This window comes from Melospiza melodia, chromosome 5 (genome assembly GCF_035770615.1).
Source record: "Melospiza melodia melodia isolate bMelMel2 chromosome 5, bMelMel2.pri, whole genome shotgun sequence".
NCBI classification, from domain to species: Eukaryota; Metazoa; Chordata; class Aves; order Passeriformes; family Passerellidae; genus Melospiza; species Melospiza melodia.
Window position 1 is genome coordinate 7,842,294 of NC_086198.1, and position 70,509 is coordinate 7,912,802.

Below are 70,509 nucleotides of genomic sequence, written 5' to 3' on the forward strand. Positions count from 1 at the left end.
TCAATCCTGCCTTAAGTCCTTTACTCTTCCTCTGTAATCTTTTGTTCTTACTGATATTAAATATCCACGAGCTCTGTTCCTCCCGCTAAGCCCTCTCAGTGAATTCCTTATTATTGTACACTGTACTCCTTCTTGCAGTCAAACAGAGATCAGATCTGGCACACTTAAGACCTCATCCAGGACCATCTGTTTTATCGCATCTTTTATCCAACCTTATTAAGCCATTATTTAAAAACAGAAAATGGGGATGTATTATTAACTTCTGTAGTAGTCAGAAGGAAGACAAAAACATTTTCTGCTTGAAGTGGTACAATATATCCACGTGCCAAGGCAATTGGAGTTACTGCAAACCCCTTTTACATAATGCAAATTAAAGCTCACCTACAGAATGTGTGAAGCTAAACAATTTTGAAAAAAGCAGACTGAATGGACACTAGAAGTCAAAGGAGGTAGCATATTTTTGGGATGATGAGTTGGTTATTTGTATTTCAAAAGTAGATTTTGTAGTTGTAATAAAAAAATAGGCTACACGTTAAAATTCTGGGGAGAATTAACCACAAATAATATCTACATTAGAGTAAGAGTGAAGATAATTTGACAAAGGAAAAACAGACATATGAGAAGAATGGGTCTTCAAATGTATTTATGTACTTCTGCGCACTGCAGAATAACTGCAAAAAAATAAAGCCCAGAAATATTTAGACTAGTGCTGAAACAAATGGCAGATTTAACTAATTATAGAGCAGAAAGTTACAGAAGTGGTAATTTCATACTGTTACCTTTTAAGCAGGTGAAATTATAATAAGTCACTTTATCCACACATACAAGTTAAACTTGTATTTTTTATTTCTTTTCCCATGCCCATCACCCTATGTATGTTCTTGATTTAAATATATGCCTTTGTTCTTGATGAATCTCCCTATGGATCCTGAAGCATGCACCAAAGTTAGTCTCCAAACTTCTGCAGAAGGTTGCTTTCACATATTGCATTAATTAATTGATTCTTGGTCATCAAGAGGTATCAGGCACTCTATCAGTCAAACACTGGACAGGTACAGTCATCACTGGTCGTCACTCTGGTTGGAGGGCCCAGCCCAGAGAGTGGTGGTGAATGGATTCACATACAGTTGGTGGCCAGTCCTGTGTCCTGTTTAATATCTCATTCAATAAGGAAAAGTGCCAAATCCTGCACTTCAGTCACAACAACCCCAGACAGAGCCACAGACTGGGACAAGAGTGGCCCAGCAGAAAGGAACCTGAGGGTGCTGGCCAACTGCTGGCTGAACATGAGCCAGTGTGTGCCCAGGTGGCCAAGAAAGCCACTGGCACCCTGGCCTGTATCAGCAATAGTGTGAGCAGCAGGACCAGGGCAGTGATGTTCCCCCTGTATTTGGCATGGGTGGAGCCACATCCTGAATCCTGTGTCCAGTTCTGGGCCCCCCACTGCAAGAAAGGCATTGAGGGGCTGGAGTGAGTCCAGAGAAGCACCAAATGAGCCGGTGAAGGGTCTAGAGAGTAAGACATGAGGAGCAGCTGAGAGAGCTGGGGGTGTTTAGTCTGGAGAAAAGGAGGCTTAGGGGGACAGTTTATCACTCCACAACACTCTGAAGAGGAGATTTAGCCAGGTGGGCATTGGGCTCTTCTCCCAAGAAACAAGAAACAGGACAAGACAAAATGGCCTTGAGCTGTGCCAGAGGAGGTTCAATTTGGTTATCAGGAAGAATTTCTTCACTGTTGGTATGGTCAGACATTGGAACAGACTGTCCTGGGAGGTGGTGGAGTTACCATCCCAGGAAGTGTTCAAGAAATGACTGGACATGACGTTTAGCGCCATGGCTTTGTTGACATGTTGGTGATCACTCAAATGTCAGGCTCAATGATCTTGGAGGTCTTTTCCAACCTTAATGATTCTGTGATTAAAGGACAGTGTACCACCTACAGCAATCCTGTCTATGCCACTTCCTACCAAACTGGCATGCCTTCACCCAGCTGGCCTGATGAGACATCTGAATTTTAACTGAATTGCCAATTTATTTCTGCAAATATTTTACTGTTTTCTAATATTAAAACATTGTAAACCTCAGTCAGTGAAACATTAAACAATTTCTAGCACAGATAAAGAGTTCCCAAATGGTACTGATATACATCAGAATGGCAGGTTCAAAGACACAGGAGAACTTCAGTACATTTGATCTGTCATATGAGAATAGTGGTTCCAGGAAAAAAATCATCCTATCTCTTGCCAGTAGACAATCATACATTTATTACAGCCAGTGCCAAATTTACATTGCATTTACAGATATATGAAGAAAAGCAGTTATTGTCCCAAAACTGTTCCAGCTGCAGAGAAACAGAGAAATACCTTTTGTCAGGGAAAAAGAAAAGAGAATGACCTAGGCTTGAGGACAGCATAACCACACACACAAAACTGGCAACAGAATGAGCAGGAGATTAACAAGTCCAGAGCTAAAATGAAAGCTGAAAAGAGATTCCTTTGAGTACGATAAAGACCTCAGCAGCATCTACAGCAAACCAGAGTAATTCAAACAGTGATTAAAACTCGGGAAAACTAAATAATCAGTGTTTCTATTTGTTGGTCCATAAGCATAGCCTAATAACTTCTCACTGGATTTTGGTCACTGGGCTCACAAGAGGAGAGGTCAATAGAGAGAAGTCAAGCTTGCACCTGGCCTAGGAAAAATAAGCATAAACATTTGTGTATGTCTTTTTGTGCTCAGCTCTCAACACATACCTGAAACACCATTTATATATGGCAAAAAAATGGGAAATTTGTATAGACACAAATTCATCGCATTTCTAAAAGCTGAAGAAATGAAAGAATTTTCATCAGGCCACGTGAAAAACACAGTGCAGGTTCTCCAAGATCTTAGCCTATTTTGGGGTAAATACTTTCCATCTAGACCCTATGAAATGTTCATTTCTCTCTCAGTGGAAGAATGGTAGCTCATCCTGCCCAAGAGCAGGCTAATCCTGCAGCATGCCATAGATGCCACTGCGTGCTCCCTGGGTGCTGCTGTTTGTCCAGCAGTGAGATGGATGCTGGTCAGCCTGACTTTACCAAGCCTTCAGCTACTCCACCACCATGCTTGCATGCTCTCTTCCCCAGGAACCAGTAGCCAGGAGAGCAGAGAAACAGGGCAGCTCCCCAGCCTCCAGCAAAGCAAAGGGAAAACAGCCCTGAGCTTCAAGGGGCCCCTTCAAAAGGTTTGATGTCACCCTCTGGTCATCAGTGGCTGTTGGAGCAGCTTCAAAGTGCCTTAGAAACTGAAATGAAAAACTATGACAGAATCCTACTTCTACAAAAAATACAAATCTAATACTGAATAACTTGCACAGAAAAAATAGGGGTTTTTTTTTAAAGTCCTATTAAAAATTGTATCTCTTCTTCACCGTAAAACCAGTCTTCATGTTAACAAATGAGCTTTTGCTTTACAGAAATTTTCCCATTTAAATTGTTATTTCCTGCATCATTTATTGTGTTCTTTGATCTTGGCCTGACCCTTTAAATCTATGTCATCTTCTCGGGCTGTTTAGATAAATGTAGCTTAATAACTTCACAGTTTTATCTTTAAACACAGATAACTATCACACAGTCAGTTTGCTGCTCAGTTGGGAACAGCCACAAGATGCTATTTTTAAAACTTCATAAAAGCCCTGCAAATAGCTGAAAGCACTGAAGGGATGCTACTAGTGGCTCTCACTGTGATTGTAAAAAAGACCTATAAACCAAGGTGAGACATCTTTTGTTATTTCAAAATCAGATATAAAAGAAAATATCATTACTTCATAACATCTCAGCTATTAAATAACTGCATTTCTTGTGCATCCAAATCTCAGATTTTATTAGTCAGACTTCCAAGAGACAAATTAGGTCCCTCTGGTATTTATACATGACTTCTAAAAACATCTTGACCTGTAAATCTCATCACAAACAGTAACAAATATGTGAACAGAAGAACTAATATATAGCCAGGTAATTTTAAAATAATTATGCATTAAGCATTAACTTGAATTGTTTATTTTATAAAAAAAAAAAAAAAGTTAGAGAGCTTATGAGTAAACTACTGAGTGAAAATGAAGCACCATCTAGTCTTATACTAGAGACAGGATTTCACAAAGAGGAAAGTGTTGGTGGCTGTATTACCTAAGATTTTCTGACATTAATGCACTCCACAAATGCATACGAATCGAAAAAGAAAGGACTCAAAGCTTTGGTGCTAAATTACAGGTTGGAAGATTCTGCTCCATGTGGTTTCCACACATGCAGTGTCTTACACAAAGCTCTGTCATGTATTTTAAAAGCACTACATGGCACACAGGAAAAAAAGTTTACTATTTTATCAAATAGAATCTTTTGTTCTGACCTTTTTAAAAATCATGTTTGTGAATGGACAGATTCAGTTAGTTCCAATTAAACAGGGTTAGGCTCCTATTTTCCCTAGCATCACTAATCATTCTTCCTGCTACAAATAAGGCCAAATATACCAATCGTGACATAGATGGTCTCAGGAGGCAGCTTATTTTGAGGAATATATCTGCTGTACTTACAAAGTGAGAGAGATGCCTGCACTACCTAGATCTAGGTGCCCTTTCTGACAAAACTAGGCAAGACTCAGTGGTCTCTTCTATAATGTGTTATACTCCACAAATAGTAACCAGCAAGTTGAGTCTGCTTCCATTCAGAGTGAAGGAAATGTTCAGCTGCAGTAAAGTATCTTTCTACTAGGTGTAAAGTAGAATAAAAAGTGAACATAAATACAATCCTCCCACCTCTTTGTGAGATACTCCTCTTGTTATGTTGTAAGGATTAAAAAGCTGGCATGATGGAGATCAATGATTTTGTTTACCTTGGTCACCACAATCATTTAACAAGCTGAATGATAATGGTGTTTCCTGGTACCCTCTAAGTTGTTATGTTCTGGGTTCTGAGTGAGAGTAAGATGGCTAGATCAGCAGCTGAGCAATCCCAGAAGCACAGGGCAGGGGAAAGAAGAAAAAAACACCTCTCAAGTTAGCTTAGCCTGGTTCATGTACTCAAGTTCAATGTATTTCAAGCTGGCAAATCTTACCATTCAGAAATGAATAGGAGAATATAGAGTGATAGCACAGCCAATGAAGACACCTCTGTCCAGGAAAAGGGCACCAAAACTATTTCTTGAAGAGGACTGAAGCACAGGATGTTCTGGATGTTGTGGGCAAAAAAGATGATATTAAGAGAGTTAAACAGTGGGGTGGGTTGAGCAGAGAGGATGTGCAGTCTGTTCCCAAGAGTTTTCAGGCCCAGGTGGACAAAGCCCTGAGCATGCTGTTCTGCCCCCATAGTTCATTCTGCCTTGGGACAGAGTTTGGGCTACAGAGCTCCATAAGCTTTTCCAGCCTTGACTCTTCAAGTCATCTGGTTGCAGATAGTAGCAATCAGTAGCATCTCAACAACACAATGATCATGAAGAAATCTCAAGTCATCTCAGACAATTTATAAACTCACTCACATGGGAAACGAGGAAACAGGTCAGATGTTTCACAGATTTTCCATCACATGCAAGCAGCTCACTTGGATGTGCAGGAAGAAACTATAATGCCCTGAAAAAAATCTAGCCTTGAGAGTATTTGTCTGTTTGTTGGCTTACCATTCTTTCTACAATGATTCTACAATTTGTTTACTTTTCACAGGACACTCTAATTCCCATTTTTAAAGCAGAAACTAACAGCTGACTTTGTAGGAGTGCTGTTTGATTTTGAAGTGGAGAATAAGCAATGAGTTAGAAATTCATTTAGAAATTAGGAATTAATTTTTGAAATTAATTTCAAAATTAGTTAGAAATTATTTTTTTGTTTTTGCCTCTGATAAAGATTTGGCTGTAAAAGGAGGCATTGCACAATGGAAAAAAATTCAGAGACCCATCAGTTTGTAGTGAAGAGGTCATTTCTCAGTTCTTCTTCTAGCCTCAGCTTTATGGCAGACATTGTGCCATCCTATTTCCATGTGCAAGACTGCATCAAAATTACTGCTACGTTTTTCATATCATAAATAAATAGTAAACAGTACCATTTTTTTTAGTTAATCAGATGTGTATTTTAAATTTTGCTAATCCTTCACTGAGATTAAGGAATGCTGCTTGCCAACCTTTTAACAATATACAGCAACGGAAATATTCCATAATAAATACATATATGGACCCATTATTTTCCATTGGCATGCATATGCTTTCCATCATCTTATCATCCTGATAATCTCTCTCTGCCTTACTTAAACTATGTTTACTGTTATAAAAGGTGATACTTTTGTGTGAGACACAGATAAGGCTCTCAGTTATGGCATGAATAACACACAAAATCAGCTTTCAAAAAGTCCATATTGTCAGAAATCTAGTCCGCCCAGAGGCAATGGAGCTTGGTCACCTGCTACATAGGATTTTTTGAGAACTTGACTCTATCTGTGATTAGACATGCAGAAAAGCAGCAGAACTACCAGCTAAACTTGCCCTCTTGTCTTTTAATTTTTCTTCTGCTTCTTTTAATTTTTCTTCTGATTCCTGAATCTGAATCTTGGTGCTTTTGCACTCACAACACACATATACACACACACACACACACACATGCACGTACAGAGAGGTAGAAATGAGTTGAACTGTTTGAATAGACTCATTTGCTCCACTCACATTGAAATACGCCCGTGGTTGTTTTACAGCTTCCAGAAGAGACACATATCTGGTGTCTGCACACTAATTAATATATTTGTCTTCCCTTCCAGTGTTACTAATTGTTCCTTGGGCTTAACCTTAGACAGTGACTTAGTTAAACGCTATATTGAATTTCACCACTTCCATTTGAACTACCTTTCTGGTAGTTCACTGAAGGGTTTATAGTTATCATGAGTGACCAAAGCACTTGGATGTGCGTACTTAGGTCAGTGTATAGGCCTATACATGTGGGATGGGGGTGAAATCTTTTAAAATAAAACAGCTGCAGAAGAAATGGTCAAGCCATTGAAGGCAATATGATAGCTGCTATTAAATCCCACTTTGAGAAACTTCCTTTAGCTTTGATGATTTTTTTCTTCTCAAAAGTTGCTATCAATTTTTCACTGACCTCAGCTCAACCTCAAAGAATCAACCTAACTTGTAGTCTGCTCACATTTTTCTTATGTGGGCACAAAAATAGTAAAACAGAAATAGCAAATTGTATTGAAACTGAAGGTAATCAAAAGTTGGGACGGTTTGGGTTTAAAAAATTTCATTAATTTTATTTTTCTTTTGTAAAACAAATACCCTGAGGTGGTTCACATCAGGATCCTTTTTTGTCTGAAGTTCAGGAAGGTAAGAATTAGTAGTTGGAGACTTTCTCTTTAATTGTAACCAAATGCTACCTTATAAGGGGTTGAGGATTACCATAAAGGTGTTCTCAGCTTTTCAGGCACTGTTGCTGTTCTTGAAATAAAAATAATTTGTATAGTGCCTACTCAGTATGAAATCCGAAAGACTCATAATCTTTATTTATGTTATTTATGTTAACAGCATTTTATTAGGCATCCTTGTTATCGTGAACCCATATATTCCTGTTCAGAAGGGAAACTTCCCCATAAATGGATCGATGCCACAGAGCAACACAAACTCTGCATCTCCTGTAGCTGCAATGCCTACCTGATAGAGGAATCTGAATCTACCAGGATAAGTCAGGCACTGAGCATCTTTTTCTCGGTGCACATGGAGCGCCTTGCAACAAGGTCGACAGAAGCGCCGTGCCAAGCAGCAAACTCTCTGTGGCACTCGTGCACTACAGACCTCAGGATTTCGCCCCTCATCAAGACCTGAGTGCTTGGCCAGCGTAGAAATCCCACATTTCAGCCTGAGAAATCTGTGCAGCGTATGTGCTCTCCACGCCACCCTTCAGGAAGCAACACGTCCTGTTGCACATGCAGCGTTTCGCTGCTCTGCAGATTCCCAGTAAATCTGACTCCCAGAGGCTTTTCCGTGCGTGTTCCCAGGGACTGGGCAGCACATGGGCACCAGGGCCATCAGACAATCCCCAGAAGTGTAAGTCTTACTGTGCAGGCATGCAGTGACTTCATCACATGTGCATAATAAATATGAGGCGCTCTTAAAGTGTTGGCCTGACTATGAGGGCTCTTGCAGGCTTGTGGTTATCACCAGGCTGAATACAACCTGTTGTAGAGCATCCTGGGCAGAGAATCTGACCTGCCACAGCTTCCAAACAGCTTGAAATGGTAACAAATGTATAAATTTATCAACATCTGCCCAGACAATGTTTCTGGGCTGAAAAAGAGAATGTGTTCAGGAAATCCAACCGTTTGGTAGCCTTTAGACTACAAAGCCTGAATTTACCAGGTTGTCCCTTAAGTTTACAGTCTCCTCTTGAGCCCTTGCACTTGCACCTCTTTTCTCACCCTGGGATAAGCGGGCCTCTACCCCCATCTCCATTGTCTAAACATCATTTTGGGGAGTGAAGAAAGCTGATTTTTCCCAGTTTGGAGGACATTTCTGAAAAATATGTGATTTTATAACATCAGTGGAAGGGTTGGCAACTCTTGCATTCAAATAAATACCTACAGCACTTGTTCAGGACTCTGCCTAATTATAAACTAAGAATGATTTCCAGGCTAATAAATATTGGCTGGAGAATTTAGGCTCTTGTATTTTGGCTTGCCCAAAGTGATGCACCCATCCCAAAATAGCAGAGAATCTCTGGAGCAGAACTGGAGTGTCCCAGGCTAACAATTTTGTTGCCCAAAAGACCAAGCAATTTTCATCTTGTCTCCTGTATTAGACTTTTCAGCAGGAGATTTTTAATGCTATTTTTTTTCTAAGGCTACATGTGTTAAGGGGTGAGATCTGAAGGAGCAAAAAAGGAAGGAAATTTTATATATTAGAGCTGGTGAGTTCACCTTTCTGATGAACTTTGTTGCTGTGGAAACAGTTACAAACTGAAAAATTCTCACAGGAGTCTCTTGCCCAAGAAAATTCTGTCTCTTCCACAGACTAATTTTCTCATCTTGATGAAAATCAGCATCTCAGGTGAAGGACTGAACTTTCCTGGAAGGCTGTCTGTGCTGGAGTTACAGTCAGTGGTTCTACTGCAGTGCCCAGAGGTGTTTGACCATGGTTGTGCCACTCCCCAGGAAGCCAGCAAGGACTGAGCACAGTGAGTGGGGGGCACAGTGGAGAGACTGCTTTATTTCATGTGGCAGATAGCAAAGCTCTGTGTAAGTGAAGAGGAATCACCTTCCACAGAATCAGGCAGCCAGAAGAAATGTTAAATACTTACACTGGGCATATTTTTAATGGTTCTGGGACTACTCTGAACCAGCAGCACCAGATATACGGTGGATTATCCAAGGACTGAGGAATTGCAATGACTTGAAAGAGGGCCCACAGAAGGAGTAGCAGTGGCGATTGTTTTATTTCATTGCTAATACCAGTTCCACAGCACCATCAAAAAACAGAAGCCAGACTGTGGATTTGTGGTTCTCAAGGTGGGAATGGTCTTTGGTGTCCCCAGTGGTGACCTTATCAGAGCAAGCATAGAACTGATAGAGCTTACAGCAAGGGCCAGCCAGGTTTCAAATAGGAAATGCTGCACAGTAGCTGCCATGGAGCTGGAACACAAGCAATCAGGTGGGCACAGAGACCTGGGTCCCAGTGCCCTGTGGCAGGCACTGTGTGAGCAGGCTTGCCCAATATCCCATGGGCACACCCCAGGTAGGAGCAGCTTAAGCCTTTGCCTCAGCTCCTCATCACTTCCCCCACTTTTCCCAGTTTTAACACCATATCCTCTTCCCATGTTTCAGATCTTATCTATATTTTTCCTGTCCTTTCCTTATAGCACTTTAACCTTTCTTCAGTCTTCAGTCTTTGCTCTTTTCTCTCTTTATTCTTATTTCCTCTTCCTTTTTTTGACTCAGTTTCTGTCTCCGACTCTCTCTTCAAAGTCTGTAATCTCACTACCACTCAATAAATCAATTATTTTCTGCTCCTTTCAGTCTGCACTTTAATTATAATTTTGGCTTTCACCAAAATTTGTAATTTCTCTGTTTTGCATCCTCAAGTCTCAAGTCTCATTTTTTAAATTCTAAATCGTCACACTCTACCCAGTTCAAAATGTCACCTTCTTCTCTACTGTTATGGTATCTGTTCATCTGATGGTGCCTCACTCACAACCTGCTCTGCTACTCCATCCCCTCAGTTCTTAAAGGAAACAGCATGCCATGATAAATTTACTCAAAAAATCTTCAAAGTTGTCATCAAATCCTCTGCAGTTCTCTTCTGTGCCTTCCCCATCAAGAAAAATTTATCTGTTGCCTACATTTTTTAACCTCCTGATATGCAAGAACTCTTATTGGTCAAGAAGTCTAAGACAAAGGCAATTTTGCCATGGAATTAATCAGGAATCCTATGTATTTTCTGTCTGGAATTGAAGGGGTTTGATTATCAGAAGTATTTTCTGCTATAAATGTTGTGGAATAATCATTCTGTTGCAAAATTAACAGTGGATATAGAATGGGGAAATAATTATATTTTTCTAACCAGATTGTATAAACTTGGGAAAACAAAGCTTTGAAGTATATATGGCTTTGCAAGAAATTATCTATGAACAAATTTTAAGTCTGCAGCTTTTCAATTGCATATCTTTCCATGGAGGATAAGAAAAACACCTGTTCATACACCTGGTGTTTTGGAGACCCTCCTCAGAGATGCCATGTAAAGTGTTGATGCTTGTAGTTCAGTCTGTCTGCTGGTAACCATGTGACATGAATCCATGGAAATGCTGCAAGAAACCGAGCATCTGACTCCTCATCCTGATAGGATCTTGAGTGCAATCCTTGATTTCTAAAAATCATTAAACAAATCAGATGTATTTGACAGTCTCCCTCAAAACCCTTTAGGAATATGATTTATCAAGTCTTGTGGGTGAAAAATGTTTATCTGCCTATGTTATGTTCAACCACAAAACCTTACCCTTTCTCTGCTCCTTCTCTCTGATATCAAATAATTCCCCTGGGCTGCCATACCTCTCCTCTAAAATTAGAAATAAGGAGAAAAATCACTCATCTTTTCTAGATTTCTTGCTATTTGACAAGAAATTCTTAGATGTGTAAAGAAGCCCTTAATCATTCTTGATTTTTTTTTTGTGAGAGAAAACAACAACAGAGTGTAATTTCTGCACTTCTCTCAGATCAAAATCTTATCAATAATCAAAATTCACATTTCTTTTTGAAAAGAGTGATACCATTTTTGTGCATTCAGACTTCTTGTTAAAAATACAAAGACTAGATTTGTCCAGATAGAAGACACACCTGCTTAGAAGGGAATGTGAATTTCATGTTTATTTATGCTTCATAAAAATGAACAATTAGCAATGTAAATATGAATTATACTTTTCTGTCTTAACTATATAGAGGGTAAAGTGAAAACTATATAGAAGGTGAAAGTGTAATTGGATAATGGTTGCATAGTGACCATTAGGATGTTTTTTATCTAGAAATGCATGTCAGGAATAACTGCAGAAGCTGCTGAAAGTATGAGGATTAAGAAAATGCTAGACTATCAAGCAGGTAGTTGCCTATTTGCAGACCAAAAATCAGTCATGAGTTCCAAATAAGAGTTTGTAAATGTCTATCTTCTCTTTCTTTCCCATGCAAGAGCAGTCAGAGTGTGCACAGGGAATAACAAGACAGGAATGTGAGGAAGAGTGGGGAGAGGCTAATATCAGGCTGGGATGCACACCCAGCTCCTCTGCTGTTTGCCAGATGGATTTCTCAGGGCAGGTCCTGCAGCAGAGAGGAAGACTGGGCTCATTGGCACAGACTTGGCTTCCTGCTCAAGAAGCCTGTACACATGCTGCTACAGCAAATCCACCAAACACACTCGACATAAGCTGGAGGGGACTAGGACTAGCAACACAGAAATGAAAGGCTCCATTGTCCATTCATGGCCTCATAAACTATTAACTCCCACTTGAATTGTTCCATTAGATTCCCACTGTAAAATCTTCAGCTTTCTTTTGGTCTTTTCCCTTCACTTTATCCAATTGCTTGTGCAGGATAGCATTTTAGACATATAATATTTTAAGCTGAAAGGTGTATTCCTCTGGAAATTCAAATAGATTGTACTGTAGGAAAATATCTCACAGCAAGCATGTGTTGTGTGCTACACGGAGTGCAGTGTTTGCCTGAGTCCAAAAGACTTGTATGGAGACTAAGTAACAGAAAAAACATTTAGGAAAATATTTCTTAGTTCTTATAACATTGATTCTTTGGTAGGCAACTTTCTTGGTTTATGAAGTAATTTAGCAAGTGCTGTGTTGTAAATTACAAAGTACAGTACATAGCACTCAGGGTAAGGGCAGTTTTGTTATTATGACTGCCCAAGATCTGATAAACTATTATATCTGACTTTATAAACACTTTATTAAATATCACACTATCACAAACCAAAGAATGTTGTATAAAAGCAACTTGAGCAATTTGACATCCACTTTTTGTCATAAAAAAAGAAATATTCTCTTGATTAGTTTCTATGAAGCATAATATCTGTAAAATAAACAAGATAATCCTTATGTAAACAGCACAAAAATACACAGAGCACAAAAATGCACAGAGGCACAAAGAACATTCTTGGCTCTAAAGCCTGAAAGCAAATTTCCGCTTCATTTAATCTAGTTTAATAATGGTTTTAATTGTAGTATTTTTAAGTCACTGAAAAAACTTTTTTTAATTGTACCAAGGTTTGGGGTTTTGGGGATTTTTTGTTTTTTTGTTTTTCTTTTTAGTTGAATCTATCCTCCTAGATAGCATCCCCATGACTGCAGTGAATGTGTGTGTTCATGGGCTCCACTCACACATAATTTCTGATACACTCAGATTTACAGAGTGGCAGATTTCTAAGGAATCTGAGTAAGAAAATGACATTAACTGCTATTATTCTGGGTAGCACCATGCACGCTCCTGTGTCACACAATGCTTTCTCAGTCACACACTGCGTGTAGTTTAGGGAAATGTCCTCCCCTGGATGGTCTTCCATTTTTCCTTATTCCCATATGATCAGAATCGATACTTCCCATTTGCAACCCCCCCGTTTGGTGTTTTTCTCTGTTTGGAGTCAGCCTGACGGGCAAAAGTGACAAAACACCTCATGGAAACACCCCGGTACTCGCCGCAGCTCCACCTGTGACACTGGCGGCGCTCATGTCATCAGCGCAGCAATCAGGGCGCTGTGTGGCAGCCAATGCACATCATTACTCTTTCTCAAACAAGCATGCCCAGCCCGGCTTCAGTGTTAGGGAGGCCGACACAAGCATCGAGGATATTCCCAGTGATCTTTAAGGGGCGTGCGAAAGGGAGGGGTTTTCTCTCACGTGGCTTTGCCGAGGAATTTCTAGCGCAGGGCGCCTTTAATCAGGATTGGGCGATAGCATCTGAGGCACAGGCACCTGGGGCTCCGCTCGCCGCTCCCCTCAGCTGCAAAACCGCGTCGGTGAACTGATAACAGACGAGCACTTCACATCCTATTGCAGGCACAAACCCCTCGCCTCCTCAGGAGCTGTCTTGGCGAGATGGGGTGAGCCCTGCCCAGTGTGCAGGGCAACAGGACTCCCATCACCTGCAGGGGTATTAGAAAAGTGTTCCCAGATGAAAGCCTTTATCCAATTTCAATTGTCCACTGAACAACAACAACATTAAGAGCAACATTGTTCCATTTGCTTCTGTGTCAAACAATAAGACGACTGTTTAGCATTACGTGTTGTTTCCCCGAGTAGCTGAAACTACTGTGGGAGTAGAGAAGTATTTACATCCAAAAAATCTGCATTCCTCGAAGCAGATGTTTTTAATTTTAATAACATCAGCCTATAGTAATGAATATCTGAAATATTCTGATCACTGAGCGCATGTTGCTGTTGAGGAGTAACGCTCCATCGTAATGGGTTTGCAGAAAACATCAGGAGCAACCAGGAGAAATAAACTTCTAACTGTGCTACCAAGAACACTTCTACAATTTTTTTCTTTGAAAGCCATTTAAAATGTCCTCCTGTGCAGAAGAATGACATTTTCTTCGCTGTAGATGTGATATTATAGACCCATAGACCCATACTTGGAAAATTGCACATGTAAAATTTTTTGTAGTGTGTGCCTTTACTTTTCCACACATGCAGCCCAGATGTGTGCATGCACATATCACACAAAACGGGCATGTACTGTTTTTACAAGCTAGGACATATCTTTATGAATAGCACACAAATGGAGAGAGGGGAAGCCCTTTTGGACTGCAGGGTATGCAGGGCAGAGTCCCTGGACTCCAGGTGAAACAAGGTGCCTGCATGTGCAGCGCTCACTGTTCCCACTACTCTGTCCACAGTGCAGGCTGCTGTCGCCGTCCTTGAAGTGACTGCAGAAAAGGGATTGCAGTCCTTTAGTGTAACAGATTGGAGCTCAGTCCAGGCTGCTTTTCTCAATGGAAAGCAGTAAAACCAGCCTGCACAGTGGTCTGCCTTCCCAGGCAAGACTGGTAATGGTAGATAGGCTAACTTGACTATGTACGATTTTTTTCCACCAACAGTAAGCACATGCAAAACTTCAATTCATACAAATAGGCGCCACTCTGATGAAAAGTTGTCCTAAGCAGAACAACTTGTACTGATGAGGTTTGTATTTGTAAGTTTTTGTGATCTTTTTCCCATGGACGTCTTTTGTAGATGTTGTTCCACACATTATTTGGATTGAATTTGGATTGACATATCTGAACTGATTGTTCTAAAACATTTCTTAATAAAATCAGGGCTCTGAATCCACTTACCTCTTTTATTTAAATAAAAAAAAAAAAAAACACACCAAAAAAAAAAAAAAAAACACAACTCACAAACACGGGAAAAAAAAAAAAAAGCAATGTGACTTTCATTTAGCTTTATGTGAGAAAAAAAATTCAACTAAAAGGACTTATTTGAAAAGAATATGTTTAACTGCATATGCTGCATCTGCATTCTGCTTTCATAGCTGCTAGGCTTCAAGTGACCAATCTCTTAGAGTGCCATACTTTGTGCACGTGTGCAGGCTGAGATGGGAAAAGCTCGGCACTGTGTGAGTTGTGGAGCAAGTGTTTCAAAATCTACACTCCCAAATCACTGCAGCCCAGCAGGAGACCTCTGGACCTACCAGCCATTCCTTGATCTTTAGGTGCATTAACCTGCATCTAGGTGCTCAGGGTAAGCAAAATCAGGAGTTAGTCATAAGAAGGAACTAAAACAAGGCATGGAGACAGGTGAAAAAAATATGCTTAGCACCATAGATACAAATATGTTTGCATTATACAAAACACTTTGAGGATGTATTAATGGTTTTGGGTTTTTACAGTGGAACATGACTCTGAAAAAACATATTGGATTTAAATCCTCAAAGTGCAGAACTTGCACTTATTTCAAGGAACATTCGACTCTTTGCCACTTGGAAATCCTCTCCCTGAAGTACCTATCTTTATTTTAGCATGTGAATCATTCCTATTAAAAAAAAAAAGAAAGTCTCTTCAAAACAAAAGGTGTATTTTAGCTCTATGGATGCACCAATTATCTCAAACCTTAATAGTATTAGAGTAACTAGAAGGAAAGCAGCCTGATGTGCTCATTCTGAGAAGGAAGGTGGAGCATTACTTCTGGCAAAAAGTTTTGTGTATCAGTAAACTATGAAAGGGTAGTGCCAGCGGCACCATAAATAATCAAATCACATCCGTGCAGTGATCAAATGTAAACTCTTGTGCCAGCATTGCTCCCATGGAAATCTCAGGGAATTTCAGTTTAATTTCTCATTGAACTGAAGGGCACAGAGTTGGATTTCTCTGTTCCAAGGGAGCTGGGAAGGGGACTATGGATTATTCTTTTCTCTGTAGGTATCTTTACATGTACCTGCAAAAATGTTGAGCCATAAAACCGTTGAATCCTTAAGTTTTGCTGCTAAAGAGAATCCATAAAAAGAGATTTATTGTCATATTTCCTCTTTGCGTTGCACTGTTCCCCTCCACCATAAAATATTCTAGTCGGTTTATAGCAAAGCAAATATAGCAGCTTAGTTCATAAACGCCAAATTCTTCTCTGTTACACTCGGGCTTTCAGACACGATCGAATTAGCTCCGACCTGTGCTGATGCCGCCGTACCGAGGCTTATCGAGCCCTGCGTGTTCAGAGGGGTCCGAGGGCAGGCACCGAGGCGGACCCGCACCGCCCGCAAGCCTGCGGGAACCCGCCCAGGCACTCCCAACTTTTAATCTTCCTGAGTAACATTTAAAGCGGCTCTGTACAGCAGTCAAACGAGAATAGCAGAGAGAGGGAGCGGGTGCGGCAAATGGCCCCGACTGCTCGGGCTGCCCCACGGGGGACAGGCGGGCCGGCCGCCGGCTCCCTGACCCCGGCATGAGCGGGCAAGGCGGCTCTGGGGAAAATCCCTCCCGCTGGAAAGCTAGTGCCTTCGGAGCAGAAGCTGCAAAACACGCCAAAAAAAAAAAAAAAAAAAAAAAAAAAAAAAAAAAAAACCCCAAAAAAATTAAACTTTTTTTTTTTTGTCATCATTTAGCCGGGGGAGATCGCGGATGATTTTTTAGTTTTGGCGGACCCCGCTGGCTCGGTGGCTCCCGCGGGCGGTGCCGCTCGGTTCCCGGCGCAAGGGAAGGGAAAGGGAAAGGGAAAGGGAAAGGGAAAGGTGTGTGCGGGGCCGTACGGCAGAGCAGGGCAGGCAGGGGCGGGCGGGCGGTCTGGCGAGGGGAACTCGCCCCAACGCGCAGGTAGCCACAAGCCAGGCTCTAATTACTAAGCAAACAAGGTGAAATATCGAATCGGCCTCGCCCGTGACAAGATCTGCGCTTTTTGCCGCCAATTTGTTTGTGGAGCTCTATTTAAAGGCGCTTGATTGAGGAAACGTTGAAAATAGCAGTTAGGGTTTCCCTAATGAGACCTCTAGAGGAAAGCAGCGGCATTCAGGGGGCTGCAGCAGGAGGAGGGGAAGCGCTTAACCCTTTCCAGCCGCCCCCAGCCCGGCGGTGCCATGGGCAGGGGCCGGCCCGCCGCCTCCCCCCGGTCTCTGGGAGGGGTGCCGGGCCGTGCCGGGCCGGGCTGAGCATCCCCGGCGGCTCCCGAGGGGCGGCCCGGGTCCCCGAGAGGGGAACAGTGTCGGGCCTGACGCCCCGCGCCCTTTGATGCAGTGGGTCGGATCGCCGTGTGGCTGCGGGCTGGTGCTTCAACACAGTAGCCCAGAGGCGGGCGGGGCAAAAAAAAATTCCAAACGGCCCTTAGAAATGCCGAAAAGGCAGGGAACTTATTGAATTAATAACGAGATGTGTCACACCAACACGCCCTGCGCGGGGGCCTGTGGCACTCCTTCCCCTCCATCCATCGCTCCCGTTTCTGCTGCTGTGCGAGCCTGCCCCGACACTCATTCTCGCAACCTCGCACACGCTTCGGGCCCAATTAGCGCCTGTGTGAGCCCCGCGTTACACACGAACGAGACCTCCGCTAAAAATGTCGATGATATTTTGAAAGGCGCTAATGCCTGTGAGGGAATGTGGATCGCAGCCCTTTTCTGCAGGCTGCTTTCTCAATGTGCTAACACTTGAACCACATTGATATCTCCCCGTTCTCGATTTTATGAGTCAGCTTTAGCTCCGAACAACGGGGCTTGGCTTTGCAATGGGTTGCCTGCAGCCTGGGATCTTACCTAGAGCATCTGAACGCCCCTTTTGCCTGGGTACCAGCCTCTGCTCACACGTGAACCTCTGCCTGTTGATTGCATTTATATGTGTGCATGTGTGTGTGTATATATATATATATGTGTGTGTGTGTGTGTATGTATACACACACCTGGACGGAGATCAAAATAAACTTTTAGGGAATACCTAATAAAAAGTGAGCACTGTCTCTCCCTAGAGGAAAGAAAAGGTGAGCTGCAGAAAAACAAAGTGTTGACTTAGTAAAATAAGTTCTGCAGGATGATATAAAGTATTTATTTTTGTTGTCGCATTTACACCCACTCCTTTTGGCCGCAGCTCTGTTCCCCTCCAGGTCTGGGGAGGTACATGGCATTCACCTCTCCGTTTTCCAGCTTCTTAACTTTCCTGAAAAGAAGAAAAAAGAATTATAATTTTTTTCCTTCTAAAGCGCAGCAAATAACTATTTTGTGTATCCACAAATAGGTTGTATCATCACATCATCTGAACGAACAAATTACAGTATGCGGCCGTGCATTTCTAGTAAAATCTCCTATATTCTGTTTACATTATACCATTTCTGTTTGTAATTATTTCATTTTAATTTTATGTCACTTTTAACACAAGCCAGACCGGTTTTCCCTCCGTGTTTTGTACACAATGCTCTCTTTCTCGATAAGATGTTCTGTCCTATCTTTTCGCTTTTTTCTTTTAAAAAATGTTTATAGTTCCCCAAGAGCAATTCTCCAGTATTTCACTCTTGCATTTTAAGGACTTGTCCCTGTCTTGCTTTATTTGTTTGTGTGAAATTTAGTTTGAAAGGAGATCAGAGAGAGCAGGAGGGGTTTGTAATAAGAGAATGACCAAGTGACCTAAAGGCTGATTATATGTCATTAACTGGAGACTTGGTGTATCCAAATTACCAAAAAGACCTCACTCAGCCAGATCAATTACACCGAGATACGCGTATAGGAACTGCCGCACGGGCTGATGCTGGCTTGCAACAAGTGTGCAGCCGACATTTGTGGGACTCAGCTGCTGAATTTTCGGACGAGCCCGTGTGCCGCAGCCCAACCCGGGCAGGCGGGAGCGGGCGCAGCGCTGCGGGCATGCGGAGCGAGGGACAGCGGCAGGACCACAGCGACATTTTGGGGATGTAGTTAGGGCCAAATTGCGGCTAATTTTCACTGCTCCAGAGGGATTTTTCTCCTAAGCCAAGCGAGGTTACCTTTGATCTATGAAGGCTCCCTAAACCCCAGCCTCGTTAAATGGAGACTTTCCATGAAGAATGACAATAGAAGTGTTGATTTTTGTTAACCTAAACACAAAACGATGCCAGCCTAGCCTTCTCCTTCCTCCACCGTCTGAACTTCAGATGCTGGACGACAAAATATTCGTTAATGAAGGCAATTACATTCGCGAGTTATTTCGTCAGAGTCGAGCTCAAGAGCAAATTAAGATGTTATTTCCCGGGAATAAAAACAAATATTAAGTGGGAAAATAGCGTGTTTGTCTGTTTGCGTGTTCGTGTTTATACACACGCGTGCATGTGTAGGAGATGCACATAACAATTCCAATAAATAGAGACACACTGTGTTCACTGCAGACTTTTGTAAGGTCTTTATTACTATTCTTCTGACAAAGAAGGGCTCTTGGTTGGAACTCGTTATGTTTTCCTTTTCTTTCCCTGATTCCTGTCCAGGGTCTAAATGCAACTCTGGATGCTCAGTCACAAATATAAGCAATCCTCGAATAATTGCTTGCACATGCACTGGTAAAACGCGTAGGGTCCCGCGCTTACTGCCAATCATTGCAACTTACGAAATTATCAGTGTCTTGGTGTCTTGTTTTTTTCTCATCCCTGGTCTTCTTTTTTTCTTTCTTTTTTTTTTTTTTTTTCTTTTTTTTTTTTTTTTTATTTTAATACACAACGGCTGAGAGATTATCATGCCTGAAATATGTGGGCGTTCATTACCGATAATAGTAACGTAAACCAGGGTTCCTTCACCTCCAAGGGCAGCGATTAATTCGGGCCTGCTGGGCCCGATCCCGCCCTCTGCCCAGGGCGTTGAAATACAGGTTGTGCGAGCACAAGAGAGGGTGCAAGCCAGGCCCATTAGGCACAAGTCCTTTTCATTAACCCGCACTGACAGGTTGACCTCCAAATCATATTTCTCCGTGCCTCTTTTCAAAAATCCCTTTTCTTGCATGTTTATGCTCTTTCACGAACTCCTAAGCGACGCCCCAGATATAGGATGCATGGCATGCCTGGGACACGGGATGCTCCAGCATCCCTGAATCCACCCGACAATGATACCCCCTTTTCTGATACGCTTGGTCCCGGGTCAATGACATCATGCACTCTATAAATTCAAACCCGTCTCGGCTTTTCAAGCCGAGCACCGGGCGGCTGAGCGATGCGGTGGGCAGCCGGGGGAAAGGGAGAATCGGCACCCGGGCACTCAGGGAGCTGCGGGAGGGAGAGACGCCGAGGGAGCTGCACGGCCAGGGCAGCGCATCAAAAGCACAGGGCGGGGTGTCCTTGGGGTGCTTCCGTGTGTCTGATTATTTCTCGGCTTTAATGAAAATTGTGGAGGGACATCCCGGTGCTGCTGCACGGAGCAGGGATGGGTATGTCTGGCGTCGGTACCGGGCACCTCAGCGGTGCCTGCGGCTGCCCTGTCCGCATCATTGTCCCACGGCTTTCGGGCGCTCCTCAAAAGGAAGGTGCGCTCCAGCAGCAATGAGCGGGCTCGCTGCCCAGGCACCGGCCAGGCGCCTCTCTGCCCCTGGCCTGCTGCTCACAGGCCTGGCCCGGCGCAGTGTTCCCAGGTCAGCCAGCCCGGGAGTCCCCAGCAGATGTGGCTTTCCGACCACCCAGCGTCGGCATCTCTTCCCCGTTTCCATACGGTTTTCCCCGACTGATTCGGAGAAATTAGCTTAATTTGCAATTTAGCTCTAATTCACACAAGCCCGGCGGGGAGGAGGGGGGAGCGCGGCTCTATTGTTCTGTTATCCCAGCTCCCACCCCGCTCCCGGCCCGGAGGAGAGCAGTGACCTGGCGATAAGCGGCACGGCGGCGGCGGCGGAGCGCCGGGCCAGGGCAGGGCAGCGCAGGGGCGGCCCCGGTGGCGGGAGCGGAGCGATCCCCGGCCCCGCCGGCCCCGCCAGGGCTCCGGCCCCGCTCCCCGGCACACACCGGGGGCGAGGGCAGCCCCTTCCTCCCGCCGGCCCCGCGGCAGGGCTGGAGGGGCGAGAACGCAGGGCACAGCTAGCGATACAGCCCCCACACGCACCGATTCCCGAAAAAATAAAAGAAAATAAATTCTAAGCAGCGGGTAGAGGAAGAGAAAACCAGCCTCGGCACAGTCTCCACCGAAATTTCTTTATTATAGCGGGCTAGGAGAGTCCTGTTTGGCAGCAGAATCCAAATAAATCGCCGCCTAACAAGCAACTATTTTGGCAGGGAAATAAAGTGACATAAGACTAAGGTTTCTTTTTCTTTTCTGTTTTTTTTTTTTTCCTTGTTTTTTTTTTTCTTTTTTTTTTTAACCATATGATTTGTGCACGAAAAAAAAAATCTAATCAAATCAATAAGTGTAAGATTGGTATAAATGATGGTGCTTTTAGCGGACTTTGAGCATAGTATCGGGAAAGGTACTTTGAGCTGCAGCGTTTTTCAACGTTTTTCCCATCATGGCTTGTAGCCTTTTCCAAACAGAAAAGGCTACAACACATGATGGGAAATCCTGAGCATTTAAAAACTGAGGGAGGACAAGAGAGTTGCATTTGCTCTGAAACTCGCTTAATAAAACTCATAAATAACTGCTGGGATAAGAGGGAAATATATATATAAGATCCTTCTGTGTGCTTTATCTAGACATCCTCTTTCTCCAAAGTTAATTAAGCAATCACGACTCTAGCTTTGGAGACTGGTGTTCTGATCGATATCTCCTGTATATTTTATTACTTTTTCTCTGTCTCATGTTTTCCGTTTCCTTCATCATTGGAGATGCTATCAGAGCGACCGTAGTGTCTTGTCACAGAGCCTGTCACAGTTGCAGTCTAACCTGCAGTGTGTCGCAAAGCTCGTACACAAGCAGGGAGAGTGTAAAGAAACACACGCCCGTTTACAAGCCAGTATAACTTTCCGGCCTCGACAAGGTCCAGTTCTTCTTCCCATCAGGAATATATCGCAGCAAAACAAAGCTGGAGAAACGGGGTGGGTTTCCAGGCTGCGCCCTGCAGACATATCATCCCAAACGGCGGGGACACGCTCCAGGGCTCTGCCTGCACGGTCTGCCCACGGCCTTCCTTACATTTAAAAATCCACACTGCAGACACGTCCTTTCCTCGGGATAACACAATAAATACACGTGTGCTTGTGCATATATAGATACAGATATCCATCAGCGGGCTACAAGCATGTGTGTGTACGTATAAGATATATGTGTATATACATCAATTCTACATCTGGACTAGTTTTTCACTTTCGTACTCAGTTTACACCCAGACGCTCACACATATGTGTATATGCTTATAAAAACCTACGCCTGGCTGTCTGCGCTCCGTGCGCGTCTCCCCTTTGGGTCCGGCTCCGCGCTCCCGTCCTGCCGAACCGCGGGGCCAGCACTGTCCCTCGCCTTTAGCATTCCCCCGAGGAAGCAGCCCCGGGTAGCACAGCAGGCTGCTCCTTGGCTGCCGGCCTCACCCGCGGGGACCGTCCGCTGCCTGCAGGGCATTCCCGGCCGGGAGCCGGCGGACGCACCCGCAAAGCCCCCGGTCCCAACAAGCGGCCCTGTACCAAGCAGCCCTCTCACACCGGGACCGCCCGAGCTCAGCCTGCCTCCTCTCCCCGGGCATCGAGCTGATTTTCGCTCTCTTCCCAGCACCCAGCCCTTCCCCCGAGGTACCCCCGCAGCCTCTGCAGAGGGGCCGGACAGCGCCTTAAGCTGCTGCAGAAATTGGACCATAGTTCTTGCTGCCTTCTTTCGCAGACTCCTCCATCTCTATCTTTCTCCTTCTTTAATTTATGACCTCTCAGCTCCTGTTGACACAGTTTTCCACACGGCCTATATTGCAGAACTGCGTTACAATATACGCCGAATCAGCCCAGGCGTCAGCCAGCACAAATAAGAGTGGGTATTTGGTATTTCGCAGCTATTTAGTAATGCTCGGCTCCATCTGAGGATGACAACAAATGCACCTCGCCTCCGAGTTATCCATGAGTTACAGCTTGAGATTAATTTTTCTTTTGTAATATCTTCAAGCTTACTAAAGCAAAGCACCTAAATAGCTACAGGAGATTTCCTCCTTGGCCTGGATGCTAAGCAAAAATTTAACCATTCCCTTTCGATAACATCTGCTTTCCGCAGATGCTGGTCTTTTTTATCGCAGAAGCAGGAATGCTGAGAAATATTTATATATTTTTTAGTAAAAGCTAGAAAATTAGCTCGAAACATGCTGGAAAAAAATATTCGGTTACTTACCGATCATACCAGCTCAAAAAGCATGAGACCGATTTCAGGCGATTTTTGAGCCACTCGCGTGAAGGCTGGTGGAGGCGCACAGGACAGGCAGTAAGCTGGAAAAGAATCAGTTAGAGTCGGGCTTATTGTTATTGTCTCAAAACAATTCTTACAGGGCCACCCCCGTCCAAGCCCCGAGCGCTCCCTGCCCCGGCCAGCCGGGTCGCCAGGCGGGTGACAGGCGAGGCAGAGCCGCTCCGCCGCCCTCCTCACGGAAACAGTGATCTCGTGGTGTGCATTAACAGCGATACGGGCAGGAGCCGGAGCGCTGCTGGGCATGCCTGCAGCAGCCGGGCACCGATGAAGTGCCCTCCGAGCCGGTTTAATTTGTTCCTCTCCCGGACCGGCACAAAACGCTTTGCCAAAGCAACCTCAGAGCCCATTCACATAGACTTTTGCCAATAAACTTCTGGGATCCATACTGTACCTGGTTTGAGATTATCCGATATTTAAGTTTTAACGAGTTTGTAGGGGGGTTTTGTTGTTCGGGGTTTTTAAATTTTTTTTTTTAATGCAGATTTTACTGTAAGGCATCTGCTAAACACTTGCATTAACCTCTGCCTCCATGATAATTTTTCCCCCCTTGTTTTAATTACATTAGGGATGCGGAGGGGCAGCCAATCCTAAAAGAGAAGCCCGGCAATTAGCAGAGCGAACATCAAAAAGTTTTATTGCGGAGGGCGGCGGGCTCCGCCCCCGCCCCGGCCATTGGCGGCCGCCGCTTCTGACGACATATATTAACCCGAGCGGCCCTAAACATGTAGCTGTACATGGAGATCGGGCCGGGGAGCCCTGCCAGTGCCCCGCGCCGCGCCGAGCCCCGCCGCCGCCCGCCGCCGCCGCGCCCGGCCGAGCGGCGCGGATGCCCCAGAGGAGCGCCGGGGCGCTGAGCAGCGCGGCGCGGCGGGCAGGGATGCGAGCGCCCGCCCAGCACTGACGGCCCCGCCGCCGCGCAGGGCAGAGCCAGCGCCGCCCGCCCCGAGCCGGGGGCGCATGGAGGGGGGCCGCGTGTAAGTACCACCCGGCCGGGCCGCGGCGGACTTGGCGAGAGCGGAGGGAAGCAAGAGGCGAGGAAGATCCCAAGCTGGGAAGCCAAGCCATTTTTGTTTTGGTCGACATCTCTCCGTAGTTTTGTTCTTTTTTTTTTTTCCTTTTTTTTTTTTTTTTTTTTTTTTTTTCTGTGCGCGCTTCCTCGAAGACCCGGCCCCGGGCGAGGAGGAGGAGGAGGTGGAGGCACAACGCATGAGCGGCGGCGGCGGCGCCCGGGGAGGGGGGATCGCTCGGGCACCCGCGGGGACTCTGCAGCAGCGCCCTATGGAGAGGCAGCGGGCAGTGGGGCAGTGCTGAGGGGTGAGCGGCGGGCAGCATCTCCCGCCGCTGCGGCGGGGTGGGGGGCGGGCGGGGAGGGGAAGCCTTTGTTTTGGGGCCCGGGGGGGCGGGGTGGGGTGCTCTAGGGAGCGGGGATGAGTCTAGTGGGCGGCTTCCCCCACCACCCGGTGGTGCACCATGAGGGCTACCCTTTCGCTGCCGCCGCCGCCGCCGCCGCCGCCGCCGCCACCCGCTGTGGCCACGAGGAGAACCCCTACTTCCACGGCTGGCTCATCAGCAGCCACCCGGAGATGTCCCCCCCCGACTACAGCATGGCTCTGTCCTACAGCCCCGAGTACGCCAACGGGGCGCCGGGCATGGACCACTCCCATTACGGGGGGGTGCCGCCCGGGAACGGCCCGCCCGGGCTCGGGGGGCCCCGGCCGGTGAAACGCAGGGGCACGGCGAACCGCAAGGAGCGGCGCAGGACTCAGAGCATCAACAGCGCCTTCGCGGAGCTGAGGGAGTGCATCCCCAACGTGCCCGCAGACACCAAGCTCTCCAAGATCAAAACCCTCCGTCTGGCCACCAGCTACATCGCCTACCTCATGGACCTGCTGGCGAAGGACGACCAGAACGGGGAGGCGGAGGCTTTCAAGGCAGAGATCAAGAAGACAGACGTGAAGGAAGAGAAGAGGAAGAAAGAGCTGGTCAGTGCCTCGGAGCGGTTCGGGGCGGGACGGGGCGGGGGAGCCGCGCAGGGGAGGCTGCTCGGTGCCCTTCGGCGCCCCATGCGAGCGCACCCGGCTCCTCTCTGGGCAGAGCCGCCGGGGAATGTCCATGGGGGACACCTCGGTCCCCCGGCCCCTGGCCGTAGCTGCGGGCCTAAAGCGGGACCGCGCACAGCCGGGAGCGGCCGTCGGCCTCCGGATCCGACCCGGAGGCTGAGAGCAGCCGCGGGGAAAAGGCGGCCGCAGTAGGGGCCCCCGGGGAGGCTGTTCCCGGGCTGCTGCTTGTCCCGTATCCCAAACTCTGATCTCGCAGGAGGCAAGCCTCTGCTCTCTTAAATGGAAATGTGTAGGCATGATTACCTGCTAAGCCCAGCCCGGCTTTAAGCCTTCGGCAAGTCCGAGGTTCGCAGCGAGAGGCTTTCCTGCCTCTGCACTCCGCGCTTCAGCCTTTTCGCTTTTTAACGGGAGGCTCGGTTTAGGCCGGGCAGCGCAAGCCCCGTTCCGTGCAGGCCCCACGGCGCGCTCGCGGGTGACCGATTCCGCATGTGTTACCGGCTTTGCCCCGGTACATACCGGTGCCCAGCTTCTCCCCGCACTCAGGGAGAGCCTGGTTTAGGGGAGGCCTTATCGCAATCCCCGTGGACGGCTGGCGCTTCTCAGCCCCCAGCCCCGCGCTCCGGCCCGGCAGAGCAGCGGGGCGGCGCGGAGCGGGAATTGCCCCGCCACGGGCCCGGCGGCGGCGGCTTCTCCCGCGGCGAGGCGCCGTGGATGGAGGTCCCCGTGATGCCTCTCGAAGCCCGCAGGCCTCGATGGGCTCGGGTCTCCTCGTAGCTTTCGATGTCGAAGCAGAGCAGATGCGACCTAGAAAGGGGAGGAATATATCTAACTTTTTTTTCTCTCCTCTCCCCCTTCTGTTTCTCTCTCTCTCTCTCCCCTCGCATCCTGTCTCCCCAGAACGAAATCTTGAAAAGCACAGTTAGCAGCAACGATAAGAAAACCAAAGGGAGGACTGGCTGGCCGCAGCATGTCTGGGCTTTGGAGCTCAAGCAGTGAGCACGGCAGGACTGGAGGAGCCGTCCTCTTAGTCTCGGTAGTGAGCTCTCCTCTGAGGACTCTTTGTATTTGGAATAATCCAGTTTATTTATGTGCAATTTCTCCCCCAACCCCCCAAAATGTGGATATTTGAAGGAGAGGGAAAAAGCATTCCATATATGAAGAGGAAACTCCAGCTTGGTAAGGGGTAACGTCTCTAAATGTTTCGTGAATGTTATTTGCTCTGTATAAAACACGTGGGGAAAACAGAACCGTAGAAAAGGAAAAAAAAAATCCCTCCCTGGCATTAGTGTGTATGTGAAGTGTATCTTTAATACTTGGCCTTTTGGATATAAATATTCATGGGATTATAAAGCTATATTTCAACAAAAGCAGTTGCACCAATGTTTCGATTGACTCGGTATTTAGTGTCGTAATTTTGTTGTGGTCGTTCAGTATTTGAAGATGTTTTCAACAGTTATTGGTTATGTGCACTTCCGTCCGTAAGGGAAAAAGTGGAATCTAATTAATATTGAAGGTGTAAACGTTGTAAGTACTCAATAAACCACTGTGTGTGTTTTTTACAAAACAAAAGAAAAAAAAAAAGAAAAAGAAAAAAAAAAAAGAAAATCCAAATCTTTTTATGTTTTATACCTCAAAATGTTTTGAATAACAGCGTTGTTTATGGCTTTTTTTTTTTTTCATAATATTTAAAATATTCGGAAGTAAACTAAATTATAAAGATGGCTCCTAATTTTATTTTTAAGCAAGTGACTGAATGAAAGGAGGGCTAGAGGGAGGGACGTCTCAGCCCCCCGTGAGTGTTGAACGGAACGCGGCAGTTCATCCGAGCAGGAATTCCTTGTGGTGGTGTTCTCCATGCAGGGGACCCGCTGGGAGCGGCAAGCGGACGCGGGCGCAGGCGGCGGCGGCTCGGGAGCGGCGGAGCCGCGCGGTTCCCGTGCGCGGAGCGCGGGCGGCCGCGGTGCCCGCACAGGGGCCGGGGCAGGCCGGGGAGGCTGGCGGGCTGAGCGCGGAGTGCTTGTGTAGCAGGGAATTTTGTGTCAAGGAGGAAAGAGCGAACAAGGCAAGGGATTTGCGGGGGTCTGGGGGGGGAGGTGGGGAGGGTGTGCTGTAGGGAATAGGTAAGATTTACAATGAGCTACGATGAACTTAATATTAACTTTGTGGTTCCTAAAACTCTCATGGGTTGCACGTTTCCAGTACGCCACAGCGAGTATAATTATTTCTAACCTTTTTTATCCAGCTGCAAACTGCAGCAGCTCATGCTGTCTCTTTTTAGAACGTTCATTGCTTCGCCAACAGCATCTTTCTTCCCTTAAATATTTATTTAAATATTTCTCCCTGTCTATCGACTCCTTTACAAGGATCCCGGTGCCAGTCTGATGGCTTTTCTGCTCCCCAGTAACAGGGCGAGCTGCAGACTTCAATGCTGGGAAATGCATGGCATCCTTCTGTATCTTAGGCATGCAAGGAGAAAATGAATGGTTTTCACTAAAGGAAGCTGGTCTAGGTGTTTTTTGTCCATTCCTGATTAAGGGCAATGTTTTCCACCTTTTCCGTAATAACATTAGGGCTCGTATTTTAACGTTTTCCGTAAATCACCTCTGCTTAAACCAAGCTGGGTCTCTCTCCAGGTCCAGGGCTGCATACCTGCCGGCCTTCCCGTGCCACCGCGCCTAAGGAAGTGGTTCCAATCAGACCCAGCAGTAAGCGTAGGTAGATGTGCAATTGCCCATAAAAAGATAAGGGAGCCCCTGCGCCGCTTCGCCGCCCCTGCTGACAGTGGGGAGGTTGCGGGGTTACAACAACCAGACAAAAGTGATGTGCCCTCCCTCCCGTCGGGTCAGGCAGCCCGGCTCTGCTATCCGGCCTGGGTCTGTGTTTACAGACACTTGCCTCTGTTTATAACACTTGGGGAGAAGAATCTGCCCCCTTGTTTGCTTTTCCTTGCCTATTAGTTGCCCAGCTGATGATCTGGAGCTCCTCGCAACTCTGCGTTCCCTGCTCAAACAATTTTTTTTTGTTTGGTTTGGTTTTGGGGTTTTTTTTTTTGGTTTTTTTTTTTTTTTTTTTTTTTTTTTTTTTTGTGGCGGCACAGGAAAAAATAAAAGGGGTGAGAGGTGGCTGCGAATGCTGCGGTGGGGCACCCCATGGGCAGCCTCTCTGCAAGTGCTGTGTCTTCCCTCGACAGAGTCAGCGGGTTGCAGCTCCCCCGGGGGGTGCGCGGTAGGGCCGGCGGGCGGCTCCGATATCCAATCTCCGAATTGGAGAGAAATCGCCTGTCCAATATTTCCACATTAATAATTTTATGGTTTTGTAACGTCAGTTTATCAGAACCGGGAGCCCCTCTGAATCCGCTAAGGAGGATTGCTTTTAATTGCTCACTAACGAGGATGTTGCTATTTTCCCAGGAGCAGCCATTCCCGCAGCTAAATCACAGGAGCCCTAGACAGACCGGAGCCGACAAAAATGTAGGTTTTGACGTTAAAAGCTAAATGGGGAAGCAGAAGGTAAATTGATGGTAGATGGGGATGTCAGTGCCCTGGCCTCAGCTCTGCGCCGGCGGAGCCGGGGCCTGATAACAGCGGAGAGCTGCGCTCCGCATCCTGCCCGCACCGGGGGCACCGGCATCCCGCCCGTCTCTCCGGTGATTCCTCGGGGCCAAAACATTTTTGGGAGCTTTTACCGAGGTTAAAGGCACGTAAGAGGAGGGATAGCAGCCTTTCCCACCCTGCAACTTTTCTCTGTGGGTGCAGGGAGGAAGAGAGAAGGGAGGGCAGGGTGGAGAGCACCCGTGTCGCTGAAGCCCTGTCCCCTCAGATTGACTCACGGATCCGTGTTTTAGCCTTGTAGCCTCTTTTCACGGCGAAGGGAGAGAGGCCCTCTGCTAGCTTTCAAGAGAGCACAGCATTTTAATTTTTTTCTCCCCTTGGAAAGGAAGAGAGACCCAGCTGCCCCGGGTGCCGTCCGTCTCCCTTCCCTCCCGGGAGCGGCCCCTCGCGTCCCGGGGTGCGGCCCGGGAGCAGCGCCGTCACCCCTGGCAGGGGGCAGGGACCCCCCCAGCGGCTGCGTGTCCCCTGGGGCCCCGAGGCAGACAGCAGCCTGGATTTTAGAGCTCGCCGGGAGTTTGGGAAGCGGGGACGCAGCGAGGGGCCGGCTCTGCGCTCCGCTGCTGGCAGCGAGCCTATCGGGCGCTGGCAGCACCGAGTTTTGGGGGACTCTGCAACATGCGGGACCTCGCTGCTATCGGATGTGTACGCCATGCCTGCACCCCGGCAAGCAAGAGAGAAAAAAAAATGTGGTGAGGCGCTTTTTTTTCCCTTCGTTTTGCTTAGTTTTGTGGTCTGGGGAATTTTTTTCCACACATACTCCCCTCTCCCCCGTGATTCCCAGGAGATCTTCTTTGCCTCAAAAGACTATTGCAATAATTATTTCTCGTTTGATATCGTTGTCAAAGAGGTGCAACGGGGCCTCTCGGCCGAGCCAGACACCCCCAGAGCGAGCGCTGGGCCATAGCGGGATATAAACAGGACTGGGGAATGCCATGGAGACAGCATGAACTTGAAAGGTGGGCAGGGAGGTGGGGAGAAAAGGTTAATAGTGAAACCTCTAAGCAAAATATCCTCCTTTTGCGCTTGGAAAACTAACCTTAATCCTCCTTTTCCACACGTACTCTCCCAGCGACTCACAAATACCCCCAGAAGAAATCTCCAAGTAGCGATGGGAAGGAAACGCATTTTGCACGCCTACAGACATAATCGCCTCTGCTGTAACAAAGGCTTATCAATGTTTTATATATTTTTAATTTGGGATTTTTCTTTTTCCCGCGGTCCATGAAATACATGCCTTTGCAAACTGGCTTCCATCTTTTCTATTTCTAATTGGCCAATTCCTGTTCAGCTGTTTCAACTTGTCACATACAATGGCGAGTAAAGCAGAGTTGTTATCTGAATTATATATTCACATAAATTTTAGCAAAGCCGAGTGATGCGCGGGGCCGGCGGATTTCTGAGGTTCCCTGTGCCTGCCTCCTTCCAAACCAGCGCGGTGTGTGTCTCCCTCTTCCTCAGTTTTCCCTCCCCCCAACCCCGTTTTCCTCTAGAAATACCATTGCTTTGATGATGCGATTTTAGAGCATTGATTACAAATTTATTCTCAGACACTATATAAGTCTTTATATCTGCTATTAGAGACATCTGGGAATGATTAGAGCCGTCCCTCCCCCGGCTCTGCTCCCTCTATCTTGCAGCGAGGAGCGAGAGACATGTTGACGTCAGATCAGACGGCTCGGAGCCATCCTGCTCTCCGCTTGGGTGTAATCACGGCCGGGCTTTCCAAGTCCGGCCGGGCCGCTGCAGCAGCTGGGATGCGGGATGCGGGATGCGGGATGCGGGATGCGGGATGCGGGATGCGGGATGCGGGATGCGGGATGCGGGATGCGGGATGCGGGTGCGGTGGGACGCGGCACCCCGGCCCCGAGGCTCCTCGGCGCATCCCGGTTCTGAGCCCCGAAGGCTCCGACTCCTCTGAGTTTGTTTGCTGCCGAGGTTGTTTGTTTATTTGTCTGTTTGGGAGCTCGAGAAAGCAAAAGCGGTGCGTTCCTGCTCCCCATGCACCCCGCTTCCCCAGCCGCCGGGCCAGCGCTTGCTTTATCTCAGCCCGATTTCTCCCAGCGCATTCGCTCACGGCGCTGTCTTCCAAAATAAATATCGAGCCCGGCACATTTCCACCTTGTGTTTTGGCAGGGAGAAATTAGCCAAACAAAGCGCAGCGCTGATGCGCGGGCAGCCGCAGGCGCGCCGACACCCCGTTATCCCAAGCGGTGCTCAGGTTTAGGAGGAGCCGGGAGAGCTGGAGGCGGCTGCGAAACGAGACGGTTCCTAGCCAAGGGCAGTGCTGCTGGCAGGGAGATGGCTTTGCACCTGCTATTAAATCCTAATGAATCGCCTCTAATTGGGAGCGGGGGCTGGCTGACGGTCACGCTGAACAGCCAGCCTTGGCTCAGCGGGACCCAAAACCACGTTCGACGCGCTTATTTTGACAAAATTTTTATTTTACGATTTTTTTAATGTTTCGTATCACTCTATTTTTTCCCCCAGAGGAGATTAAAAAAAAAAAAAAAAAAAAAAAAAAAAAAAACACAAAAAAAAAAACAAAACAAAAAAAACCCACAAAAACTGAATAAATACAACTTAAGCCTCCACTGGCTGTCCGCAGTCTTGGACGGCTGACACTTGTCCAGCTGTACATCACAATCAGTGCTACTAGCAGGAAGGACGGGCGAGGGGGTGGATGAGAAAGCAGTTGATCTCGTCTCCAGAGGAAAAAGATAATGCTAGACGATTTATCTGAAGGATTAAATTCTCGCGGTAAAATACGCTTGCCAGGAGGAGGGAGAAAAGAAAAACAAAGCCCCATGTGACCCTAAAAATAAATTTAAAAATACTTCCATTTCTTTGTTCCAGCAGAATAAAATACAATAAACCCCCTAAGATACCGCAACGCTCCTCTGTGTCTATCTGTAATCTCGAAAGGAAAAGGAGCATTTCCTTTCTGAATCAGTGCGAACGGTATGCTGTGGGCTCGGCTTCCCACCACAGCCGCCGGCCCAGGGAGTCGGGCGGGAGTAAGTGAATTTTTAAAATGCTGTTGAAGTAAAGGGAAAAAACCCAAAACAAACAAAAAATGTAACAAAAAAATAAAAACCCCAAAACAAAAACCCAAACAAACAAAAGTAAAACCACAGCAAAATCCTATTTCTCCCTCTGTGGGAGACCCCTGACTGGCGGCGGCTCTGCGGCGGGGCTGGGGCTGTGGTGCCGGCACCTCTCCCCGGGGAGTCAGATCCCTGTCCCGAGGCAGGAGCCGTCTCCGCGCCGGGAGAGGCCGTGCGGATCCTGCCCGGGCGAGGGGCGGCTGCCCCGGAGCGGCCCTCTGGGAACAGCAGCGGTGTGTGAGCGGAACAATGGGGGTCAGCGGGCCCGCATCCCCGAGCCCTTCCGCTGCTAGCCGTGGAGGCTGTTCAAAGCAGAAACAAGCCCCTCCGTTGCCCAAAGGACTCGGTAGAAAAATGTACAGTTCGATTTTAATGCGGAGCAGTAGGGCGGTTTGGCCGGTCCCGTCTGTTGAGCGAACATGTGGGGGTAATAGAGAGGCCGACTCTCCTATAGGGGTCTCTATTCGCATGCCGTATGTGGCTATGGGCTGCAACAGCTGCTTATAATGAACTCCTTAAAAAAGATAAATACATGTGCAAACCCAGAGAAGCTTTCTAAAACTGGCCTAAAAGACAATGAAATGTCCTGCCAGAAAATACAGGAGGCGGAAGAGAATTAAAAAAAAAAAAAAAAAAAAAAAAAAAAAAAAAAAAAAAAAAAATTAGGCGCTCCCCGCACAAGCCTGCAGCCTTGGCAGCGCTGCCCGCAGCAGGACCCGGACCCGGGGCTCGGGGGGCCGTGGGGGACGGAGGGAGGAGGCGGTGTCGGCAGCTCTCTGGCAGCGGCGAGCCGGAGCGCACGGCCCGGCCTTGACTGCCCCGCTCCCGAATCTGGTTCTCATAGAGCCGCGCAGTAATTACCTAAAGCCGTAACTGTCTCCGAAATTATTCATTAAAGTCATTCCCGGGAATCTGGCGTGGCGAGAGCCTGCATTTATGGCCTCTGCGCCCTCCGAGCGTGACAGCGTCTCTCGCCTTGCGTCCTCGGCGGCCGAGCGCTCAGCGTGGCGAAGAGGAAGGGGGAGACAGGGTTGCTCTCTCTCGCCTTCCCCTCGGTGTATTTGTTTGCGGGGGCTCAGGCTGCTTTCCCCCTTTTGGCAAAGGAGCGCGGTGCAACCCGGCAGATACCTTGGGAGCGAGGAGGGTATTTTGGGGAGTTGCAGTGTTGTGCGGAAGATCATGTCTGTGCCCTGTGGTGCTGTCAGCAGTGACAGATCCCAGATGCCGTCGCTACTGTATGGCAGATTGAGTTTCTCAGCAGAAAACTCTCTCCCTCCCTCCCAAACGTCTTCAAAAACCTTCTCCAGATACTGCGGGTCACTTCGGCTCAAACGGGGAGAGAAAGGGGGCAAAAAAGGCTTTTCCTCTCTCCCCCCTCTCTCTTCCTCCCGCCGGATCTCTCTGGGGTGCGCGGGGGGCCATGACCCGGTCCTTGTGCGCCCGGGGGGCTGAGGGGTCCCCTCTCACCCCCGTCCTGCCGGGAGCCCGTCGCCGAGCCCGGGGACCGCCGTGCAGGTAAGCGGGGGCGGCGGGAGCGGGGCCGGAGGCCGAGGCCATCCCGGGGCCGGTCCCTCCTGCCCCGGTCGGATCTGGCTGCCTGAAAGGAGTTTCCCGAAGCTGAGGTGTGCCCGTGTCCCAGCCGCGGGGATGGGGTGGGAATGGGGGACAAGGCAGACCCCTGGCCGTGTCCCACCAGCAGCCGGGACTCGAGCTGTGGGGATGGCTCTGGGGACTCTGAACGGGGCACCGGAGGAAGAGCCGGAGGAGCGGGGGAAGCTGCCCGGCGGGAGCTGGGAGCACCCCCGGCCGGCTTGCCAGGAGCCAGGAGGACGGGCCAGCTGCGAGTCCGCAGGGGCCGGCAGCCGGTGTCCCGGTAAGCGGCGGAGGTCGGGACATCCCCCCCTCTTCCCTCTTCCCTCCTCCCCGCTTTTATTCACCTCTTAAGTGCAAGAGGCTCGTGTTTTAACAGCTCTGTCTCTCCGAGACATATAATGAATTGCAATATTCCCGTTCTCCCACTGCCATAAAATATTGATGTCACCCGAGTGCCCAAATCAGAGGCAATCGGCTGGAGGGTCTGCTGGAGTTCTTCTCCCCCTCCGTGCAATGGGTCAGTGCTTGAGGGCTCGCTGTGGACCGTGGTTGTGTAGCTCTCTCCTCCCTGCCTTAGAGAGGCGATGCCCGTGCAATGTACGGCACCAGGGAGAACTCCTGTCCGTGAGCGAGCCCCCAAAACCCTTCTCAGGATCGCGGGAAGGCGCACTGCTCCCGATGGGCGATTTTGGTGTGGCAGCCCCGGGGTCGGAGTAACCCCTTGAGGAGCGCTCCGGACCTCATTCCCCCTAATTTCCCTCTGGATGGAAGCAACCTCATTTCGTTTGTGCCTGTTGGAAACGGTTCCAACTAACCCCTCTCTCGGTCCTTCCTTCCCCAAATGAATTGAAAGGCTTTAATTCAACCGCTCGCACACACCCTCCCCCCCACCCCTTCCCTTTTGTCTTTTTTTTTTTTTTTTTTTAAGGCAACTCTTGCCTTTAGCAGCAGTATAATTGTGACCCTGCCTGATCCACAGAGCCTCCTGTTGGGAGCAGTTAGCTGTGGCTGCATTAGGCCAAAGGACCTCCCAAGTGGCGGTGGCCTGGGTGTCATAGCAAGGGACTCTGCACATTGTCCATTCTTTCTCATCAAAGTCCCAGGCACCGTGGAGCCAACAGTTTGGCGAAGAAGGAAAATAGTAAACAAGCCTTTCCTCTCCCTTCCCAACCCAGCAGCCCCGAGATCTTCCTGGGACATGGAAAAGGGAACAAACTTTTTCATAACTTCAGTTCTACGGTGTGATTTACATTTCCGGCTGCTCTGTCAGAGTGGCAGTAATTTACAGCCTGATAAAAACACTTTTACAACACCAGAACATGTTCAAGTGGTGGGTTACTACGCAAAATTTACTTTTTAAAATAAGACACGGACAAGAAAAAAAAAATCGGTTTCCTGCCTTTTCTCCACCATGGCTTTTTTGAAGAGTCAAATGGGTTGAAGTTGTAGTGTAGGCAAAAGAAAAAAAAAAAAGTAGGAGCAGGCTGAAGAAAATAGGCATGAAGTAAATCTGGGGCTTTTGTTTATATGCTGTGTATTATACGTCCAAGTCTGTCCTATTTCTCTAAGATTTTCGTTTAACGGATACTTAATATTATTGTGCTCTCTGGCCAAACCCTGCTAGTCTTGCCCCAGGGATTGCTTTCATTTAGCCAAGTAGCTATTGTGTTTAAACAATTTCTTTCCTTTAATAATTCATTTCTTCTCGGGAGCCTAAAATCGAGTGGGTCTGGTAGCGTTTATGAAAGGGGAAGCATCTTTTATTCGGTTCTAAAACCGGGGTAATAGCGTTATCCCTTCTTGAGGAGCATCCAGCCAGGCTTCTTCACCGGGGCAGGGCAGGACGGGTCTGGAAACTAATGTACAACATCCCTATCCTGGTAGGAACGATAAAGTTTAGTAAATTACAAATATGTGAATTTGGCAGACAGTTAGGGATGAAAATGATCAAACGACTAAGAAAAAAGAACCAAAAAGAAAAAAAGGCAAGCAATGAATAAACCACATGTAGCAGTTGCTGCTTTCATGACTTTGGTAATTATTTACACCTGAATCATAGTTTACTCCAGCGACGGTTTCGAAAGTAAACCTTTAAAGAATTTAATTATTTCCAGTTTTCAGCAATAGAGATGAAAAAAAAAAAAAAAAAGAGAGAGAGAGAGAGAAAAGTAGGTTAGTGAGCAACTGCTGTCTCCCGAGCTCTCATAAAAGGCTTTATGTGCGTTTCCATCCCAAACACACAAGCAGCCCTTCCGCGTCCCCTCCTCCCATCCCGACAGGAGCGCTCACCGTCATCTGTGCGCGCATTTACGGCCTAAAGAGAGAGTCCTGAGCGTCACATGGGACGGTGCCCCTGTATATATATATATATCATATATATATACACAAATATATATATATATATATATGTGTGTGTGTGTGTGTATGTATATAAATATACACACACACACACACACTTACATTTGCCTATGTGTGTGCGTTCAGTCGAGGCACAGCACTGAAGCACGTGTGGGTGAACTCCCTGGCTCCTTCCTCGGGCTCTATAATAGCTCTGTTATTTTTGCTAAACGATCAGGATGGCTCTACGTGACCCTTCGCCGTTTAAAACCATTTTCTATCATTGCACGTGTGCCGGGGGGGCAGGGGGATGGATGGGGAGGGGGGAGGAATCGACAAGTCATTGAGAATAACCGGGAGAGGCTGTGATGCACAGCGCGTTTTATCTTTATTTAGGCAGCGCGTCGTCGGCAGGACGGCCTGAGTTTCCATGCGCGACAGGGGCACGAAGCACAACCCATCCTCGGGGAGGTGCAGGAGGGCTCGGGCAGCGCAGGGGCAGGGAACCCTCTCTTTCCCCTGCTGCCGTGTCCTGCGTGTGAATTCCGCACTTTCTGGGGGAAATTTCAAAACAAGAAAACAACAATAACAACAATAACAAAAAAAGGCTCTGTCTCCGTTGCCGGAGCTGCTCTGCCACCCTGGCTGGGGCTGTGCGGTGGGCGCGGGCAGCAGCCCCGGGGCCGGGACCCGCTGTCTGTGCCCGAGCCCCTCCTGCCGCGGGCACTGCGCTGAGCTGCCAGCTGCGAGGGCTCCCAACATTGCCCTGCTCTCTCCCCCGTGAACCCACCGCACCCTGCGGGCCGGGGCTGCCTTGGCACCCTCCGTACGGCACCCTCGTGTGCACTGATCCCGGGCTGGCGTTTAGAGGGCTCTGCAGAAGCAGTTCGCTCTTAGGGAAAGCGGCTCTGGCTCGGCTGCGGTGCGAGCCCCGGGGGTACAAGGGAGGGGAGACGAGCCCGTGGTTTGGAGCTCGGGCTCCTGCAGGCGGCCGCGCCCGTTCCCTGTGCCGGGAATGCCGGGCGGTGCCCTCCGGGGTCCCCCGGGCACACCCCACGCGCATCCGCGGGCGGGAGGAGGCGGTGGCCGGGAATCCCGGGCTGCCCGCCGGGGACTGCCCGCCTCCGAGCCCCTTCCCTCTGCCCTGCCCGTACCTGGCGCGGCGGCGTCTGCTAAAGGAATGGGAAAAATATCCCCACACAAGGGTTTTCAGCTTCCCCGAAACAAGCGGCAACCTCAAATCACTAGATCTGTGAGGATTTCGAACGCACGCCCTCTCCCAGAGGAAGGCGCTGCTGGTGCATTAGGCAATAGCTGTAGGGATGTGTGGACATAAACATGTGTGAGGACATGGATTAAAAAGCTGTGCATCACCTTGGGTTAAGGGCTCACTCCTCAGGGTTTGTTTGGTCACTGGCTCCTGCTCTGTAAAACAGCTGTTAGAATTGTGCTCCCCCAAGGACAACGAGTTCAGGGTTTTTTAAATTAATTTTTCTCCCCGCTCTTGGCGGAGAGGAGGTAATATCGTGCTGGACACGGAGGCGAGAAGAGACAGTAACTAAATGTAACTCATTTTCTAGAGGTAGATCACCTCAAACATGCGCTTCATCATGCTTTTTTAATTGTGATGGCCCATAATTGTAATATATGTCCATAGTCTTTCGTCATTTGCAATGCCATTATTCCCGTGCCTTTCCTATTTCTGAAAACAAAGGTATTTTTTACTTGTCCAACCCTAAGAAGGCGTACCCAAACATAAGACTAAAAGAGTACATCTTATTAAAGATGGGGGGCGATGCTTCCCACTGCAGCACCTCATTAAAATCAACGAGAAAATAAAGGTTGAAACATGATAAGATCATATAATATATTTTGAGTGTAAGATGTCTGAGCATAGAAGGTGTTTAAAATGGTAACATTTTTCTTTTGCTTTTTTTTTTTTTGTTTTGTTTAAAGAAAAGCGGTCATTTTATTTAATGATCTACACACACGTGTGCGTGTGTATACATATATATGTAGATTGATGCATATAAATAAATATATTTCCTTCTCCCCGTGGAGAGCTCTGACACCTGTTGCAAGCCCCAAAACAGAAGATCACACTGTAAATTCTTCCTGCGACTTTTTTTTTTTTTTTTTTTTTTTTTTTAATGATAAGCACTCTTCTGGGACAAAATAGCTACAGGAAAACTTTATTAAGTAAACGTCCACGAAAATACCTTCGAGGTTGAATTAATTTTGTGTTGGGACGAAAAACGCGCCTGTTCGGCCCCTGTTTCCCAAGCAGGACGCCTCCGAGGAGATCCCTGACAACATTTCCGCTATTTTATTAACATTCTGTGCAAACTGGATGCTGAGTTTGTTGCAGTATGTAGGACGAAAAGCACGGTAAAATTGAAAGAGCTTGCTGGGAGAGCCAGAGAAAGCACCATTTCCCCCTCTGCCTGTCTGGGGCTCCCTGCCGGGGCTATCCGCACCCAGAGAGGCTGCTGCTCCCCGAGTGGGGTGCCCGCAGAGCCCCCTCAGCTCCGGCGGCACCCAGCGAAGCCGCCCTCATTCTTCCCCCCCCCCCCCCAGATGCTGTCCTGGCATTTAAGGGGCTAAATCCCAGCTCCCAGGCACACAGCTGGCGTATGTTTTATCCTATCAATTCATAACAAGCAGGCATTTTGGAAAGACTCGTAAGGATATTTATTTTAAAATGTGTGCTGAAAAGATATGTGCTGGGGGGGGAGGAGGGACAGGGTTGGGCGTCTCGAGTTTTGTTTCTAAGCCAAAACGGCTCAGTTCGAGCTGTGAACAAATGGTTTCCAGAGAATAGTTCTTTTCTCTTTCTTTTCCCTGCAAGAAGTTTGTTTGAAGTTCCCCGAGTTTTTAATGTTAAATAATATTAATACCAAAATGAATACTTCGGGGCTTCTTGTTTTAATTTTGAAAACCTGGCATGTGTGGGCTTGCTTTCTTTTCTTTCTTTCTTTCTTTCTTTCTTTCTTTCTTTCTTTCTTTCTTTCTTTCTTTCTTTCTTTCTTTCTTTCTTTCTTTCTTTCTTTCTTTCTCTCTTTCTCTCTTTCTTTCTTTCTTTCTCTCTTTCTTTCTCTCTTTCTCTTTCTCTCTTTCTCTCTCTCTTTCTCTCTTTCTTTCTCTCTTTCTTTCTCTTTCTCACTTTCTCTCTCTTACTCTTTTTCTTTCTTTCTTTCTTTCTTTCTTTCTTTCTTTCTTTCTTTCTTTCTTTCTTTCTTTCTTTCTTTCTTTCTTTCTTTCTTTCTTTCTTTCTTTCTTTCTTTCTCTCTTTCTTTCTCTCTTTCTTTCTCTCTTTCTCTCTTTCTCTCTTTCTCTCTTTCTCTCTTTCTCTCTCTTTCTGCCTCTTTCTCTCTCTTTCTTTCCCTCTTTCTCTCTTTCTTTCCCTCTTTCTCTCTATCTCTTTTTCTCTTTCTCTCTTTCTCTCTTTCTCTCTTTCTCTCTCTTTCTGCCTCTTTCTCTCTCTTTCTTTCCCTCTTTCTCTCTTTCTTTCCCTCTTTCTCTCTATCTCTTTCTCTCTTTCCCTCCTTCTCTCTTTCTCTCCTTCTCTCTTTCCCTCTCTCTTTCTCTCCTTCATTCTTTCATTCTTTCTTGATTGCATTCTTACTTTCTTTTGCTTTTTTCCCACTTTTTGCTTCTCTCCTTCTTCTAGATTCCCCTCTTTATCTCTTGCTTTTTCTCTGTCTTGCTCTCCCACCCTCTCCCTCTCTTCCCTCCCTTCTCTTCTCTCTCTCTTACTGCTCCCCTCTCTCACGCCTATTTTCCCCCTAGTTTTTGCAAACTCCTTCTTTCAACCGGCCTGTGTTCGGGATATTGTTGCCGGTAAAAGAAATAAATAACCCAATAAATAAAGCAGGCTCCTGTTATGACAAGTTCCAAACCAGACCAACATTTTATGGCTTAAAATAGCCCTTGAGGAAGAACAAGCAAATTTTAAAAAAGAGGCCAAGCGTTTAAGAGCAGGATGGCTGAGGTGGGTTGCGGAGGTGTGGGACGGGGCTCAGGGCGCTCCCTGCCCCAGCAAGCACCGTCCGTGCCCCGCACCCCGGCGAAGGCGGCGGTCACTTCTCCCGGCAGGAGGGCTGGCAGGAGCAGCCCGCAGGGTTCGTCACCGGCAAACCCTCGGCAGCACCGGGAATGGGCAGCTCGGCAGGGCCGGCCGTGCCCTCCCCGCCGCTTCTCTTGCTTTCGTCTCTGCCAGCGTGTTAAAACTATTGCGAAAATAGCGAGGGGTCACGTCAGCTCTGCGTTGAGGCTGAATGCTCCCTGTCACCTTCGGCTCCAGCAGCCGCCCCTTCCCTGCTGCCCGGGTGGGCACCGCCGTCCGCCCGCAGCCCTGGATGCCCCGGCCGGCACCTCTAACGCCGCCTCTGGGCACGTTCTTCTTCAGCGATGGAAAGGAAAAATACACAGTGTTGGTAGGGGGATTGTAGGGAGTCGGTCTGAAGATGGTTTGCTCCTCTGCAGGTCCTGGGAGGGTTTCACGCCGGCCGCGGGGAGCATCCAAAGGGGAGCGGAGCGGAGAGGGCTGGGGGCAGGGGGTGACACCGCGCTGGGAGAGTCCCCCCCCGGCTGGAGAGAGTCCCCCCCCGGCTGGAGAGAGCCCCCCCCGGCTGGAGAGAGTCCCCCCCGGCTGGAGAGAGCCCTCCGCTCCTCTAATCGCCCGCATGTGCCTGCCCTGAGCAGCCGCGCTCCGAGCAGCGGCAAATGCCGTCACAACTCGCGTGTCGTAAATTACAGAGACCTCACCCTGGCAGGGAGATGCCGGGGAGGCGTCCGGTTTGTCTGCAGCTCTGGAAGGCACGGGAGGAGCCGGCCTTGCTGCTTCCCTCACTTCTCTTTTCCCTCTCTCCCCCTCAGCCGGCTCCTCCACGGAGGGTGATACGGCATTGACTCACCAGCACGCTTAGGTGTACGGGAGACTCGTGGTCTCTCACCCTCACCTTTCTTTTTTTTTTTTTTTTTTTTTTTTTTTTTTTTTTTGAGTTGTTAACTCCCGTTTATGATCGAAATGTTGCTCTCTGCGTTTTGTTTCGTTCTGGCTGCCACTGGTTGGCCTGGGTTTAATCAGGAGGAAAAAATGCTCGCCACAAATGTAGCTATTGTTTGGCTGGAGAGACGGGGCCGGGGAAGAAAGCAGAGAGAACGGGAGCCCGTGGGTGACAGTGACGGTGGGACCGGACCAGCCACCCGCCTCACGGAGCGCAGCTCCTGCGCTCAGCCCTCCCGAAAACAGAGCTCCCTCCTTCCCCAGCCTGCCCGCAGCAGCGTGCAGGGGAGCCGGGGCATGTTATCTCAGGAACATAATGCTAATAAATGTGCTCAGATGTTGGACATTCCCTTGCCTGTTTTATAGGGTTTCGCTGGTGGTGCTTAATGGGCTGGGTCACCGGGACTGATGCTAGCAAGGTTATTAGGATTAAGTAACCTAATGAATCGTATGGCCATTAGCGGGCTTTGAAAGAAGGTAGTTTTCCCTGTAACCTGGTCTCCTGTCTCTTAACAGGGGCAATTATTTTTAACTGTCTCTCAATCACAGGTCGGAGGGGGGCTTTTTTTTTTTTTTTAAGTTTATTTGTTTAAAACCCCTCTCTGATGCTTAGAAATTGATTTCTCCGCAGAAAGAGCCTGTCATTTTATCTCGGCGTTTCTCGGAACCGCTGAGCGAGCCAGACGCTGCGGCCGCTCCTGCCGTGCTCGGCCGATCAGCCGCGGCCGGTGCCTTTCCCCTCCGCCGGCCAAGAGCATCACCCGGGAGTGCTTGAGGAAGATTTGTACTTATTTTTTTTCCCAGAGAAGGGTTTTTCTCGCTGTGTCTTTTGCCTATGCCAGGTAAGCGATGCGAGGCTCGGTTCCCCTCCAGCGGCTCGCCCCGCACCGCTCCCTCCCGGGGAGGGCTTTCACCGCCCCGCTCTCGGTACCACCGCCGGCACCCGCCCTGGGCGAGCAGGAGGGCAGGGCAGCGACAGAGGCAGGCCGGCATCGCCGGAGCCTGCAGCTGCCTTCTCTCCCCGGGGCAGCATGGAGCTAACTCTTGGCCATCCGCTGTCTTCTATGGCGAGGAGAAACCAACCATTATTATTATTATTATTATTATTATTATTATTATTATTATTATTATTATTATTTCATCATCAATATAGTTAGAATAATCATTTTCATTATTATCATCATCTTTATTATTCTTATCTTTTTGGCCTCGAGGTTTAAGATTTTTTTTCAAACTTCAGTGTTTTCCTCCCTATCTCCCGCCCCCGCGAGAAGGTAGAATTTGAACGCGGATACAGGTTACACATCGTAATGTTCCTTCGGGAGGCCGGGCTGGTGGTGTGAATATCAGCTTTAATTAGAACAAGTGCTAGAGGCTGAATCAGTATGAACAGGTCTGGAATATTTGTACCGTGGTTATTTTCCAGACCCGTCACGCTTTAAAATAACCCGGACGTACTGGTGAAACATTTAAAAAGGGGTTAAAAAACAGTATAAATAAGTTGTTGGGGTAAGAGTCCTTTTGTGCGGGCGTCCCTGCGATCCCGGCGGTGCCTTGGCCGCTGAGCCGCTTGCGGCGCTGGGCTGGGATGAAAGAACGCCGGGGCTGGAGCAGAGCAAGGCCCAGCCTCTGCTCCCCCAGATAAAGACGGGAAGACCTTGCCTGGCGCGGCCAGGGCCCCTCCTGAGGAGCTGCCACCGAGCGGCATCTCCCGCGCCCATGGCGCTGGCAGGGTGACAGGGGTGGGCAGGCTGGTCGCCAGCGCGATGCCGTGTTTTCCACCCGCAAAAGCTCACGGTGAAGCTGCGAGGGGCATCGCACCTGCCGGGCTGTCTGGCTCCAGCCCCGGGAAGGGGCTGCTCCTCGGGGGCCCTGCGGCAGGAGCGGCGCAAGGTGTCCGCCAGTAGAGCAGAGGAAAGCTCCAGCCCGCCTGACTTGGAAAGAATCCACTTTCCCACAGCTTTCTCAATCCCCAATACTTTTCACACCCTGTTAGGGGTTAATACCGCCGAAACCGCTAAACGCTTCCATGCCTGAAGGTACGGCCCGGCCGGGGCTGCTCCTGGCGGCCCCCAGCCCCGGGCAGGACGGGCCGCAGGGCCGGGAGCGCCCCCAGCCCGCCGAAAGGGCCCTTTCCCCGCTGGAAATTCCTCGGATGCTTCGTACTTAGGCTAACACATCGCGCTGAGTTTCTGTGAAAGGGCTCCGGCGGGCAGGGAGGGGAGGGATTTCCCGGATCCCTTTTGGGGAAGAGCGGGGCGATGCTGCCGGAGCCGCTGCAGCTCCCCGGGTAATATTTCAGATGCCAGTCTCGGCGTGGAGGGCTGGCTGGGGTCAGCTATGCGGCCTGGACTCTGCAACCAGCAGCTCCGGGCGGCAGGAAAGCCACACGGGGCTGCTGGGGGGGAAGGGAGGGAGGCTGTGTGCGTCAAAACAGAATGGATCTTACCTGTAGCTGACGGATTTTATTTAATTTTTTTTTTTTTTTTTAATGGGGGCTGTTTTTAGGGTTTGGTTTAGCCTCGCACCTTTCAGCCGCCGCCCTTCACAGAGGGCAGGGGGTGCCCCCGGGGCAGCAGCCGCTCCCTCCCGCTCCGCTCCGGCCGTCGCTGACCTCGCCCAGCGCCCCCAGTCACCCCCAAAGCCAAGGCAGGGACAGGGCCGCTTTTTCCCCGAGCTCACAGGGACCATGCGATAACCGAGCGCTCACCGCAGGAAAGAGCCCATCGGGGGAGCATTTCCCGTCCTATTTTCCTGCTGAAGTAATGGCTGGAAAATGCCGGCTGAGATTTCTTGCCACTCCTTTCCAAACGTGCAAACACCGTCCCTAGGAAAGCCGCTCGGCGGGGGTGTCCCGAGCCCGCAGCAAGAACGCTGGTCTCCGAGAAGCACAAAATTCACCCAGCAAACCTAACTCTGCAATGTTCAGCGGTCAGGCCAGCTGTGCCCAGCAGCTGGGACATGTAGGCTGTCATTCGGAGCCTGAAGGGATTTGTCCGGCGTGTCTGTCTTCACAAAACAAAGGACTTGGCCCCGGGGTAAAGTGAGAGCATCTCTGGGGTGCAGAGTTGCCGTGCTCCCCTCCAGACCTCCAGGCACAGTGATGTGCCTCTTCTTGCATCCCTCAGCTCGTAATCAGCCTTTAATTTGCAATAGCGCTGGGAAGGTTGGGACACAAGGTCCGTGGGCACCAGGTGAGCGGGATGTACCTTTAGCTGTTTCATCCCCAGCCCCTGGCGAGCACTCAGCCTTGGAAGCTTAGCAGCATCCCTCAGCTTCGCCTTTGCTCTCTGTTCAGAACCCGTTAAATTCTTGTGGCGGGAAAGGGAAATCCATGGGTAATGCGCACTTGGCGGGACACCCCGCAGCCCTGATTAGGCTTTTTCCCTCACCGTCGGAAAACGCCCTGCGGGCTGGCTGCGGAGTGTTCCGCAAGGGGAGAAACTGCGGGTGCGGCGCCAGGGCAGCGCCCGAGGCACACGCTGATTCCCAGGCGAGGGACGCGATTTCCCCGGCCCTGTCCCTGCCCGGGACACGCCCGACCCTCCAGGCAGGTCCTGGCCGGCTGCAGCCTCTCCCCGCGTTCCTGGGGCCGGAGGAGCCTCACCCGGGTTACATCTGTAGGGCTGTGCTCGCAAAGTGGCGGCTCTCCCGCCTCTCCTGGCTTTCCCCCATCGCCCGCTGGCTCCTGCTCTCGGTGCCTCCCTCCCCGTGTCCACCCAGCCCGATCCAAACACTCCTGGCCATCTCGGCAGGGCGGACGTCCGTGTGGTACAGAGCCACCTCCTCCCTCACGGCCCTCAGGCCTCTAAGCCCTGTCGCATCGGAGGACCTGCTCTGGGGGGTGCCACACAAGCCATGCAGACACCCTCGCCGCCCAGGTGTGACCTCCAAGGGTCTCTCGTGGCGGCCAGCTGCTGGCCGGAGACAGGGATAGGTGTGAACCGTGCCCACCCCGAGGATGAGGGCGTTTAATCTCGGTGCTACCATTTATTCCAATGGCACATGGGGTCCCAAGCCGAGAGCTGGGCGGACATCCAGGGAAGGGAAGCTCTTTGCAGACCAGGTTGAGAGCACGGGGAGCCGAGCACGGCAGCGGCGGACACCGCTCACTGTCACCGGGGCCAGCCGCTGTGACCGGCGGGGAGCTGTCCCCGCCGGCTGCCCTGTGCGGGGCAGGCGGCACCGGCGGGATGCAGAATTCCTGTGCCCCCCACAGCTCTCCTGCTCCCCTTGCCGGGAGGGCAGGGTGCTGCCGCCGGCACTGCAGGGGCGCAGGCAGGGCGGGAAGGAGCCGAGCTCGCGTTTGAAGCCGAATATCGCAGCCACCCGGGCAGCAGCGAGGGCATCACACACATCCCGCTTCCCACCCCTGCCCCAGGGGCTTCCCTGGGCGGAGCGGCTCCTCCCCGCCCGTGCCTACACGCACACGTACCATTAATGAATGATCAGTTATTACAGTCGAATATATATTAGATTGTTCCAGCTACCTTTTTAAAGAATAGTGAGTTAGTCCCGTAATTTTCCTTCATTTGTTTCATAAGCTTGCAGATCTACAAGCAGCACAGAGTGAGGACTATTTAAATACACATTTTACGTATTACAAATATAAAATCATACACAAATATGCGGTATATATGTAACCACATATCAACATGCATGCGTAAATGCAGGTGGGAGCTTTACTGAAATGTTCCGGCTTGCTGATAGGGCAGGATGGGACATGCGCTGCGGTGTGATGGAGTGTGATAAGAGTCCTTTGGATGGGGTAGGATAAGAGTTTCCTTTGGATGTGGATCTCGCGGAGGGGTCTGCCCAGCTCCCCCTCCCAGGTCTGAGCTGTGTCTCGCCCCCTGCCCCTGATCCCGTGGGAAAGGGCCAGGATTTCCCTGGCGCTGTCCCTGCTCGGGCGAGGTGGGGCATCGAGACACGGGTGCCTTGTCTGAGGGGCAGCACCGTGTCACCTCCGGCGCTTCCGGCAGAAAGCTATCCCATTTATCAGAGGGTGCAAGGGGTGCCTGGAGTTGCGAGCAGACACCAAACACCCCCCTTCAGGCCTCAAGAAAAAATAAAAATTGTTTGAAGGAGAGAGCTCCCAGCTGACAGTAGGCAAACAGGATGAGATCTCTCCTGGGTGCACTGCGGAGAGGCGAGGCTGGTTTTCCTTCGTGTTCTTTTTGCAAAACTTACTCAAGCACCTTAAATTCGTTTCCAAAATTCGCGTGGCACAGTTCAGAGCTTTCAAAAACCTCGTTATAAAATAATAGGGAATTGCCGATTTTTTCCTTTTCTCCTATAACTATGCGTTGTGGCGTACAAAAATTATGGATAAATCCTCCCCTCCTTTAATAATCTTGTATGAAGTCACCGTGTAACACATCAAAACAATGATTTCAGACCGGATTCTTAGTTAAAAGAAATGACAAAAATAAGGAGAGGAGAGGAGAGGAGAGGAGAGGAGAGGAGAGGAGAGGAGAGGAGAGGAGAGGAGAGGAGAGGAGAGGAGAGGAGAGGAGAGGAGAGGAGAGGAGAGGAGAGGAGAGGAGAGGAGAGGAGAGGAGAGGAGAGGAGAGGAGAGGAGAGGAGAGGAGAGGAGAGGAGAGGAGAGGAGAGGAGAGGAGAGGAGAGGAGAGGAGAGGAGAGGAGAGGAGAGGAGAGGAACTCCCATCGCTTTGATTATCAGTATTTTGCCGTCGGTGTCTTGCCCGGAGAGCCGAGCGCGGACGCGGAGCAAGGCAGAGGGAGCTGCCGAGCCCTGCAGGCAGGCAGGGAAGCTCAGAGCTGTTGAGCAGCGCTTCCTCTCCGCGGGAAGGTGGGGATTGCGGAAAGGTGGGGAGTGCTTTCCAGGCCAGGTACGAGCAGCCAGGCCGGATTCCCGACGGGCACGATCCCTCTGCGGGGCACGCTCTGGCCTGCGCCTACTGGGAAGACAGCAATTAGAGACTGTGCTTCATTCGGGAGGAAAGAACCGCACTAGCAGCGAGAAACACAGCAAACTCTTAGTCATTAGTGAAAGGAAAAAAAAAAAAAGAAAAAAAAAAAACACAAAAGAGAAACCACCCCCCCAAAAAAAAAAAAAAAAAACCCATGAAAAAAAGAAAAAACAGAAGGAAAAATAAAGAAGGGAAGAATAAAAATAGAAAAATGCTGAAAGAAAGTAAAAAATTAAAAGTGAAATAAAAATAAAAGAGAAAAAAAGAAGAGAAAAAAAAAAAGGGTAAGAAAAAGGAAGGAAAAACCGTAAAAGGCTGCCTTGTGTGCGGGCAGCAGGTTGGATCCTCACCCGGGCCGTCTGTCAGTGCGATGGCTGTGCGGGGCTGGCACTCCCGGCCCGAATGAGGGTCTGGCCTCACGCCTTCCCACGAGCCGGGCCCGACATCAAAGGCACAGCACAGACAATGTGCAGCGCACATGGGAGCTCGCAGGACTTTCCTGTCAAAACGTGTTTCCTGGCGTTTTCCTGCCCTATCAGACCTGGCTCCCCAGCACCCTCACGGCGCCACAAAGGAGCAGCAGGGACCTGCAGAGATGAGCTGTGAATACAAACAGCATACATACAGCTTCTCAAAGCGGCCCGGGGAGCTGCCAGTTTCCCTTTTTTTTCCTCCATGAGGATACAGTGACTTGCAGCAAATTAGTAGCCATTGTCATTCAGGGGTGGTTTTAATTATCTTTTTGGGCCTCTGCAGATTTAACTCATCTCCGGCTATTTTCTTGTACAAATTAGGTGTCAGCTCAAAGTCCACTTCCAAACTCATCCCTTGCAATCAATATCTGACTTTCTTTGCATCTACACTCCTCCAGTCAGCATCTAGTTCAGCCAAACACAGCAAATATCTCTACCTCAAGTCCAAGAAGCTGATGGATGCTCCTTTGTCCCTGCTTAATGACTGCATGTGGCATGTCCTGTGATCTGCCGGGGTCTGGAATCATGGACATGGAGCCATCTCACATTGGTTGTAATGGGAAATGGAGAAGGATTTTATGGATCTGGACTTTTGGAGAGCAGATAGGAGATGGTAAATGGAATTCAGACCATTTGACTCTGCATGAGGATTCAAAAAGATCTTATAAATATTTTAGGTAACAATTTAAACAAAGTTCTGATTTAGGAGGAAACTGGGGATTTGTAACACATTTTAATGACTATTTGTTTCTACTTAATTTCTAAAATTTTGCATTCATTCACACTGTGTTATATTGAGAAGTTACAAAAAAAAAGAGCCGCCTGTTAGTGTGCATAAATCAACATACTGCAGTCTGAGCACTACAATAAATGCTACATATGTGTAGCATGAGTACCTATGTGTGCTCATCTCTCCTTGCCATAACAAATCTAGAGTAAAACTAAGTTTTTGCAGAGATTCCAAGACACAGCATTCATAAAGAGTCACTGCAATCCTTCATACCGTCTACACCTAGGAAGCTCCTATTACTTAACTGGGACACGAGCCCAGCTCTCAAACAGAGCAACACTGGGGACTGGGTGGAAATCTGGCGTTTAAATTTAGACTATCTTTTTCATATCATCATGTCTTTACCAAGTAACTCCCTCAGCACCAGGGAAGCCACTAAGATTCCTGAAGTTCTGCTCCACACATGCGCTGAAGCCTTTTGGTCTTGACGGGGCTAAGTGTATATCTTGCACCTAATCCCATCAGGATTCACAGGCAAGGTGTGCCTCCTCCCTGGAGGAGCCTGGGAGGGCAGTACAGTGTAATCCATGCTCACACAAACAGGGTGGCACCAGCAGCCCCTCTTCTCAGAGCAGGCTGTTAGTCATGCAGGTGTTGAAGGAGCCAGCAGCGTCCATCCCTCTGCTCTGGGGGGTTCACAGACACATTTCCCATAATCATGGTGTGTAGCTTACAAAATATCAGGCATCTAAAGGACATGGATGAGAAACAGTCTTCTTTCTCTTGGCACTGCACTAATCTCCATATCATGATTGATGATTCAGTCCTTCTTCCCTTCTCCTGTGGCAACACCAGAGCAGCTTCTAGCCAAACATCAGCATACTGTTACAGAGAGTGAGAAGTAGAAGTCTGACCCTCCTAAGGAGTTGAATAAGGTCCCCAGAGCCTCATATCTGTATTTTAAAAAAAGTATTTTTCAGTTTCTGACTAGAAAGATTTATTTTCCACCACCCCAATGCAAGAAAAGACTAAAAGCCATTGAGCTGGGCAGACATTCCTGACAGACCTAGGCAATGCTGAGATGTTTGCAGGAAAGTGATGGAAGATTTTGTTCTCAAGGGAAAAAAGAAGGGGGATTTTTAAACCTCTGATATGTCAGTCTGAATCAGTCAATGCTTTGGCAAAGGTCCAAACTGGACTGCTTTCTTTGGGTTGCATGAAGTGGTGATGGACTTTTCGGTCCTGGGTAAGGACAGTGTGTAACTGTGCCCACGTGGCTGGAATTGTGTCCTCAAAAGCACCAGAGCAGGATGCCACCTAAGGAGGCATCACTGGCATGAGCTGGAGTGGCCAGGGGGTGCACACACATCAGACACCTGTCCCTGGGGACAAATCCTGCAGGCTCTGTGCAGCCACCTCCTCTGCCACCCATAGATGCTGCTGTGTGCTCACTGTGGCTCCTCATCCTCCCTAGGTTCCTTCTTCAGAGCTCATGTTGCCCTTAACATTTGAGAAAGACATTCCTTGTAGTTTAATCTGGCCTCATGTACAGTCTTTGTGGAGCCAGGGCAAACTCAGCACAGGTGAGGGGGCCTTTGAATGTGCATCTGCATTGCTCTGGATGAAGGAACCCAAAGCCCCAAAGCCATGCACCTAATATCTGCTGAGGCTGCTTGAATAGGCAGTAGAGCATAAGGTCTGAAAAGCACAACTTTTGAGACATTTGAACCAGATCTTTGAAGCAATAAAATTGAAACTAAATCTTCCTTCTGAACCAAATCCTTCCTTCTGTCACTAGAGCCTGTCAAAGACGTTTATTCCAATAAATATTTTAAGAACTCAGGGTTGATGTTAAAACTGAAAACTTAGTGTCTTACACTGGCAATCACAACTAGAATTCACACAGCTGATAATAAGGGGAGGTTTTGGGAAGTGCAGTTTCTGGTAAGGAAAGAAAGTGGGGGAAGTATGGTTCATATGCCCAAAGCCTTAATCACCCCCTACCCCACCCCCATAAAAATAACCACATAATTTATAATCATTCATAGCAGTTGGAATTGTCCTGACTGTTAAAATACTTTTTTCATTAGACAACCCTTTATTCCTTGTGAAGCATATTATTGATCTTAATATGCAGAAAATGCCATAGCTAGCAACTCAGAATGTCAGTGCCATTTTTGCTAAACAATGAGAATTGATGAGGTTTGGCAAGACATTAAAATATTTAACACTATAACTTTGAGAAGTCTTTTATGTGTTTGTACTAATAGGAAAATCTTTTAACAGGAAAAATGTTTTTCTCTGCTTCACTAAAACTCCAGCAAGGGCTGATTCTGTTTGCATTAAACCCAATGGGAGGCTTGTTACTGACTTCAAAGTCAGTTCCAAGAGGAATTCCAGTGTGGAAAATCATGACTAGAAAAAAAAAAATCATAGACTTTTAGTTACATGACTAGTGCCATTTAAATTAGCACTTAATTACGTGCCCTAACACTCCAGAGTGTCTGGGGACAGCACGTTTGGTGTGGCCCAGAAATATTGCACGTTACCAGCCTGAATACAGTGGATATGGCAGCTCTTACAGCAGCATGTCATCTGAGGCACAGGAGCAGGGCCAGGTGCCCAGGGAAGTCACAGACCTGTATCACTTACTGCTACGAGTCTACATTTGCAACACAGTTTTCTGTTTTTAAAATTATTTTAACTGCCCAGATTTTTTTTCCTATAGGAACCTGCCTTGCACAGTTCTGGTTCCTTGGCTGTTTTGCTGTCTTCACAGCTTTATGTGCAGAGTGCAGATTTTGGGTGAAGTAGTACAGGAGGCATCAGGGTCTTTGTATTTAAGATGAAAGAGTAAAATTACTTAGGCTAACTAGTCAGTCTAAATGAAAATTGTGATGAAAAGGAGATTATAAACATTGTATTTATCTTATCTTTCAGTACTGATCTTGTGTGAGGGTGTCCTGATCTTGAGCACAAAAGTTTTTCTTTCCTGCATTTCTTTTAAAAGCTTTATGAGCAGAGCTCAGGGTCTTGTTGAGGCATCTTAGACATTTAAGAAAGGGCTGATACTCTTAATTTTAACCATGGAGTTCATAATCAGGTTTTCTTGAGGTGGGCAATTAAATTACAAGCATCAGGTTATTTGCACAGATCAGAATTGCTTTTGTTCATTTGCAATCTTTCCTTTAACCCCAGAAGGCAACACCTCTTGTAAATGCCATTGAGAAAGGAACAAAATGCAAAATTGGTATCCTGTAATCGTATTTATTCCTATACACAACAAGCTAAAATGCTGGGATCTTTTAATAGCTTTTTCCATATTGGACTATTTGTTTGGATGTGGTTTTCCTGATGTATCCTAGTAACATGTTTAGTTAATTTATATTGTGTGTATGTGTAGACAGATATACACACATCCATATGTATGCACACACATAGTCCTCATTAAGGGAGTGTTGAGCCTCCCACAGCAGAGCTGGGATTGCAGGGCAGCGGGGCTGGGAGCCGCGAGTCTGCTCCGAGGAGGCACACCAGCCCCCGGGCATCTGCAGCCCTGTGCCTCTGGCTTGTGCAGCCCAGGCAGGACCGAAACCCTTATTTCTCACTGGCAGCAGAGCTCCCTGCTCGCAGGCTCTCCCGGGAGGGTGGGTGCATCATCCCCCCGTGTCTCCCTTGCCCTGGCCAGCCCCTTGGCAGCTGAGGGATAGTTGTGCTCACACTGGTGGTGTGAGGACTCAAGCCTTACATTGTCAGAGTAGCTGAGCTGGTGCAGGACCAACTCCAAATGCAGAAACATTTGGCAGATGACGAAGAAAAGAAGGATTCCACATTTATTTTGCACAATAAAACACAAATGTAACCTATTTATCTGGTGTTAGAAGACTCATTCTTCAAGGATTCAATCCCGGCCATACCTGCCTTTACTAAAACAAGAAAGTGCTGGTTCTAAGGCTTTCAATATGCACTCTTGGAAAAGCCACACAATCCTTATTATCTTTCTTTTTTTTTTTTTTTTTGTTCCAGGCCCACAAGTGGATCAGACCAGTCCTGCACTGTTGCATTTAGTGTATAGCAAAACTGCCCTTGAGGAAGATTCTGAAGACTCAAGGACTGAGGAGTTAGGACTGGGAGCTAAGGAAAGGACATGAATGACTTCCTTCATAGCTTAGTTTTAAAAAGCCAGCTGCTCTCTGCAGTCAAGCCAAAATTAAGGGGAGATGGTCTGAGGTTTAGAAATAAGCAGGATAAATTTTCATGCCAAATAAGAAAAATGAGAAATTATCTTCACATATCGTAACTTGTCGTAAAAATACACGTCTCTTTCCAGCTTTAAAAGAGGGCTTTATAAATTCTACAGTCTTTGATTTGTTGTCTATTTTATACTGATTTTTTAATTCATATGTTCTTAAGAAAGCATAATGAAACACTTGATGTGTCTATTGTCTTGATTAGTGCTTCATTGTGTAAGAATTTGGTTATTGAAACATACACTAAATATTGCACTGTAAATTGTGTTGTGACTTATGCAATACCTTTTAGTATTAATAGAAAAATTCAAGACTGCAAAAATGGTATTTAATTTTTTATTTTATTTAGTTTAATAAAAAACTCACTTGATTGCACATTTCTTTGCTTTATTTTCTCATTTATTGTGCATATATTTGATGAAAAATATCTGTGTCTGTTGCATATCATCTATCTAACACGAGAAACTGCTGCTGTTCTTAATAAGTTATTGAGAAAAATAAACCAGTTTGCACTTTGATTTCTATCACTCCTGGTGAGTGATTCTTCTGGAATAAACATAGCTCTAACACATGTAAACAACACAGGAAATTAATAACAAAATTCTTTGGATTTCTTTCAGATGCCACATACTTTATGTAAATATATGTGGCTTTCAATTTCAATGATTTTCCAGAAAGTAATAAACTTTGTTCATTAAGCATTCTCTTAAACTAAACATTTATTACTTTATAAGTGTTATTTCAACCAATTCAAGTGGATGTCCATGGTAAATTGGTGCAACAGATCTGTTCAACCATAGAAGCAGGATGGCTTCTTTTGAGTGGGGAAAACTCCGAGTTCTTATTTAAACTTCAAGGAAATGAGATGTAGCATAATATGTTGATTTTTAATGTGAAAAAATGTTGATAATTTCTTTAAAAAATTCACCTACCTTTACTACATAATCTCTGTGGTAAATCTCGGGAAAAATCCCTTCAACTGGATGCAGTTTTATATCTGCTCCATGAGTCTTGGGTTAGTAGTTTTGCACAGAACTGGGTTGGTGGGTTTTTTCCCTACCAGCTGTGATTAGTCATTATTTTCCTGGAGGGATGAGTCAGTTATTTTTTCTGAAAACATAGCTCTTTTAAGTGTAACATTTTAAGATCACATAGACAAAAATATTTTATGTTTTCTGTACCAACAGTTAAAAAAACATATTGAGAAATACTCTCATGATTGTAATGATATGTGTTTGAATTCTGCAGAAGTTGTTGGCACTGATCTTTTTGGAGGCTTTGCATGCTTAGATAACCCACTCCCAGGAGTCTGGGTGTGCAGCTCCTGATGTGGAAAAGCCCTACCACAATAAGAAGGTTTGGTGTGGGATGCAACAGCACCTTCATTGCCCTTCCTTACTTGAGGAATGAGGAGAAGACTCCTCGGGGACTCAGCCAGGGGGACAGTGGGAAGCAGCCTGTTCTCCACCCAAGCTTCTTGCTTTGGGGCTGGATTTGGAGAGGCCCCCGTGCCACTGCTGAGTGCCCTCTGCTCACAGGGGCTCACGTGGGCTGAGCCAGCTCCTTTTCCAGCAGGGGCTGGAGGAGGTGGGACAGCCACAGAGCATGGCACAGCCTCAGCGCATGGCACAGCCACAGAGCATGGCACAGCTACAGCGCATGGCACAGCCACAGAGCATGGCACAGCCACAGAGCATGGCACAGCCACAGAGCATGGCACAGCCTCAGCGCATGGCACAGCCACAGAGCATGGCACAGCCTCAGCGCATGGCACAGCCACAGAGCATGGCACAGCCACAGTGCATGGCACAGCCACAGAGCATGGCACAGCCACAGAGCATGGCACAGCCACAGAGCATGGCACAGCCACAGCCACAGAGCATGGCACAGCCACAGCGCATGGCACAGCCACAGAGCATGGCACAGCTACAGCGCATGGCACAGCCACAGTGCATGGCACAGCCACAGAGCATGGCACAGCCACAGTGCATGGCACAGCCACAGCACATGGCACAGCCACAGCGCATGGCACAGCCACAGCACATGGCACAGCCACAGAGCATGGCACAGCCACAGCACATGGCACAGCCACAGTGCATGGCACAGCCACAGAGCATGGCACAGCCACAGTGCATGGCACAGCCACAGCACATGGCACAGCCACAGTGCATGGCACAGCTACAGCACATGGCACAGCCACAGTGCATGGCACAGCCACAGAGCATGGCACAGCCACAGCACATGGCACAGCCACAGCACATGGCACAGCCACAGAGCATGGCACAGCCACAGAGCATGGCACAGCCACAGAGCATGGCACAGCCTCAGCGCATGGTACAGCCACAGCACATGGCACAGCCACAGCACATGGCACAGCCTCAGCACATGGCACAGCCACAGTGCATGGCACAGCCACAGTGCATGGCACAGCTACAGCACATGGCACAGCCACAGAGCATGGCACAGCCACAGTGCATGGCACAGCCACAGCACATGGCACAGCCACAGCACATGGCACAGCCACAGAGCATGGCACAGCCTCAGCGCATGGCACAGCCACAGAGCATGGCACAGCCTCAGCACATGGCACAGCCACAGTGCATGGCACAGCCTCAGCACATGGCACAGCCACAGCACATGGCACAGCCACCTCTGCCCCGGGGCCACCAGCACGCACAGGGTCTGCAGCCCTGAGGCCCCTGGGAGAGGTTTCATTGCTCTGCCCGTGTCAGATATCAGAGCACAACCTTGTATTTAACATGAGTGCTAGGCTTCTGGACTTCATCTCCTAATGAGGCACAGGCTGGCCTTGGGGGACACCGAGGCATCACGTGTCCTGAGCGCTAGCTTGCAACCAGCAGCACTTCCTATGGGGAAGGCATGGGCCAGGAGTCTGCAGGAGGTGACACTAGCTCTGGCCGCAGCAATCAAACATCAAAATGTCAGATACAGCAAGTTTGGACTTCTTTTGGTTCTGTTTGGTTGGACTGGATTTTGTTCAGACGTGATTGATTCGTGGTCACTGCCTGCATCTCCATGATCGCCCCTTCAGCTGTGGAGCATGGCTTGCACCTACTTCAAGCATAATGCAAAATCTCATGTAAGCTTTTCATACAGAAGCTTCATCTGAATTAAACACGGCAGACCAGAGGGTATGCAGTATGCATCCTTGTTTCTCTTAGTAGACTGAAAAGAGAACTACAAAGAAAAAAAAGGAGGGGAAAGGGAAAAAAAAGAGAGACAAATTTTTGAAAATATCTGGAAATATAAAGCAAGAAGTCAAATTCCAAAACCTCACAGGAAGCCAAATTTTCCAGGCACAAGAGAAGTGACATTGTCCAAACAAAACCCTTACCCAGCATGGAAATGTGATGAAGAGTAAGGCTGGTATTTTCAGTAAAGCTATAGACATATATGTAAATACAATCAAATTGGGAACACATTCTAGGGATTAAAGAGATCTGTGTAGCACTAGAGGAAAGGAGCAGCAGATGTAACTGCTAACAACAAAAGAAGTGATTTCTGGCCAAAGCTCAAGATTTTCTTGCACCCAAGCCCATTGTTGCAAATGAATCTGGACACAGTAAATAATTTGTAGTGACTTGTAGATCCAACTTCTTTTTGTTTTTATTTGTGAACTAGCTACCATTTACCAACATGCTGACTTTTATAAATGAGCTTCTTCAGAGCTGTTCAGCAAACATGTAATGCAGATGGATTCCTATTTAGGCAGTGGCACTGCTCCCTTAAATTGAGCTGCTGCAGTGGCTGTGAGGGGGGCAGTGACCAACAAGCACTGATGACTGAAGATGAACAAAAAGATCTGTGTCCTGAACAGCAGATTGCCAGCAGCAGAGAAGCATGATGCTGATGTTCAGGCTTTAAAGAGGTCCCAGGCATCATGATTCATTAGCCTTTCTTGATGAAGGAGGGAGGTACCTGATGGAAGGGTACACTTAGGGGAGTAATGACCCACTTAGTGGGAAACAAGGCCCTTCAGGATAATCCAAATCTGATTTCAATTTCTTGGTGTCTATAGGGAGACGTCTCTGGACATCTTAACAGTAGGTATTAAGCAAGCTATCAAAACTGGACTGTACAATTAGGGGATTTTTCCAGGTCAAGATATGCGCTAAATAAGTCACCTCAATTTCCACACATAGTTGAGAGCATCCTGAACACACAAGAGGAGTGCTCAGCCAAAATTAAACTGGAAATAAGACCCACCTTGACAAGCCTCTTACTTTTTCTGGTCACCTAAAAAATATCAACAGTATAACATTATCAATTTAACACTCCTGTCTGTGTGTTGTGCAGACCTGAATCCTGATGAGATAGGAAAGCCCATAGAAATGTTTTATTCAGTGTTCACATATACTTCCCAGGCTTTCACAGCAAAGAATGTAGTTTGACAGCCTATAAGTAAATAAATATTAGGAAATCAAATGCAGATGACAAGGCCTTACTGCCTGCAACAAGAGGATTCTTGTCTCATTCAGTGGTGCAGTGAAAGACAGAAAGGGCTACCATGTGGTTTCAGTAGGAGGCAAAGAAGTAAGCATCTTTTGACCATTATTATCATTTTTAAGGGGCTGACAGCAGCAGATCTTCTAGATCTGGAAGGAAAGGAGCTATAGGGTGGTAACAAAGTGGAATTTCTCTGTTTCCCAAGATGTTCCAAGCTGATGCTGTAACAGAACAAAGCCATGTGCAGGGTCTGCCCTGTGCTGGGTGTCACTCTGGCAGCCTGGCCACTCGGTGCTGTCCCAGCCCTATGAGATCACCACCATGGGGACTTGGGCCCACCACCCCATGGCTCACCATCTTTACATTGAGGATGGCAGTAGATTAAGCAATGAAAAAGTAAGACAAATTTTTCTATTTATTATTCAGACTGAATAATAAATTGGCACACAACAGCTTTATTTTTGCAAGATCCTGTTCTGTCAAACAAAAAGCTTATATATAAGCTGAAGCAACATATATATATGTATATATATATATATATATATATATATATATATATATATATTTGCGCTGCTTTTTTTAAAAAGTCTTAAAGTCTGGGTTCAAGCATTGCTGTTGATGACCCAGCATGCTAAACACTTTTTAATATCTTATTACAAAAGCTTTTCAGCTTGTTTCAAAAAAAAAAGAAAATCTAGTTTAATATAAGAAGCCTGTAAAATTGCCAACTATAAAAGAACATCATACTCACTCTTTATTTTTTTAAATTATTTGAAATGCTTCTGAATTCCCAACATACTTATTGAGATCCAAGGTTATGATCTAAGAGAAAAGATATGTTCATTTAATTAAAGTAGCCTTTTACATTTTTAAAAAGTTACTTTTGAAACATTCATATTGCCATTTATGAGCTTTGGGAGTACCAGAGGCTCTGGGGAGAGCTAATGACATACAGATAGCCATGTGTTGCTCTCACCTCCACTGTTTCCCTGGGACTGATTCTTTGCTGCTTGTGCCATGTGCAAAGCAGTAATAATCTATGTCTGTTTTATGAAGCTGTCCAATCTTTGATTGCAAAGCACTTGATGTCGTGTTGCAGATGGGAAATGGAGGCACAAACGGTGAGCTGATTCATCCCATGGGTCAAGCTGGAGCCTAGTGGCAAAGCTTGGCTTGAGCAGTATCCTGCTGAGTGACCTGTGCTGGGACCAAAAGCCTGCCATCTGACATTGCTGACTCCTCCACAACCCCTTGCTACTGCAAAAGCAAAGGATGGAGAAACACGTTGGTTGGTTTCAGTGATTTATACTGCATCAAAAAGAAAGTCAGCCCCAGAGCGTGGTCAGCATAATTAAAGGAGAACAATGAGAGACCAACTGGTATTTAGTGAGAGATCAGATTGGCAGTTTCAGCTCAGCTTCAAATAGACAAGTGTCCTCAGAGCAGCACTCTGGTCACTCTTGGGGAACTGTACAAATGCAGCCACAGCACCAAGCAGCCACACAGCCCCATCAGCACTGAGTGCTCTTCCCTGGAATTCCATCTGATACCTACTACCTCGTCAGAGTACATGGAAACCTGAATACAAAATCCCAAACTGCACAACAAAACGGAGAAATTCATATAAAGGGATCTCTGGCTCTCACCAGACAAATGGTGGAACAGTTTGATTTTCTTCCCTGCCTCAAAAGTGAAACCATGCTGACCTCCTTCAGAGTCACAGATGTACTCACAAGGTCTAGCTCCGTGCCTAATTGCCAGAATGCTGGAATGATGGAGCCTATTTTTAAATAACTTCCCTTCCATCTTTGAAATCAAAGAGGGAATATGTGATGTAAAGAGCAGCCTAGGTTCAGATAAAGTTTTAAAACTTATAGGAAGGAAGTAAAGCACAAGTAAAGGAAGAGAAGGATGGCCTAGGAGCCAAGATAAGGCTCATAAATTCCCCAGGCTAAAGGGCAGAGGAGATGCCAGAGTGTCATTCTTGTTCATGCTCTGGGTCACTAAGTTTTGCCCTATCAGGCTACATTGAACTCAGACTGACTATGGCATAATTTGGATTGATCCCCATTTTATTTTGTCTCAGTCTCAGTGAAAAACTAGCCAAATCCTCATTGCATTGAAAGAAAATTTTCAGGAATGGGGGTGGAAATACAGTGAAAGTAAACAAAAAAACTTTCACTGGAACTGTCTGGGATGAGAACCACATCAGGGTCAAAGCTGGAGGATCAAAGACTGTATCTAGGGTGTCTTGTTCTCTAGAGGCTTGACCCACGCAGGGCTGTGACAGCTGGAGCAGACACATCCTCCCTCCCCGTGCAGGGAGATCAGCACACCTGGGCCATGCAGCAGCATGGATGCAGGGATGCAGGCTCCCCGTGCAGGGGACCAAGGTGCAGGCTGTGGGCAGCGTGTGCAGAGCCACAGGCACAGAGCTGCCTTTGCTCCTCACACCTGAGCTGCGCCGCCACCCCCAGGAGGAGCCTCTCCTCCAAAAAGGCTGGGTTTGTAGCAGATTAATCTTTTTGGCTGTGGGGCACCCCAAATTTCACATCTTCAAATTCCAGGAGTTCTCTTCGTGCTTCCATGGTCTGCTACAACACGGCGCTGGTGAGGAAAAAGCAAAACCAAGGCAGAAGCCCTCCTCAACCCATTATTTCTCTCTATGACTGCTAACATTGCAAGAGTTTGCAGGGAAAAAGCAAGGAATGTATCAGATGGAGGCCAAACATCAAGGTTAGGCTGAAAAGTTAGACAGCCTTTGACTGTAAACTGGTTTGCTTTCTCTCTACATGCTCTCTCCTTCTATTCTAAATGCAGCACCTGGTGCAAGCCTGGCGTGCAGATGGCCCTGCCACGGTGCACACAGTATGCAGCCCTCCCAATCTGGCAGGCAGCTGTTTCACTTTCTTTTTGCCAGGCAGCCAGCTCAGGATTGTTTTTACTTTTCTTTCCCCTTTTTTGCTCCCTCTGTACTCAGTCTTACCCTCCGCGATGTAAATTGGAAGAGCAGATGTATAATCTGGGAAATTTTCCACATCCATCTTTTAAATAGGAAGGTGGATAAGCTAACTCAGCTCTTTAAGGCCCCATTTCGGAAAAAGCACTTTAGGCACATGCTTAAGTCCTGTTGATTTAGGAAAGGCAAAAAAGGCTAGTGATTTCATAGGTCTTAAACACATGCTTATGTGTCCTTCCTGAAGAGCAATATGCACCTGAACAGCGGCCCAATTATGCCAGTGCAAAAGGCACAAAAACAAGTGTTCACTGTAAAATACACAAGCCAAGTAATGTCCTAGTTTAGCTCTTTACAATGGTAACAGTTTCATTGACTTTTTGAGGTCAAAGAAATGTGCTGACTCCAGAGTCTTGTTAGTTTTGAGGAGCTCAAAGTTATAAGAAAATATTTAAATCCTGCTCGCCCCCAAATCCTTCAAACCTCTCCTATGCCAATAAACTCTTGCTACCCTTATCCCTCAATAAAACTTTATCAGTATTACTGGACCAGGCGCATTCAGATTTTAGGAAGGAGAAAATGAAAGTAGATAAAGATTCCTCACTAGGGATGCTTTCCCCCAGATGCTGAGATGAAATCTTTGCCTCAGCTGCTACAATACCACAGAGACATGTGGTACAGCACAGGCAATTTCTCTGGCCAGTCAACCAGGCTTGGAAATGGGCAACAAACTGGTGTGAGCTGCTCCCTGGAGGACTGAGTGAGCTGCATGCAAAGCAATGGTTGTCCTCTCCCACACATATTTTTGCACATTTTTCCCTCCCTCCCTCCATCCCAGCCCCTGCATACAGTCTTGCAGTCCTCTCCCCAGCAAACCCATTCCTACTGTTCCTCTGCACCAACAGAGGAAGAGATCCTTTTTCTCTGGTGTCACCCTGAGAGGCTGGGCTCACCTTTCTGCCCCCAGCTATCTCTGCTCACAGCTTCTCATCCTATTATCAATGACCAAGAGCACCCTGCAGGCTGCCCTGCCTGGAAACACCTCTCGGTGCCCCACAGGGAATGCAAGGTGGGCGAGTGCCCGATCCCAAGGCCCTCTTGCCAGGCTCCCCCAGCCCTGTCACTGGCTGTCTCCTCTGCCCTGCTGCCTCGGTGGCACAGGATGAGCCACCCTGCAGTGCCCCATCCCAAGGCCCTCTCCCCAGGCTCCCCCAGCCCTGTCTCTGTCTGTCTCCTTTGCTCTGCTGCCCACTGAGCTCCAGGTCAGCTCTGGTGGCACAGGGTGAGCCCTGCATCTGCACCAGCTGCTCTTGGTGACACAGGCAGAAATCTCACCTGGGTATTCCTGATGTGGTGTCCCCAAATGCCTGGCAAACAAAGCAAAGAAGAGGAGCAGAGCTGGCTCCTGTGAAGCACAGCTAACTCCTGGGCAATCACTGCTGCCATTTTCAGGACCCTCTCTCCAGGGAAGCAGACTTCCAGCCTTCGTGAGAGTTGTGCCACAGATCAACAGAGATGCAAGTAAAGAGATTTGGTTTCTGTCAGAAGCCTTTTGGCTCATGATTTCTGCCAAGAGGTTGCTGTGCAGGTTTCTGTTTGACTTTTCCTTGTTTTATACTGTCTTTCAGGAAGATGTGAGGAGAGCAGAGAGCCAAGGCTCTCCTGCACAGTCCTGATGCACTGAACACAGATATCAATAGGCACAAGTCAAACCAGGGTAGGAGGAAGAAATTTGGCTGGAGAAATTAGTTCTGAGGCAGTTTTACTTTGGTTTTTTTCCCCTTAATCATAGTCTGTGGCAGATTATTAGAGATCATCTTTCACTGCAGCTGCCTATATTGTACTTGACCTATGCAGTAAGAATTTGGTCCCCAGGCCTGGAAGTCAGGCACCCTTGCCTAGCTCTGATTTCTCTTAAACAATTTTAATTAAACAAGGAAAGAAAAAAAGTGAACTGACAGTTTTGAATAATGAAGTGGAAATGGGTTATGAATACAATAAGAACTAATTAAACCGTGACGGTAGGAATATGTTGATTTTTTTTTGTCAGACTTTTAAATGAAATACATGTGCATTTAGGAGGGATTTAAATCTGCTACACACACTTTCCTTTGCAGCACAACTCATGACAGCTGTTAGTCACATCACTTGATGCACTACTGGCTTCAGACACCAGTGGACAGAGCAGGATAGGAACCTGTATGGGAGGAATCTTCCACAGGAATCATTAGTAAGTTTTTAGTAAGTTTTACCTTCTGTCAGAGATGTGCTTGCACATGTGTGCACTGAATCTGTGGCACAGCAAGTACCATAAAGCCAAATCATTCCCAAATGCTAAGATGCTTCAGCCTGTTCTAATAAAAATATCTGTATTTCCCTGGCATGTTACTACTGAAGATGTGCAAATAACAATAGCAATGTATTGCACCGCAACAAAAATGAAATCACTGGCAAGGGACCGTCCCACAGACCACCTGCAGATTATATATCATTTCTTTTCAGAAAAGTTGGAGCAGAGGGGAAAAGGGATTATTTAATTCCACAGAAACTGAGGGCAGCAAGCTGAAAATGATACAGGAAATATTCATTCCTCATTCCCAAAGGGAGGAGCAAGGGCCAGCTCAGAAAATTAAAAGGCTTTACTGAAGATTTTCCTGGAAGAATTCCTCCACAGTCTCCTTAGTGCTGGTTTTGAGGCAAAGAACAGTAGGAGCACTGAAATAAGTGACCAAGACAGTAGCTGACCAAGTAGCCTCTGCCTCCCCTACCCAGCACTGTGAATTCCATCCTGTGTGAATCTGCACTCACAGACTCCCACTCACGTGTACATGGATGGCTGAGCATGGCCAAAATATTCCCAAGTACTGGCTGCCTGCCTCCCAGCTTGAGACTGACTCCAGACTTCCCAGATTCTTCAAAGCATCCCTCCAATTCCCTCACTCTGTGCTTGCTGCTTGTCCACACTGTGTTCGAGTTTATCATCTCCAGCAGAAAACGTCACTGAGCTAGAAGGCCTGGTAACACCCAAATAAACCATCCTTTTCCATTTGTCTTATGGAGAGGATTGTGTGGTGTGGTTGCTGTGGACACTGTCAGGGGCCAGCAGTATATCTGAGAATGAATCACTTCATGCATTCCTTGCTTCTTACACATTTCTCTAAATAAGCACCAAGGACACGGGAGGCAGAGGTAGGGGATCTGTGACCTGAGCCACCTCGATGAGAGCAGTGGGCTGAACCTGATCCCTGGCAAGTGCCTTGGAGCCTCTGCTCCAATCTTGTCCCTGCACCTTTGCTCAGAGGGATCCACATCCGAGAAGAAACCTTGGAAGGCCTTTTGATAACTTGCATTCAGAGTTCCATGAAATAATTTGGCCCATCGATGCAAAAAATGTCTTTTTCCTCAAAATGGAAGGGCTGTATTTTCATGGAGCTCACTTGTGCACAGAAAGTCTCATTTATGAACCTACTACATGCAGTGAAAATGTGCCCTTTTTGTGAATAAAGCTCCAACTGTCTGCTAACAGTGCTAACACACTGACATCATTCTGCAAACATTTTCACGTAATACAGTCTCTGACAAGCTTTGTTTCCACTCGGGTCAAATTACTTGGAAAAATCACACTTTTCCCATTAAAGAATCATTTTCTCTTTAAGCAGTTTCCAGTGTACTCCACCCCACCAACTTCCAGTTGGAGCTGGCTCACTTTTCTTGGCCCAGCCCAATGGCCAGAGCCCAGGCAGTTCTCAGTGCCAGGTCAGGTGGGAGCCAGGCAGATGCACTCTGTTCAAACATTAATCAAGATTACAATTGCTTAAACATTTTCAATTCCAACCACAGTCTCCAGCCAACAGAGGTCAGAAAGCTCTGCACCTTGGTGAACAAGTAATTTGTGGAGACTTACAAAGCAACACTTTTACTTCCTGCATTTACTCAGATATTTAAAATCAGGTGAGTCTTGCAAAAGGGTTATTTGAACAAGTAAAACCATCCTAAGATACCAAGTAAGGTCCATCTTTGCTGGTACACTCTAGGTACTTCATATTTTCTAACAGCACAAATTCACTTCACAGAGACCAGTTTGTGACACAAATAAACCAAGAGGAACAATTTTGCCTCCAGTAGAAAGTTGTCACAAATATAAGTGGACTGGCAGTGGAGGCTTGATGCGTGCTTTAAAGATGAAGAGTTAAGCTAACTTGTTGCCATGTAAATGATCCATTGGCATATTTTCAGAAAGAGTGAAAGCTCTTTTTTTGTGGCTGCGTGTTGAACTGCACACTAGGCTGCAAAATGGAGCTACAGGAACAAATCAGCTTATTTCTGTACATGTCTGCTTGAGAGTAGCTAGAAATTCAGAGCTGGAAATCAAGTTCAATTCTCATTTTGATCAAGTCTGTCCAAATTTTGGGAAGGCAACTTGGCCAAAAACATCTCTGCTCAAAAAAATTCTGTGGGTAAGAAATTACTCTTTGTACATTATCTTCTCTGCAGGAGAAAACTTGGTTTCAAAAATTTTGGCTTGATTATTTTTGGTGTAGCTAATGACCTCTGCATCACTTCCTCTCTGAGATTTTCAAATTTTCACTCTGACACCTTTATACTTGATTCACTTCCTGAATTACTGAATAATGCTAAAGTCTTCTGCAAGTGAAAAGGCAAAGTTTAAAAACCGTCCACATGCAAATGTGTGTCTTTCAAAAAGCTGCAAATGTGGACACATCAGTCTCACAAAGATATATTTTGCTCCTAGAAATAATTTACTTCTATTAACTGTTGCAATCTGAAAGATTTTTTTTAACACCACAATACAATACATATTTTCATAGGGGTTTTGCCAGCTTAAAAATTTATTTATTTGTATTACTTTTGTAGAAAGCAAGTAATTTTGCTCTCCCCACTCTACAGATGGGAAAATGCAGCTCAGATACTGTGAAGTGGTCATGCACTGGACAGATGGTGAGGCAGGGAGAGAACTCCTGCCTTCAGAAGCTGAGTATGATGCTTCAACATAAACCAAGTAAAATTGTTCTGCCTAATATTTTTATAGGTCTGATGTCAATGTGAATGGAGTTGAGATCCCTTATAAATAATTTCTGTAGTCCATGCATCCTATCAAGTGGGAAGAAACACCAAGTCATAAAATTCTTCAAGCAAGAAAAATTGCACTGTAGTAAGAGCTATACACAATTCTAACAATTTTGTTTTTACTTTGTCTCCATTCCTTTCTGCACAATATTTGTATTTGCATTGCTACTCATATATCATTCTTCTAAATATCCTTTGGGTGAATAGGTATGTACTTTCTCTGTTTGTTTCTGTTACCAATGCGTAGAAGTTAGAATGTTCTCCTTTACCTAGAAAAAAATATTGTTATAGGTTGCTTCTATGCAAAGGTTGTTACTATGCTAAACCACATTTTATTTCAATAAAAATTGTCTATAAAGATGGATGCAATGCTTGCTGCATAGACACATAACTTGCTTCCCTTAAGGAAAAACAGAAGTCCCACAGCAGGGATGAATGGCATAGATACTGCCCAGAAGCACAGGTGAAAGAACCAGAACCATCCCTTATTTATTTGTAATGAAAGAATCAATGCAACGTTTTAAAAATTATTTTTAAAAAATGATTTGGGTTACACAGAGGCTGGTGGATAGGAAGAGAAGAAAGAGAGGTGGTAGAGAACAAGGGAGGAAAGTGGGAAGGGAGGAAAGAGGGAAGGAGGAAGGAGGGAAAAAGGAGGAAGGAAAGAGAGAAGGGTTTGAAGTTAGCCACTACATCTGATCAAGGGGCTGGCTTTCTGGGATGCACAGCAGAGATCTAAGGAGACATGAGGAATGTGGCTTTGCTGTGGTGTTAAATGGCTTCCAGAACTGACCCTTGTCAAGCAGCCACAAGCATGGGCAGAGCCGGCGTGCAGCTTCCTGCACACAGCTATGGAAACAGGCTGTGAGAGCTCTGGGCTGGAAATGAAAAGCTCCTTGGGGCTGTCTAGCTGCCTTGTCATGGATGGCCATTTGATCTTGCATTTTCAGCCTATATCCAGGCTTGCACTGAATCACATTGCTTTGCAGACAATCAGAGATACTCACATGGTGCTTTGCTAGCACACATTGGGAAGTCTTTAGTTAAGCAGCCCTGTTTAAACTGAGCAGCTGCTTCAGGATTAAATTCCCCATGGATTCCGTACCCTTCAGTGTTATTATAAGCATTTATGTTCAGCACAGCAAGACAGGAAAAAAAAAAGCACATGCAGATAAAGGTAATCAAATAAAGGCCCTTCCTCTTTGGATGAAAATCTCTGTCATCCATTTGTTTGAGACCTTTTGAGAGAAATTAACAATCCCTTAAAAGTGAATATTTCTTTCAAATTGCTCTAAAGGGACTATAAAAGAATAATTCAGATCTAGAAATTTACATTATAGTGTCTATCACTGAATCAGTCTTAACAGAGGTAGCAAAGGTTGTGCTGATAATATCCTTTCTTGACTTAGCTGAGGAGATGTTAGTTAATGTCTTTAGGGTTCTGGCTCCTTAAGCTTGCCCTTAGCATGCTTATCATCCCCTAGCAGCAGGGAGTTCCGCTCAGAAATTCAGAAGCCTTTGCAGCAGCTTGTTTTTTCCAAATGTCCTGGTGTGAGCATGGGGTCTGGAAGTGGGCAATACAGTCTGGTGTACCTGCAGCCTGACAGGGCCCACCCTCTTACAAGGATCCCCAAACTCCAGGCTAATGGGACACTCACCCAACTCTCAGCTAAAACCCATCTGTTCTGCAGTTTGGGACACCAAACTTCTGCCCAAAGTGACAGGAGTGTGCTGGCACCATCAGTCTGGTGGTAACCAAGGGGAAAGGCAGGTTCCTATCCAATGTAAATAAATCCATATGCATTGTCACGGGGGGAAGGGATCAGTTTCCTCTCTTCCTCAACCCACAGCTGGACTAAAAATTAAGTTCCCATTTGCCTTTTCTCCCCAAGTCTCCTTGATGTGCTTGACATGCTTGGCTGCCCCCCTTCTCTGGCTTGGGTTCCTTGCCCGCAGACAGGATGGGCATTGGGGCACCCAGCAGCACAGAGACTGGGATGGCTCCTCCCTGCCTGCCTGCCTGAGCCCCATGGCAGGGTGAGAATCAGGGGCTCAAATAGGAGTTCTAGCCTGGGCCACGGTCTGAGCCAAAAGCAAACCAACACAAAATGTCTCTGGGACATATATTTCCATGTGCTGCTGACACCCCTAGAGGATTTGAACCCTGGAGATGCAGCCAAGCTCCAAGGGCCACAGTCTGTCCTTTGGCTGGCTGGGCTTGGCAGCAGCCCTGCAGGGCCACACGTGCACAAGTACACTACCCAGCCTCAGAAATGTTTGGTTGGCTCTGTACCCTGCCAACTTTTGCTTTCAGACCCAGCTCCATCTTCCAGCAGAGGCATATACAGCATCTTTTCTGCTCTCAAGGGACATAATGTATGGGTGCTCTTTCTTATCTTTCTTACCTGCTGTTGTGGGTACCAAAAAGCCCATTCTTAGCCCTAAGCAAAATCTCCTGGCAATGCTCACAGGCTGGCTGGAGCATTTGTGTCACAGACTTGTTTCACCTATGGCTGCAGGACACACCACAAAGTCCCCTGGGCTGTGTCAGGCTCAGGTGGTCCACTTCTAGTGAGGCTGCACCCCAAATGCACCCAGTTCAGTCAGCCCCAGATTGTGCTGTGCTCAGGAGTATGAGTCTTAACTGAGTGTGCCCTCAGCAGACACCAGAGTTAAAGGCATCCTCTCACCTCTGTACTGCAACCCTTCCAATATTTTAAGAAGAAACAGAAATCCTTTCTTGGTAAAGAGCCCCAAAAAGGTGTGCAACATGATATGGTCCCATGTGAACAGGATTTCCTGCCTGACATCTGAACATTGCTTAAGAATTATTTAGCCTATTTTTCCTTCTAGCATGTAACATGAAGTTTTCCATTTGTTACTACTTACAAACAAGTATCATGACTAATTTGACAAATAACTCCAGATTGAATACCTCTGCTGGAATGTTTCTTTAAAGCCTACATCATTCTGGACTAGTTGTTGGAGAAGGAGAAACAACCTCCTTGACAACAGATAGAAAGGAGCTCTTAGTTCTCATTAGGAATTAAATAGATTTCTTCTGTACCTGTATCATGGTTTAATCCTGGCTGGCAACAAAGCCACTTGCCCACTCCCACCCCTGCTGGAATAGGGGAGAGGTGAGAAGGATAAAAGTGATAAAACATTTGGGTTGAGATAAAGACAGTTTAATAAATAAAGCAAAAGCTGTGCAGGCAAGCAAAGCCAAACAAGGAATTTATTCACTCCTTCCCATGGGCAGGCAGGTGTTCAGCTCTGTCCAGCAAAGCCAGGCCCCATCACATGTAACAGTGGTTTGGGAAGACAAATGCAGCCACTGCAAATGTCCCTCCCTTCCTCCTTCCCACAGCTTCGTCTGCTGAGGCACTGCATGGTCTGGAATATCCTTTGGTCAGTGGGGATCAGCTGTTCCAGCCGTGCCCCCTCCCATGTCCTTGTGCATCCCCAACCTTCTCACTGTCATGGTGTGCTGAGGAGCAGAAAAGGCCTTGACTGTGCAAGCCCTGCTCAACAATAACTAAAACATTGCTGTTATCAATGCTCTTTCCAGGAAAAATCCTAAACATAGCCCTATACTAGCTACCATGAAGAAAATTAACTCTGTCCCAGCCAAAAGCAGCACAACCCGTGCCCCCAAAGTTGGTTATATACATGGGCGAAATTTTGCCCCCACAGATCAGAGAGATCAGTGGGAATTCCAGTTGCCAAAGTGAAAGGGTTGAGAATCAACCCAAGGTGAGAATTATGTTTTTCCAGGGGAATTATAAATTACCAATGGAAGAAAGCAAGCCTGAGATTTGTCTTTGAACAGAGACTTTCCTGAAGAAAATTCTCTTAATTTTCCTTTAACTATGTATATCAATAATGAATACAAGACTAGCAGTCTAGTCCCATGATACTGAATAAATTACTACCCACTGGATCATAAATCAAGTGTTTGCATAATTTGGCTATTTACAAATCAAGTCTCAGTCCAGAAACCGCTTTTTCCCAATGCAGTCATTGTAGTTAAGAGAATACTTGGAAAACACACAAGATCTCATCTATTTATCAGTTTCTTTTCAAACAGCTGTTCATATCTGTAGTAAAAGGGAAGATGCAAAATGTTCTTGGACTGTATTCAAAATATGAAAATTATCATAGTAACAGTGGGAACAACAAAAGCCTCATGAAGGCGATCCAGCTTTCTTTTCAGTGGCTCTCAGGACACAGATGCCTTTGAAACAGAGGCTCCCAGGAGGATGTGTTGGTAGCCCAAAACCAGAGCAGCTTTTCCTGCCCAGGGAATGGCTGCATATGGGGCAGCCAGCACATCTGATGGCTTGTGCCCAGCTCTGTCCTCACCTCCAAAAACAGTCTTGCGAGTTGCTCTCCACTTCTGGAAGGGCACTGGTAACATGTGCTGCTTCCTTCAAATGCTAGTTTAATGAAGGGTTTTGCTGCTAGAAAAAAGTGTGTTGAGGGATTTACGGAAAATTAGGCCAGGACTTACTCCAAAGCCAGCACTGACCTGAACTCCCCCAAATGTACCTGTCAGGGGACAGGGGGTGACTCCAGAAAGTTTCCATTTTTCTTCACACTCAGCACAGGAGTATTACTCTGCTCAGATAATCAGTTATGGGTCAGAGTCTGCTCAAAGTGGGCGTGGACCCCACAGCCAGAGTGTTGCAGTATGCTGCTTTTCCACTCATGCAAATGGCAGGGTAAGGACCAAAGCAGAGGGTGAGCTTGCTTGGAAGCCGTGCCTCCGAGCTCATTCCAAGCAGATATGTGCAACCACAATATTGTACTTAGAAATACACTTGAGTTTCCGTGGTCATTTTTAGATGCAATAAACTAATGAGAGCCATGGAAGCTGGAATCATCCACTGCTCTCATTTCCAAGATAAACATCTCAAAATACATTATGAAGAAAATAAAGCAGACCAAGTTGCTAGTAAGGTTTCCAAGTGTAGGTGGCTTGTTTTGAAGTTCCATTAATGTTTTTAAATTTGCTTTGGTGCCAGCCTGCAAAGCAAAAATATTCCAAGAGATAACATAAAGGTACATAGTCAAAGGAAGAATAAACCCATTATTCATCTACTGCAAGGCATTTGGCCACAATGAAGTAAGAGATGGAGAATGGAAAGTTGTTGACGTGTCCGGAAGATGGAGATTATTTTGTGGAACGTAGCACAAAGTTTAGTGCTATCTATAAAAAAAAAGGAAAAGATTGCTGGGTTGTGGGAGAAGGAAACCAGCTACCCAGAAGACAGAGGAAGCCCCACAGTAACAGCAATGTCATCCTGGGTTAATTTATACAAGTTAACCCACGTGCAGCCATGACCTTGGGCAGGATACACAAGATATTTACTTCTCACACCTGCAAATCTCTTTCTATCTCCTCTGGAACAACAATAAAACCCCTAGTTAAAAAAAAAAAAAAAGAAAAAGAAAAGAACACCTACAACTATAAGATACTAGAGGGTGAGAATATTCTAATTTTTAAAATTAGAATATTCATCATCAGGTTATCTTCAACTTCCAGAGCAGCCTAGGAAGTGACCCACAATTTGCACTAACAAGCAAGTAAGCAATCCATTAAAAATCTAACTGAG

The 70,509-nt window shown here is 47.2% G+C and overlaps 2 protein-coding genes and 1 long non-coding RNA gene across 8 annotated transcripts; 2 read left to right on the forward strand and 1 right to left on the reverse strand.

Annotated features, from left to right (window-relative positions):
- Positions 1-17,986: 17,986 nt before the first annotated feature.
- On the reverse strand, positions 17,987-23,937 carry LOC134418209 (uncharacterized). The gene is made up of 3 exons (XR_010027738.1): positions 23,673-23,937; positions 23,207-23,301; positions 17,987-18,125 (listed from the first exon to the last, which is right to left on the reverse strand). It is a non-coding gene; the product is annotated as an uncharacterized LOC134418209 (long non-coding RNA).
- A 771-nt stretch (positions 23,938-24,708) lies between these two features.
- Positions 24,709-26,711, forward strand: HAND2 (heart and neural crest derivatives expressed 2). Its single transcript, XM_063156193.1, has 2 exons — positions 24,709-25,263; positions 26,239-26,711. Exons 1-2 carry the CDS (start codon positions 24,709-24,711, stop codon positions 26,335-26,337), a joined length of 654 nt encoding a protein of 217 aa, XP_063012263.1. The 3' UTR covers positions 26,338-26,711.
- Positions 26,712-28,422: 1,711 nt separating this feature from the next.
- Positions 28,423-52,755, forward strand: LOC134418210 (uncharacterized). 6 transcript variants are annotated; one of them, XR_010027740.1, is made up of 4 exons: positions 28,423-28,811; positions 29,278-29,641; positions 29,798-29,908; positions 30,590-30,706. XR_010027740.1 is itself a non-coding variant. In XM_063156196.1 (3 exons), exons 1-3 carry the CDS (start codon positions 28,491-28,493, stop codon positions 29,854-29,856), a joined length of 744 nt encoding a protein of 247 aa, XP_063012266.1. In that variant the 5' UTR covers positions 28,423-28,490; the 3' UTR covers positions 29,857-30,145. The 6 variants fall into 6 exon arrangements, 2 of the variants coding, with proteins under 2 accessions (XP_063012266.1, XP_063012264.1); XR_010027739.1 differs by lacking the exon at positions 30,590-30,706 and adding an exon at positions 30,022-30,145; XM_063156196.1 differs by lacking the exon at positions 30,590-30,706 and having other exon boundaries at positions 29,798-30,145.
- Positions 52,756-70,509: the final 17,754 nt, after the last annotated feature.

What these genes read in the sequence shown, in the direction of transcription:
- LOC134418210 (XM_063156194.1), top strand. Translation starts at nt 28,491, where the DNA reads ATGGGCAGCCTCTCTGCAAGTGCTGTGTCTTCCCTCGACAGAGTCAGC. An exon ending in AGACCGGAGCCGACAAAAAT is followed by an intron (nt 28,812 to 29,277) that starts GTAGGTTTTGAC and finishes CCCCTTGGAAAG; the next exon opens with GAAGAGAGACCCAGCTGCCC. An exon ending in AAGAGAGAAAAAAAAATGTG is followed by an intron (nt 29,642 to 52,156) that starts GTGAGGCGCTTT and finishes TTTTTGTTCCAG; the next exon opens with GCCCACAAGTGGATCAGACC.
- HAND2 (XM_063156193.1), top strand. Translation starts at nt 24,709, where the DNA reads ATGAGTCTAGTGGGCGGCTTCCCCCACCACCCGGTGGTGCACCATGAG. An exon ending in AGAAGAGGAAGAAAGAGCTG is followed by an intron (nt 25,264 to 26,238) that starts GTCAGTGCCTCG and finishes CTGTCTCCCCAG; the next exon opens with AACGAAATCTTGAAAAGCAC.